At 43.8% G+C, this 70,803-nt stretch overlaps 4 protein-coding genes across 10 annotated transcripts; 1 reads left to right on the forward strand and 3 right to left on the reverse strand.

Annotated features, from left to right (window-relative positions):
• Nucleotides 1-565: 565 nt before the first annotated feature.
• Nucleotides 566-7,947, reverse strand: Btnl10 (butyrophilin like 10). The gene is made up of 6 exons (XM_041664590.1): nt 7,939-7,947; nt 7,222-7,343; nt 6,697-7,050; nt 5,687-5,968; nt 2,327-2,506; nt 566-1,253 (listed from the first exon to the last, which is right to left on the reverse strand). The coding sequence occupies exons 2-6, from the start codon at nt 7,304-7,306 to the stop codon at nt 661-663; spliced, it is 1,494 nt and encodes a 497-aa protein (XP_041520524.1). The 5' UTR covers nt 7,307-7,343; nt 7,939-7,947; the 3' UTR covers nt 566-660.
• LOC121456351 (zinc finger protein 809-like) lies at nt 7,416-45,819 on the reverse strand. Its single transcript, XM_041664434.1, has 6 exons — nt 45,728-45,819; nt 44,139-44,196; nt 40,287-40,413; nt 36,226-36,315; nt 7,939-8,077; nt 7,416-7,527 (listed from the first exon to the last, which is right to left on the reverse strand). The coding sequence occupies exons 2-6, from the start codon at nt 44,151-44,153 to the stop codon at nt 7,416-7,418; spliced, it is 483 nt and encodes a 160-aa protein (XP_041520368.1). The 5' UTR covers nt 44,154-44,196; nt 45,728-45,819.
• LOC121456445 (zinc finger protein 39-like) lies at nt 11,540-25,881 on the forward strand. Of its 3 annotated transcripts, XM_041664591.1 has the most exons (5): nt 11,540-11,659; nt 12,992-13,132; nt 18,339-18,465; nt 21,565-21,657; nt 23,347-25,881. In XM_041664591.1, the coding sequence occupies exons 1-5, from the start codon at nt 11,657-11,659 to the stop codon at nt 25,089-25,091; spliced, it is 2,109 nt and encodes a 702-aa protein (XP_041520525.1). In that variant the 5' UTR covers nt 11,540-11,656; the 3' UTR covers nt 25,092-25,881. The 3 variants fall into 3 exon arrangements, with proteins under 3 accessions (XP_041520525.1, XP_041520526.1, XP_041520527.1); XM_041664592.1 differs by lacking the exon at nt 21,565-21,657; XM_041664593.1 differs by lacking the exon at nt 11,540-11,659 and having other exon boundaries at nt 13,010-13,062.
• Nucleotides 45,820-53,508: 7,689 nt separating the features above from the next.
• Nucleotides 53,509-69,663, reverse strand: LOC121456075 (zinc finger protein OZF-like). 5 transcript variants are annotated; one of them, XR_005975587.1, is made up of 6 exons: nt 69,555-69,663; nt 68,331-68,387; nt 62,714-62,840; nt 59,602-59,691; nt 54,985-57,273; nt 53,509-54,628 (listed from the first exon to the last, which is right to left on the reverse strand). XR_005975587.1 is itself a non-coding variant. In XM_041663890.1 (5 exons), the coding sequence occupies exons 2-5, from the start codon at nt 68,364-68,366 to the stop codon at nt 55,616-55,618; spliced, it is 1,911 nt and encodes a 636-aa protein (XP_041519824.1). In that variant the 5' UTR covers nt 68,367-68,387; nt 69,555-69,663; the 3' UTR covers nt 53,509-55,615. The 5 variants fall into 5 exon arrangements, 4 of the variants coding, with proteins under 4 accessions (XP_041519824.1, XP_041519827.1, XP_041519825.1 ...); XM_041663890.1 differs by having other exon boundaries at nt 53,509-57,273; XM_041663893.1 differs by having other exon boundaries at nt 53,509-57,273; nt 59,602-59,708.
• Nucleotides 69,664-70,803: the final 1,140 nt, after the last annotated feature.

The following is a 70,803-nucleotide window of genomic DNA, read 5'->3' on the forward strand; positions in this document are numbered from 1 at the left end:
GCATGCACATGCATGCGCACCCCCCCCCCCATCATCATCATCATCAGAAATAAACAACATTTAACAGGAAGAAAGAGAAGGGGAGAAGGGAGAGGAAAGCACGGAGGAAGGAAAAGAAAGACAAACAGGATAGAGTAAGAAGAGGGCAAGACCCAGTTCCGGCGCAGCCGCAGCACACCCGCCACTGAGCTGGACAACCCCAGTTATTCTTATTGTGTCCTTTTCCTCACTGAGGGTCGGCAGCCTTAACAAAGGACCTCAGCACAGGAGAGCCACGTGATTCTCACTCAGCAGGAACCACTTTCTAAGTCCCAGAAGCTAGGATTCTGAGACATTGCTGGTCTCCTGGGCTAGTGAGTGGCACCTCTCTGATTCCCCACAGGGTGTGTGTCCAGATCTCTCCTTTTACAAGAACAGCAGGTTTGTAGGGTTAAGGTACATCAAGGACTTCCCTTTAACCTTAATCTCTTTCAATGCCTCATCTCCAAATGACAACATCTTCAGAAATCCTGGGTGGGGTGGGGGAGGCGCTCAGCATTCAGCACAGAAACTTGGCAGAGGCAGCATATCCAGCCCCTGGTGTCTTGCCATATATTCACACAGGAATGCAATAAATAATACCAGGAGCCAGGGTGGCAAGAAGGCAGGAGCCTCTCCCTCCTAAGGATGTCTCAGGAGTCCCCGGGGAGGACAAGGACCTCCAGAGGATTCTGTGTCTTCTTCGGTCTCTCTGATCACTGAGCAGATGGTCAGGGGTCTGGGGTCATGGGTCCAGAGGCAGAAAAATGGCTGTAAGGGACCAGAAAAAGACAGCCCAGAGAACACATAGATCAGGGAGCCGTTGGCCGTATTGTGAAAGGAGATTTCTCCTGCCTCAAAGTCTAAGGAGATGCCCACACGCCGGAGGGGTTGTGGAGGAGACAGGTGAGTCCTGGGGTAGGAGAGGGCCTGGAGTTTCTTCTTGTAAAACTCCAGTGCCCAGAGACCATGCTGAGGGGACTTGGGGATCCTACCTTCTCGTCCCAAACTCTCCAGACACACACCCAGAATCCAGGCCCGCCTGTCCCCGACCTCCACTTCCCAGTAATGCCTTCCTGCATCAAAGCGCTCTCGGGCCAGGATGCAGGGGTCCTGGTCAAATCTTTGGGAACTGGGAGACAGGTCCTGGTCAAACAGCAACCGCTTCACACTCTTCCGATCCTCAGACACTGTGAGTTTGGGACTTGCAGTTTCAGGGTCCAGGGACAGGCTGGCTGTGGAGAGAGGAAAGTGGCAGGGGGGGGGGGGGGGCTTTTGCCATCTTGGCCCCGCTTGGATGAGGGAAGCAAGGTTTGTCTCCTACTTGAAGGTTTCCCCTCCACTTCTATAAATCTGTTACTGGCCCCATTTAAACTGATTTTGTTATCCCCTAGGCAGTGAGAGAGGCAGCTGTGAGCACAGCCTGGGACAGCTCCCCAGGGACTAAACTCTGTGGAAGAGAGACTGAGAGACCACCGCCAGCAGACAGAAAACTTGGAACTCACACCCACACCTCACAGCCAGTACTCCAGATGCAGGCTTTTCTGTGGGTTGCCTGTGGTTGGCATGTGTCCTCAGAGTTTGCTTGTTAGAAGCCGGGTCCTCAGTGTGAATAGGGAGTGGTGGTGGTGGGGGGGTTGTTTTGTTTTGTTTTTCGAGACAGGGTTTCCCAGAGTCCTGGAACTCACTCTGTAGACCAGACTGGCCTGCAACTCACAGAGATCCACCTGCCTCTGTCTCCTGCGTGCTGGGATTAAAGGCATGCACCATCACTGGCCAGCGGTGGGGAAACTTTTAAGAGGAGGAGCCTCATCCAAGGTAATGCCTTATTGGAAACATTCTTTAGTTCTCTGGAGACCCTGCCTAGTTCCCATGTGACCCTGATCTCCAAATCTCTTGTTTTTTCTGTCTTGCTATCTATCATGATTTGACACAGCAAAGGAGCCCTTACCACAAGGACCACCTGATGTTGAACATTTCAGCCCCCAAACGTGAGCTAAGTAAACATTCTGTTACACATGACTGAGCCTCAGGCATTTTGTTTCAGTGATGGAAAAATGACAAGCTCCTATCTATCCGTTTTCCAGAAGGAGGCCCTGTAGACTGCTCAGAATTATCTTGTGAGGAATAACCCACCAAGGGATCTCAGGGATGAAGGGTTTCTTCTGGGTGGGTGATAGTCAGAAAATTCCAGAGTCGAAACCCCCACTAGTCATTCCATTCCCGCTGTGTTGGATGGCACAAAGACAAAGCCTCAGACCACAGCGTGGCATCTAGGTCTCCGGTGTGAGGGTCAGGACCCACTCACCATGGAAGGGCTCAGCCTCAGCACCGGCTCCCGGATCTGCGTCTTCTTCCTCACTTTTATCCTCTTTGTGCGATCTCCCGAAGGCACAGGCAATTGCTGCTGTGACAAGCCCCAGTGCCGTGAGGATCAGAGGTAGAACTGGTCCCCTCTCCGTGGAAGGAGGTCTTCTGAACAGGGAAGCTAAGAGGATTCCAGGGCATCAAGAAAACATGAGTGGACTGTCTTTGTTACACACACACACACACACACACACACACACACTACAACATTCCAGACTCAAGGGACACAGTGTTCACAGACCTTTCTAAAAAGGGTTCTGAAAAATTGAGATGTCTTCTGATACACAGTGCTATATTGCCTGCATATGTGTCCCCCCAAGCTGAAATTCCAGCCCCTTAGGCGATGGTGCCGGTGGGCTGTGGGAGGTGGGAAGTCCTGAGGGTGGGGGCTCATTTGCAGGATCAATGCCTTTATAAAAAGTCTCTCAGAGAGGTCCTGGCCCTTCCTCCACATATGAGAGCACTGCAAGAAGATCTATGAACTGTGGAGCAGCCCTCACCAGACTCAGACCCTGCCCACCCCACCCGTGGGCTTCCATTGTCTGTCTGGGACTGCTAGTAATACACACTTGTCCATGGCCCATGAGCCCAGGACAACGCATGGCGTGAGCTGAGGCAGAATGGACTGAGGAAGTTGTGCATGCATGGCTGTATGGGTAAGAGATAGATATTAGGTTTGCTATTTATAGAAAAAGAAGTCCATCAAAGTGTGAATCTGTGTAACTGAGGCAGAGACTTATTATTTTTGCAAACTATGCTATTTTTGCAAAATTAAGCTGTAAGTTTAACAACGTTTAGAAATAAGACTTTTGTCCGGTATGGCGGCACATGCCTTTAATTCTAGCACTTGAGAAACAGAGGCAGGCAGATTTCTGTGAGTTCAAGACCGGCTAGTGATATCCTTTTAATCAAAAAGTCAAAAAAAAAAAAAAAACCAAAAAAACACCCAAAACAAAACCAAACAAAAACAAGCTTTTAAAGAAATAAACTTTGAATGGAAAGCTAAACATAGCCCTTAGTAGATAAATAGATAAATCAACTGTCTGGATAGACCCCAATTAATTTATTAATAAGTTTATTTCTTTAAAATAAATTATTGTTAGCCGGGCGGTGGTGGCGCACGCCTTTAATCCCAGCACTCGGGAGGCAGAGGCAGGCGAATCTCTGTGAGTTCGAGGCCAGCCTGGTCTATAAGAGCTAGTTCCAGGACAGGAACCAAAAGCTACGGAGAAACCCTATCTCGAAAATAAAAAAAAAAAAAAAAAAAAAGATTGTTTAAGTGTGGTGGTTTGAATGAGAATGACTCCAGTAGGATTCTATGTTTGAATGTTTGGTTCCCAGTTAGTGAAACTTTTGGGGACGATTAGGAGATGTGGCCTTTCTGGAGAAGGTGTGTCGCTGGGAGTGGGCTGAGGCTTGCAAAAGCCCACACTACGCCTAGTGCATCTTTCAGCCTGTAACTTAAGGATCAGATGTGAGCTCTCAGCTACTTCTCCAGCACCATGCCTGCCTGCCACCATGGTCCCCGCCATGATGATAAAGAACTCACCCTCTGAAATGGTAAGCAAACTTCCAATTAGATGCTTTTTTTTTTCTCTAAGAGTGCCTTGGTCATGGTGTCTCCTCACAGCAATAGAACAGTAACTAAGACACCAGGAAAGTCACAGAAAACTCTTAAATACATGTTACTAACTAAAAGAAGCCAGTCTGATAAAAATAGATTTGGTGTGATTTCAACTATAAAACACTGGGGAAAGGCAAAACCATTTGAAGAAGAAAAATAAAGGTCAGGGGTTTCCAGGCATAAGTTGGAAGACAGAGTGTGGATAGAGAGGGTAGAGGGCTTGAGGCAGCATGCAGTGCTGGTGATGCAGTGCTGGTGATGCAGTGCTGGTGGTGATGCAGTGATAGTGATACAGTGCTGGTGATGCAGTGCTGGTGATGATGCAATGCTGGTGATGATGTAGTGCCGGTGATGATGTAGTGCTGGTGATGCAGTGTTGGTGGTGATGCAGTGATAGTGATGCAGTGCTGGTGATGCAGTGTTGGTGATGCAGTGCTGGTGGTGATGCAGTGCTGGTGATGCAGTGCTGGTGATGATGTAGTGCTGGTGATGAGGCAGTGCTGGTGATGCAGTGCTGGTGACGCAGTGTTGGTGACGCAGTGCTGGTGATGTAGTGCTGGTGATGATGCAGTGCTGGTGGTGATGTAGTGCTGGTGATGATGCAGTGATAGTGATGCAGTGCTGGTGATGCAGTGATAGTGATGCAGTGCTGGTGATGCAGTGCTGGTGGTGATGCAGTGCTGGTGATGATGCAGTGCTGGTGGTGATGCAGTGCTGGTGATGATGCAGTGCTGGTGATGATGTAGTGCTGGTGATGATGCAGTGCTGGTGGTGATGCAGTGCTGGTGATACAGTGCTGGTGACGCAGTGTTGGTGACGCAGTGCTGGTGATGTAGTGCTGGTGATGATGCAGTGCTGGTGGTGATGTAGTGCTGGTGATGATGCAGTGCTGGTGATGATGCAGTGCTGGTGATGATGTAGTGCTGGTGGTGATGCAGTGCTGGTGATGATGCAGTGCTGGTGATGATGTAGTGCCGGTGATGATGTAGTGATAGTGATGCAGTGCTGATGAACAGATGTCTTTGTCCTGTGTGCACCCCTCTGAGCACCCAGCATGGCTGGGTCCCATATTCTTGCTGACCCTGGTGGGTCTCTGCCTGTTCATCCCCGTGCTATTCCCCTTCTGGGTTTTCATACCTGGGGAGTTATGACTGTGAGATGAGGGATATGGAAAATGCAGGGACTGGAGAGACATTTCAGTGGTTAAGAGCGTGCCTGCCCTTCCAGAGGACCCAGGTCCTGTTTCCAGCACCCACATGGCGGCTCACAACCATCTGTAACTTTAGTTCCAGGGGCAGTACACTCATACGCACACAATCAGTAAAACACTCATACACATAAAACAAAAGAAATAAATAGCTCTTTTTAAAGAAAAGAAAATCTATGCACTTTCTGGTTAGATTTGTCATGAACTAAAACTTCTCTTAAAAAAAAAATTCTTAGAGCAACAACAGCAACACCAATGTCAGGATGCGTATTTTCGCTTCCCTGCTGGATCTCCCTGCAACCCCATAACTGCTTCATTTTGGAAACCAACGTCCCCGTGACCCCCTTGACCAGGCTGCAGGCAGGGGCTTCTCTGGCTCTGCCCCTACAGCTCTCTCCATACATCTCTGGCACCCAGTGCCTGGATTCCCGTGCTGGTGGCTTTGATGGCAGAACTGAACAGGTACTCACCAGGCAGGTAAGTCTCAGCCACCTTCTTCTCAGGGAAGAGGGGGTTAGAGATGGAGCAAGTCAGACCCTCCACAGTCCTTTCCTGGACAGTCACTATGGATATCACAGTCAAGAGGCCAGTGCTGGCAGAGGGTGAGAAGTGAGTCTCAGCGGGCACTGGCTGTCCTCTGAGGTCCAGCCACTCCACCTTGGGCTCTGGGAACCAGCCTGCTGAGGTGCACTCTGCCCGGATGCTTTTGTCCTGGCTGTCAGTCACGTGGATAACGGGCGATGAGCCCAGCCCTGAAGGAAGAACATCGGCTCAGACCCTGTAGCTAGTGGCTTCCAAGGGGGAGGGGATGTCTTGTAGGTGTTAGTAGGTTCTATGACTCTTCCTGGACCACCTATTTGTAATTAACACCACTAAGAGGCACTATGTTTCCAAATAAAACAGTCGAGTGAAACGGGAGATTTAAGGAGAAAAACAAAGTTTCCCACTGTATGTGGGACAAGGGAGGAGCTGGGGTCTGTCTGACCACAAATACCAAATTCTGTTAACCTAGGGAAACTTCTCCATACCCCCAAATAATCTCACTCTCTTTCTCTGTTTCATCCCCATGAGTTTCAGCTTCTCCTACTCTGTCTCTTTTCAGGTTTCTTTTTGTTCTTTCTCTCTGTGTTCCTGCCTTCCCTCTGTTTTTCTCTTCTTTACTTCTTTTCCAATCTGCTTCTTGCTTCTCGCTGCCTCTCTCTGACTCTCTGCCGCAGGCTCCGTGTTTTCCGCCTCCCAGTTGTTTCCGTGCCTTGACCCCCTCCCCCCACATCTGTGCTCCCTTTCTGCTACTAGGGTGTGTGATGAAGGGAAGGCAGATGGGGAAACAGCGTTCTGTGGGAAGAGAGTTTTGCCCGGGAGCAGGTGTCACCAAACCTCTCCAGCTTTAGGGCTCTGGGCTCTGGAGGCCGTGGTCTGGCATGGTGGTTGTTGACTAGAGAGGCTCCCCAGCAAAATGAAAGACCCACACAGCCCTCACCTGCCACCTTCAACCACAGGGTGGCCTGGTTGTGGGATGTGTGCTCCCTGAAGATGCAGTGATAAGTCCCGTTGTCAAACATGGTGACGTTGTGTATCCTCACAGTGGCCTCTCCTCGGAGCATGCGGTCGCCGATGAATGTGGTCCTTCCCCTGTATTCTGCCATCTGCTCTTCATACACATCGTCTCCGTTCTGGTGCACGTGCACAGCTGGCGAGGGCTGGTCCCTGTACCACCTCAGCTCCATGCCCTCGGCACTGATGCTGGGTGACAGTTTGCAAGGCAACTCCTTGTCTTGCCCAACTATGGCCAGAAGTGGCTCAGGAGGTCCAAGGACACGGAAATCTGATTTCCCTTAGAGATGCAAATAGAAGGGCTAGGTTAAGTCACAGGCAGGAGACAGGTACTCCCCCTATACCCATTTCCTCTTTGAGGGTATGGGGGCTCCATTAGTCCCGAGCTTCCGTTGGAGACCTCAGTTTGATCCTGGGCACCCCTAGGGTCAGGAAGGGGCTGTTGTCCTACCGTTCCCAGCAGGCAGGAGCTGCAGGAAGATGAAGGTGACCAAGAAGCTTGACAGAGTTGCATCTCCATGGTGTGGACTTGCCATCCCTACTGAGGACACCTCAGCCACGGTGAAAGAGAAGCTAGGAGTTTAACAGGAGAAAGGACAAACAGCTTAGGAGACAAAGCTGCTAATTCACATGCCACGTGAGTTCTTAGTCGTAGAAAAGGTGTCGTTTCCCACAGACGCCATCTGCAGAGTTGCGCAGATGGCCCTCTGTGTGCAGTTTACCACCTACGCTTGCGGGAGGGGTTTTACGCGAGCTCCTGCCCTTTGTGGGCACATGGAGAAAAACCAGCTCCAACAGGCAAATCTCAGGTCATCAGGACCCTGTGACACCCTCAACTTGTCAATCACCCTGAGAGAACTTCTCTGGCCGGGAGTAGAGGGCACAGTTCCCTCCTTGGCAGGGATGGGCACCTCTCAGAACTCAGTAATTTAGGGTAGTTAGTATAATCTGTTTAGAGAGTAACTTTTGAGAACAGAGCGACCAGCCCAAGAGATCCTTCCTGGCACAGCCTTAGCTTGCCCTTCATATCTAGTATGCCACGTTGCCAAGAGATCTTGTATGTTTTGCATACTCGGACAGCCATGGTGTCTCCCTGCCCACTGAGTATAGAGAGAGGTCCAGACTAAAACACTGAGGAGTGCCATTAAAGAAGAAAACACTCACCTACCTCTGACCCTGCTGCCTGCTTTCCAGGGTGACTTCTGAGGATTTTGAGGGAATTAGTTTGGTTCCCTGAAAACTCCAGACAGGGCACAGTCCAAATGAGCCTAGGTGTCTGTCTCCCAGTGGTGACAGGAGAGGGGAGCCTAGAAACGGAAGAATAGACAAGCGTACCAGCTTCTGTTGAGTCCCGTTACTGCCGTCGGAAAATAACCAGCTCTTACCTTTAGGAAAGTTGCATCAGAGGAAAAAGAATCTTCCTAAGGGTCATGGCCAGCTTACTGAGCACGGAAGATAAAGGCACTGCTAACAGGGGATAAGGGGAGGCATGGAGATGAGGGGAGGTGGCCAGTAGGAGGGTGGCAGCTGGGCCAGGTTGGGGCCATCAGGAGCCCAAGGGGAGGACACAGATGTCAGTGCTGGGATCCCAGCCAGGTGTAGGTGCTGGGGAATTCAGATAAAATTCTCTGGTTACTGAGACCTGCAGAGCAGCCACACTGGCTCCACTGCCTTTGTGGACATTGTGATGTTGATGTTGAAAGTAGCCTGATTCTGGCCTTGGCAGTAGAGACTCCTATCCAGAGACCCAGCCAAACCCTCCCTCATCCCTTCCCTGTCCCCCATCACGGCATGGTCCTGGCCGCTCAGGTACTCACACCTTACCCTTGTCTCTTGAACGAGGTACTGGGCCAGGCTCTATTTGTCCAACTCTTCTTTCTTATTGACTTAAATAAAGGTTTGATGGCCTTGCAAGTGTAAGGCAAGAAAAGAGCTAGCTGCCAGGCTGGGCCACTTGCCCTGTGCAGAAAGGACGGCTCCCTTTAATCCAGCAAGTGAGGGAGACTTAGGTGCTCTAGGCCCGGGACTATTGAGAAAGTCCAGCACCAAATCCTTCCTGACACACCTCCTTGGAAAACCCTCTGGAAAACACGTGATTTTAGGTGCGAACAGAGGAGGTACTGCGTGAAAACATGAGCTGTGCTAGCCAGGCAACAAGGCCACCTGAAGCTCATCTTACGGATCCCCGTGACTCAGGAAGGAGGCCCTAAACTTCACACATCTAGAGTGAACTCCTGAGTGGCCATGAGGGAGTACCGAGATCTCGCAAAGAATCGGAACTAAAGCTACCGTCTGAAGCTTCCCACCACTGGGTATATACTCAGAGGAGATTACACCCCTATGTAAAAATGACAGGCACATTCCCTGAAGTCCTACTCTTGATAGCCCAGAAAAATTAAAACAGACCCGCTCCATTGGAGGAGGAATGAACAGGCAGCAGGGAACTCTGCACCCATGGAAGGGAGTGAAGTCTGTCGTTTGCAGCCTTATGGACAGAACTGGAGATTATTATGTTAAGTAAAATGAGCTAGGCACAGAAAGATGAGTACAGCACCGTCTGGCTCATACCTGGAAGCTGAAATGTTGATCTCAGAGAAGCTGAGAGTAGACCCGTGGTGAGCAGAGTGTGAAGCCAGAAGGGGAAAGACAGCGACTAACAACAGATGCTGAGTTAAGAGTTACGTCGTAGCCAGATGCTCTGGTCTGCTAAGGCTCAGAAGACCATGCTGCTTACAGACAGCAGCAGTAGGATAAGGGCTGGAGAGATGGCTCAGTGGTTAAGTGGACTTGCTGCTCCTCCAGGAGATCCAAGTGAGGCTCCTAGGATTCATGGTGGGTGGCTCGCAGCTGCCTGTAACTCCAGCCCCCTGGGATCCAACACCTCTGGCCTCTGTGGATACTGTCACGCACCCACACATACACGTAATCTATAATACTAAAATGTTCTTTTAAAAAGAGTTATGACAAACGTTTGAGGAGATAGATGTTTGCCCTGATTTAGATGCTACACGTATGCATGCACATTATCAAAACATCGCAGGTTCCTCATATCTATGCGCAACTTTAGTATACCAGTTATTTCATTATTACCATCATTTTTTAAAGTTTTTTTTTTTAAAGCGTTTTTTCTAATCCTCCTAAGACCACATCTCAAATGCGGGGATTTTAGGCATCCACCATCCACACAGAAGCAGGTTCACGGCTGCTGCCCCTAGGCCCGCAGGAGGCAGATCCAGTGCTCAACCACTTTCGCTATTGGCTCAGGCCTGCATGCAGTATGTAGACAAGGATGATGCGTGACCCAGAGGCTCCATCTGGGACCCTAAGAACTTGAGACACCCAGCCACTTGCCTCAAATATGGAGGAGGTTAAGTAAGTTCAAGGCCATAAAACGCTGCATCCGTAAGAATTCAGCTCAATGGTTTGATAAAGGGGGATGAAAAGGTGTGTGGGATTACTGGTTGACGTAATGGTTTCGGAATTCTATTTTAAGGCACTAAAACCATTTTCAGATTAGATATAGGTGCTAGTTGGAATACAGCATGGATGTCTTAAGTGCCAAAGTGGTTTGCTTTATGCTATGTGAATTTAGCGTCAACGAAAAGGAAAAAAAAATAAGAAAAAAGAAAAAAAGGACGTGAAGTGAAAAGTGGCACACACCACTCTCTCTGGATGAAATTTAAAAAATTAAAAAACAGAAACTAGAAGTCTAGCTTTTTGCCCAGTGGAATGGATTTCTAGCTCTTGGCGCCCTCTGCAGGAGCTAATGTGTCAGTACATCTGTTTGTCCAGTTTTTTTCTGGAGCCAGAGCCAGAAAGATGGTTAATTTGCTCTAAGTTCCCTTTGGCACTCGCCTTTTCCACCTGCAGCAGCTTTGCTCCGTGGGCCCGGAGCGGCGGGGTGGAGGGTAAGGAGTGAGGTGTCTGAGCTCTCTTCTCTCCAGGGTCCTCTGACAATGGTCCCCACGCTCCTGGGCCTCACCGAGGAGCGGCCCTGGTTTACAGCATTTTTGTAGCCACTACAGGGGTGTGTCAGTCAGGAGATTATCCCATTAGACCCGTCAGGACTCCCCCTCCCTCCCCAGACAAGGTTTCTTTGTAGCTTTGGTGCCTGCCCTGGTGCTCTGGTAGACCAGGCTGGTCTTGAACTCACAGAGATCGACCTGTCTCTGCCTCCCGAGTGCTGGGATTAAAGGCGTGCGCCACCACCGCCCGGCTGTCAGAAAATTTTAAATGACACGGTGCCTCACATTTTATTTGTACTTGACATCCTCTTTAACAGATGGCTTGTTAGATTTGTCAGCTTCTCTGTTCAAAGATCTGGGACCAAAACCAAAGAAATAAAGATCAAAGAAAAAGTTGCTGGAAATTTAAAAATGATTGTCTTTCCTTACATTTGTGAACAACACGTTTCTACATTTAATTCACCATTCATATGACTTTAGGAACAAGATCAAACCCCAATCCACCCGGAGTGAGCTTTATCTTCAGACAGCTGCAGATAAGGGAAGCATAGTGGTCAGCTCCTATAATCTCAGCATTTTAGGGCTGAGGCAGGACTCTCATGAGTTCGAGGCCAGCGCGGGTTGCACATCAAGACCTTGTCTCGGAAAAACAAAACGCAAAACAAAAACCACCCGTAGAGGTCTCTATTCAGGTACGCTGTCTTAGTCAGCCACTGATTGGTGCTATCTGCGGTCACTCAAGGCGCGAGGGGGTGGGGACTGAGGTTCTATCCAATCAGGCACGCATCCCGGGCGCAGGGGCGTGCCTTCGCGGGTTCGCGGGTCTTTGTCTCGCGCCATCTTAGCGCCTGATCCGTCTGCTGAGCTGGGCAGTCCGGGCTCCTCGGGCCTGTCAGCTGAGGGAGGCGGACGGGGGCCGCCATGGTGAGTGCTGCCCGCGGGAAGCGGCCGGGGCAGGTCCTCGTCCCCTCCGCTGTGCTGTGCGCGGACGGTTTGGCTCCCCGAGGCCTGCGCGGGGCTGTGCTCACGGCTTCTGTCGCCCCCGGTGGGCTGAGCCTCCAGGGAGACTTGTCCTCAGCCGCACCCTTCTCCTCCTCTTGGTCCAGACCCCGGTGCCACAGCTGCTGTGTCTGGCGTCCCCTTGCCTAGCAGTGACGGCCCTGGGCGCTAGAGCAGCCCGAGGTGTGGGCTGAGCCTGGGCTGCCGCATCCCCTGCCTCCTGAAGGCTCTTGTTGTGCTGACAGGAATTCCACACCGAATTCGAGTCCTTTGCTGTGATTATGTTTCTGCCCCCAATGTACCATCCCGCTGGATCTGTGTGCACCATACTCCATCTTTGTAACTTCGTGGTGTGTGCTTGGTAATCTTGATTGTCATCTTGATTGGACTGACTGGCCCTACTTTAGTAAAAACACACCTCTGGCAGAGGTGGCAGTCCAGTGGCTCTGGCCTCATGAATAGATTAATCTCTTTTTTTTTTTTTTAAATATTTTATTTATTTATTATGTATACAATATTCTGTCTGTGTGTATGTCTGCAGGCCAGAAGAGGGCACCAGACCTCATTACAGATGGTTGTGAGCCACCATGTGGTTGCTGGGAATTGAACTCAGGACCTTTGGAAGAGCAGGCAATGCTCTTAACCTCTGAGCCATCTCTCCAGCCCTAGATTAATCTCTTGATGAATCCATAGACTGCTGTTTTATTGGGTGGTGCTGAAAAGTAGGGGTCGGGACAGAGTCCTAGGAAGTTTGTCACGAGTGGCCGTGGTCGTCAATGAATCTATGCACGTCTTCACATGTTCATACTCCATTTAAAATCCCCATTTCCGCTAACTTTGTAAGAGCTCAACTAGAACAGTTAGAATAATTCAGAGTTCCTGCATCTTTGACTGTTCTGTAGCTATAATTTATTTTCTACGGAACTTGAAAGTTTTAAGTTGATGCTATTGAAAGTGTCTTTTTAAGACAGTGTGACACGCAGGGCAGCAACTTAGAAGGTTTTTCTACATACTATAGCAAAACCTGCGCTAATAATTGTGTTGCTGCTTTTGAGGCATTTTTCAGCATTTGCTTTTTTGACAGCTTTAACAAAGGGTTTGACTGGTGCTCAGGGCCAAGCTCACAAGACTATAGTGTGACGCCTTCATGGGAGCCTGAGGGCCATTCTGCTGAATCATGCTTTAGTTCATGTGTCATTGCACTGAAAAGTGGCTCCCGGTTACTCCCGTGACGGCATCCTCAACACTGTATTACAGGTTTTACAGAGGAACGTGCAGCAGGCCAATCAAACTCTTGACACTGGAAGGCAGAAGAGATGCTACAAGAGGTCAGTGTCTTACAGTCACTGCAGATGGTCCCAGCAGTGCAGAGCAAGGAAGCACAAGGCACCAGGAAAGGTAACTAAGTAACCATAGACGGTAATAGACGTGCATGTTATCGTCTGTTTCCTCATCTAGAAATAGTACTATGAGATTATACACACACACACACACACACAATATGCGCTTTGCCAAACATGATTTATTGTAATATGCCATAGCAATCAACAATTGAAAATCCACAAGAGCACCACCAAGATGGATCAGTGGGTAAAGGCACTCAGTTGGCTCTCTAGGACCCCCAAGGTGAAAGAACCAAATTCCGTAAGACCTCCACGTGTGCTCTGTAGCACAGGCATGCACATACACTAAATTAAATAAATTTAAAAAAAAAATCATGTGACCTTTCAATAAATGCAGAAAACAAACGGGAGAAAATCCGCCTTTTGAGATGAGAGGCTACAACAGTGTAGGGACTTAAGATTACATTTTACTTGTAAGTAATGTCATACTTAATGAATCAGTATTTTATTTCCTGAGAAGAGAAATAAGACATATCCATTCTCGGCAGTTCTCTTATCACTGCCCTAGAGGTGCTCTCCAGGACCCGTGGCCGCAGTAATGATTGAGAGTTATGTAAATTGGAGGAAGAAGGTCATAATCATTTGGAGATGAGGTGACACTGTGTTCATTAAAAATATGACACATGAAAAGGTTGAGCAAAGTAACAAAGGTCAAAAATAAAACCAGCTGTTTCTCTACAAAAGAACAGTCCGAAGATGAAGCTGAGCAATTCCAGTGAAGGATACCAAAAGCAAAACATTCAAAATAACTTTCTCGAAAGATCTTGATCACTGAAAACTAGACTGTGTGGTTTGTTTTGGGGTCACCGGCTGTCACCTTTCCACCTCCTCCCTTGGCGCTGGGGCCTGTGCTTTCATAGAAGGAGGTAGGGATTGCGTTTCTTTACGTCATTACAGATTTGCTCAGGATGAGGCCTGTACACTCAAATGTGTGTTACTGTCTCCTTGTTATGGATAGAAGAATGACGTTCACAGAGAGGGCATCCTAAAAATGGAACACCAGGTACCGATTCCTCTCGCCCTACCCTGCCCATTGTCTTTATTTAAAAGACCCCATACATACTATACCAATGGGTATTTAAAGCGGGGACCTGGGGACCCAGGGCTCTAAGGAAGGAGGCTAGGGATTCCACAGTGTGAGAGAAGGTGGCTCTGAGGAACTATATTTGAGGTTGTCCTCTGGCCTACATGGACTATACTGTTTGGTTAGCCAAGCTAAGTGGGGGTTATACACCTGATATTGGAGTGACTACAAGTAGGCATTTGATTTTTCATCAGCATTAGGAGTGGCAAATGCTGTGGATGTGTTTATATGGTGAGGCTGACCTCTAAAACCAAATGTTACTTTATCTTGGAGAGATAATATTTTGGAGTTAGCTGCGGTTAAAAAAGTGCTAGTCCCTAGTATCATAGAAGACGGAGAGGCCTTCCTCACTGCACTATGTAAGGACACCTCAAGGAAGTTGCCTTTATAAGCCTGGAAAGGCCTCAGTGGAAACTGAATCAGCTGGTTTTGGTCCTGCAGAACTGAGAAAATGTGGCATGTTATGGAAGCCCAAAGCAGCTAATGCTGCTTCAGTTCCCTATTCAAACTGAAATCCCTTTGTCCACATCTAGGAATTTGATGTTTCTGCTATACTGCTGTTGAATTAGTTTATTGACCTACAGAGAGTCAGTGTCTTTATGGTGTAAAATTCTACTCCATAAATATGGCATTCTCTTTATTTGCTTTTTAAAAAGTCCTTCACCCTCTTCTTCCTTCATATACTTGCTGTTAGGATGGCCAGGGTTTTCTTCCCATGCTTTTGTTGTATGAATAGTCTCACATGTAGAGTTTAATTTTTTATATTTAACTTACTGTTTTCTATTTGAAATACTTTAAAGGAGATTATCAGGTATTTTTACTTCTAAATGATAAGGAAATCATAACCCACATTTCCCCTTTGTATTGACCTTGGTTGGCATGTCTTATACAGTGCTGGTGCTGATGAGGTGGGTCTGTGTGTTGATGTTTGAGTTTTGTAGACAGGGTCATGCTATGTAGACATGGATCCTCCTGCCTTTGCCTCCCAAATGCTAGGATTACAGCCTACCAAAGACGGGGCATGCTTATCGTTCCCTTTCCCCTCAGCTGTCATGCTGCCTCTTAGGTTAAGAGACATGTATTTTTATCAGGAGAAGAAAGACTGTTCTAATTTTTTATTTTTATTTATTTATTTTTTGGCTAAGAACTTTACAAAGGGATCCTGCTTTTAAAATTGGCTCAGTGGCCGGGCGGTGGTGGCGCACGCCTTTAATCCCAGCACTCGGGAGGCAGAGGGAGGTGGATCTCTGTGAGTTCGAGGCCAGCCTGGTCTACAAGAGCTAGTTCCAGGACAGGAACCAAAAGCTACAGAAAAACCCTGTCTCAAAAAAAAAAAAAAAAAAAAAAATTGGCTCAGTGGTTAAGAGTTCAGACTACTTTCCCAGAGGGCCTAGGTTCAATTCCCAGCATCCACATGGCAGCTAACAACCATCTGTAACTCCATTTCTAGGGTATGCAAGGCCCTTCTGGCCTCTCTGAGCACTGCAAGCACATGGTGCACACGGGGCGGGGGGGAGGGAGGGAGAGAGAGGCAAAACACCCATCTGCATAAAATAAATAATAAAAAATGCCCTTTCCATGTCTTTGAAAATGATCACAAGATTATACACCCCCACCAGTGGAACTGTGAATTCAGTGAAATACATTAATGTATTAATATTGAGCTTTTCTTTATTCCTAGAAGAAGTATTTAAGAATGTTTCTCAGTTCCTGTGGTCCTGTCACTGAATGTTAGTGTTTCTACAAATTCTGTTCTTACTTCCTTTTTTACAGCCTCTTGGGTCCTCCTGAAGCCATTTCATTCACTTTGTTGTCTGTCTGACTGAGGTTCTTCTGTTAGTGGAATCTTACTTTTCCTGCTAAGACTGTCTTTTGATTGCTAGGTCCTGTCTTAGGGTATCGTTTGCTGTGAAGAGACACCATGACAATGACAACTCTTTTTGTTTTTTAAGATTTATTAATTAATTATGTATATGGCATTCTGCTTGCATGTATCCCTGCAGGCCAGAAGAGGGCACCAGATCTTTATTACAGATGGTTGGGAGCCAATATGTGGTTGCTGGGAATTGAACTCAGAACCTCTGAGCCATCTTTCCAGCCCAACAATGGCAACTCTTATAAAGGAAAACATTTAACTGGAGTGGCTTTACATTTTCAGAGGTTTAGTCCATCATCATTGGGGGGGGGGGTATGACAGCGTGCAGGCAGACATGGTGCTGGAGAAGGAGCTAAGGGTTCTACATCCTGATCTGCAGGCAACAGGAAGTGAATTGATTATCACACTGAGCATAGTTTGAGCATACGAGACCTCAAAGCCCACCCCCATGACATACTTCCTCTGTTAAAGCCACACCTATTCCAACAAAGCCACACCTCCTAATAGTGCCACTCTCTATGGGTTCATTTTCTTTCAAACTATAGCAGGTCTAATATCCAGTGCCAGTTGAATGTCCCCCACACCTGACCACAGAAACATAGTATCTGTAATCCTCAGTACCCTGAAGGCAGGACGATTAAGAGCCCAAGGCCAGACTCAGCTATACAGAGTTTGAGTCTACCTTGGACTACATGAGACATGAGACTCAAAAACTAACCAACCTCACAGTATGTTTAAGATCAGTCTATTACCCGTAGTCAATGTAATTCACCTTAATTTTTAAAAACTTAGCTGATCATGTATACAGTCTGGAAGTATATATCTCTTTTTACCCCAGGCACAACATACAATTATCAAATTTTAGTCCCAGGGTTTTTCATTTTTGTTTTTTCATTTTTCTAGGATGAATTTTCTATTCTTTCTTTCTATTTCTATTTTATTTCTATGTGCTTGTTTATATGTTTGCTTATTTGACATGGGATCTTAATTTGTAGCCTTGACTGGCCCTGTACTTAAAACAGAGATCTGTCTACCTCTGTCTCGAGTGCTAGAATTAAAGGTGTGTACCACCATGCTTAGCTGTGTTCTTTTATTTGCTTTTTTGGTTTTGAGATGGGATCTCATGTAGCCCCATCTGACCTTAAAATTGCTACTTAGCTAAGAGTAGTTTCTGTTCTATATTCTTTTTTTTTTAAGACAGGGTTTCTATGTGGCTTTGGAGCCTGTCCTGGAACTAGCTCTTGTAGACCAGGCTGGTCTCGAACTCACAAAGATCCGCCTGCCTCTGCCTCCCAAGTGCTGGGATTAAAGGCGTGCGCCACCACCGCCCGGCTCCTGTTCTATATTCTTAATGCTATTGTGTCACCTGGTTTCTTTCCTCATTATTCTTCATTTGCATCCTTCTTTGTCTACTTCCCTGAGTCGGCTTTCAAAACGCAGATCTTAGATTTAAAGGCCAATATAAGGACTACTGTAAATGTAGTCAAGTTGTTGGAATTAGACGGTTTTGAAAAGCAAAATCCCTGGTCGTCAGTTACCCGAACATATAACTTTATAACTCACCACTGCCCAGGAATCACCTTTGTGGTTCTACTTATAGGCCCATTAACCATCCATGGTTCTGTGCTTTTACAACGTGACCTCTGTGGTTTGTTACTCCCGAGAGAGAACTCACTATGCTATCCATGAAGCATAACCTGCAGGATGCTTAGAGTCCTCATTACCTGTTCTGCAGTGACATGTGTCTTTGTTTAACATCATTTCAAGGGTGTGGGTGTGCCGTCCTCACTCAGACTAGATTATCAGGCCAACTGTGGACAAGGTTTCTTTCTTTTTTTCTTTTTCTAAAAGAGAGAGAAAGAAATAGTCTCTTGTGTGTGTTTGTGTGTGTCTCTGTGTCTGTTGTGTGTCTGTGTCTGTGCGTCTCTGTGTGCGTGTCTGTGTGTGTGCCTGTTGTGTGTTTCTGTGTGTGTCTGTGTGTGTGTCTGTTACTGCAGATTGAATCCAAGGCCTTGTGAATGTTTTACAGCACATAATCCATCCATTTTTGTTAGGAATGGGAATTCTGTAGTAGTCGTCTTTTCAGTTACTAACTTAGTACAGAAGCAAGGTATTAGTGATTTTCCCTCCCACGATGGAGAATATAAACTAATATGCAGCCCGTGTGAGACACCAAACTCCCACATTCCTGTCTTCTGATAGGCCCAAAAGCTTGAGTTGAGGAGAAGTGTTTGATTACAGGGGTTGGTGTCCTTTGAGGATGTCTATGTGGACTTCACCTGGGAGGAGTGGCAGGACCTGGATGATGCTCAGAGGAAGCTCTACAGGGACGTGATGCTGGAGACCTACAGGATTCTGGAGTCCTTGGGTGAGTAAAAGTACCTAGTAGTATAAGAAGCACTTCCTTTCTTAGTAAGAACAGTAATCATGTCTGAAATTTGTTTGTACTCTCACACACATAATATTATATGTATGTATAGACCTACCTCCAGAAATTGGTAGGTCTATGAAGACCTAGCACATCTTTATATTGGGAACATTTAAATTCTCTGTTAGCTATTCTGAAGCATTTAAATCATTTCAACTATGGTCATGCTTCTGTGCCCTAGAAAACTGAAAGTTATACTGGCTATCCAGGCTGTACCCCTGAATGCACTAGCCGTCTTCACTCTGTCCCTCCTTGACATGCTCTTCTAGGCCATGCTAACCACTCTTGCCTCTATTTCTCCGAGTGAAACTTTGTCTTCCACTTATAAACAAGTGTTTATCTTTTTGTGCCCAACCACATCATTCCATAACTAAGCAAAAACATTCATCAGTTCTTGCTTGAGATAATTTTGGGGGTTTTTAGTGAATAATATTCCCTTATACATAAATACCCTTTTTAAAAGGCAAGATCTCATGTAGCCCATTACCTTGAACTCATGATCTTTCAAAATACTGATTTCATTTTCTTTTAAAATATATTTAGTTATAGCTACGCCATAAAGATAGTTCTATTTCTATTTTTTGAGGGACTTTCATACTGTTTTTCATAGTAATAATTTTATATTCCCAGAAACAATGTAGAATAATGTGTCTTTCTATGTGTCCTCATCAGTATTTGTTGTTTGTGGTTTTGATAGTATTCTAGTTGCAGGTGTTTTGATATTTCACTGTGATTTTGATTAGCATTTTCTGATGTTTACAGATATTGACCATTTATTGATGAGTTTGTGAATTATTTGTATGCCTTTGGGAAAATACCTATTCAAGTTGCCTTGTTCAATTTTTAATTAAATTATTTTTCTGCTGTTAAATTCCTTATATATTCCAGAAATTATCCTCTTGTACAGTTTCAGATGTTTTCTTTCATTGTGTCTGTTACCACTTTGCTCTATCATTTGCTTTTCTGTATAGAGGATTTACATCTATGCAGTCCCAGTTGTCAGTTTTAGCTGTTAATGACTGTGGTTTGAGGTCATGTCACAATCTGTGCCGGGTGTGATTGTGCATGTCTATGTTTCCTGCACCCTTGAAATTGAGGAGGAAGCATTACTTGGGCCTAGAACTTCCAAACCAACCTGGTAATGTAGGAAGGCCAATCTCAAAAAGGAAATAAAATCTTTGAATCAATATTCAGCTTTCTGTATTTTATTTCAGCACTGTCAGATGTTGCATTTATATTTTAGTTATATTTTAATTTGGTTTCTGAATATGGTAAGATATAGGGGATCTAATATCTTTCCGTATACAAGAGTATACTGAGTCTACCATTTTCATCTGTTCAAATAGTTTATATTTTTCTTATTTACATTTGAGGATTCTTTTGATAAGTGAGGACATCTTTCTGACATTTTTGGTGGCTCTTTTTTGTATTCTTTTTTTTCTCAGTGTTAATTTTTTATGTTTAATGGTTTCTGTATTGATACACTTACTGTGTAACATCTCTTAAGTGTTTCCCATAGGGCTGTGTATTAGGAAAGCTTCTCTAGAGCTTAAGAGATGTTACACAGTAAGTGAAAGGATAATAACCACCATGTCTCGAAAAACAAAAACAAAAACAAAAACAAAACCACATGAACATATAAAATTAAGCAATTTAGTGGATACATAAAAGAAAAAGATGAAAGTGTATCAACCTGTGAGTCTCAACCCATTTGGGATTTGAATGATCCTTTCACAAGGGTCACCTCAGACCATCATAAAACACAGATATTGATATTATGATTTGTAACAGTAGCAAAATTTACAGTTATAAGTGCTGGGCATGGTAGCACATGCCTTTAATCCTAGCACTCAGGAGGTAGAGGCAGGAGGATCTGTATGACTTTGAAGTCAGTCTTGTCTCTAGAGCTACTTACAGAACATCCAGGGCTACACAGAAAAACTGTCTTGAACTCCACTGTAATTTTGTTTTGGGTTTTTTTGGGGGATGGCTCAGCAGTTAAGTGTACTGCCTGCTCTTCCAGAGGACCTGAGTTCAAATACTCGTATGACCACTCAACAGTCATCTGTAACTCCAGTCCCAAAAGCTCCAGCCATGTCTCTTTGAATCTCCAGTCACTTAATGAACATGGTGCATAGACATATGTGCAGCACAACAGTCATACAAATAACATATACATTAATGCAATTAAGCTCTTTCCATTTTAAAATATGAAACACGCCTTTAATCCTAGTACTTAGGATGCAGAGGCAGATGGATCTCTTAGTTTGAGGCTAGCCTGATCTCCAAGACAGTCAGAACTACACAGTGACACCCTGTCACAAAAAAGGGAACAAAACGAAATCTGACCACATTATTCTACACCTGAATCCGTTCTGCTGTGGAGGCTCCCACCCTTTTGCTTTCCTTAAGTTTTTGTTGAGTCTTAGCTCCAAAATTCAGATTGCTTAAACTTTTTCTTAAGTGCATACACACATGCCATGCCATGCATCTAGCGACCAGAGGACAGCTTGGTAGACTTGGTGCTCTTCTTCCTCTGTATGGATCTTAGGAGGACCTTCCTTTGTTCCTTTCTTTTTTTATTAACTGTATTGTGTCTCTTTAAAGTCTTAAAATCCATTTTTAGATTTCCCTTTCCTATTTGTTTTTAGTAGTGTAGATTAATGTAGAGATTTATATATACTGGGCAAGTCTGTCACTGCACTGTATCCCCAGCACCCTTTTTATTTTTTTATTTTGAGACAGGGTCTTAAGTTGCTGTGACAGACTTTGAACTAGTAGTATTCCTCCTTTCTTAGTCTCTCAGGCATTTGAGATCACAGAACAGAGCTGCGTTCTTTGCTCTCTTTGCTTCCTTTGTCCCATCTTTACTTTCTTCCTCAAGCCATTTAACATTACTTACTAAAGGCAAGAATATGAGGGTCCACTCACAAACTATGCAGATCTGCCTAGAAATCACTCACTTCCCAAAGGTGGTATCTTTCTGCAGTGTACTTGACTGAGCATGTGGTAAAATCTTATATTATTTCCCATTATCAGGTTACTGCATTACCAAACCTGAGGTGATCTTTAAGTTAGAACAAGGAACTGGACCGTGGAGAGTAGAAGAAGTTGCAGAGCAGAGTCGGCCAGGTCAGTGAATACACCCTGGACAAAGAGACCAGAATAACCAGATCTAATAGCCACTGGCCATGTTGAGCTCTTTTCACTGATGGTACTGGTACATCAGGTGTTTCCTGTGTACATTATCCAAGGGGAACTCTCACATGAATCTCAATCTCTTCTCTCTCTTTTATTTTGTTATATATTTTCTTGAGTTCACAAATTTTTGTAGCTGTATGGAGCTTCCTAGATAATTTTGGTTAGTTGGTTAGCTACTTTCTCTAAGTTCCCAGTTATCAGTGTTTCCTACCCCAAGCATTTTTGGCTGTGTTCATTCTTTTATCACATGGTATTTGGTTATCTCCTAAACATTGCACTTTTATAATTAGACATGTAAGTAAGTAATAATAAAACATGCATTTACACATAAAAAGCTTACATTTTGTTGAAAAAGTTAAACGTAAAATATTTGGTTGTAAGATAAGAGTCATAAAGAATGTTTTATCACAAGCTAAGAAATAAAACTATACACCATTTTATTTTAGGAGAAGTCTAAAGGGAAGGAATTTAAAGGCTATTGTTATTCATTTAATCTTAATATTACTTTTTTTTTTTTTACAAATTTGGTATATGTAATACATAGGTGGGCATAAAATATAGACTTGAGAGTGGTTATGTCCATTGGGAATTGGTAGCTTAATATAAATATTTATATCGTAGGTATTCAGGCATTAACCAAGGCGATTGATGAGAACAGAATAAGAAGCCGAGAATCTAGTCTCCTGTCCCACAGAATGAGAATCTATGAAAGTGAGGGACATTCAGCACAACCAAATCCCCAGCATGGAAAGGGAAAACCTAGGCTTGACAGGACAAGTAGGTCTTAGATATGAAGAGACTTAAGTGGAGCAAGGATTTCATGGTGAAGGGCCAAGACTTCTGTGTGGGTGTGGCCATCTCTCATCAGCAGTCTCTCTTGGGGAAAACAATAGACTTATGTAGAAGGCTCCATTTATAATACAAAATAGAAGCTTCCAGAAGCAAAGAGCTTCAAAGCAGGGGTACATGTACCTTACTCTAAGTGAAGAATGTCAGTTCTATGAATCTCAAAAATATCCAGAAAAACATTTCAAAGAATGATGGGCGTGACTGTTTCCTGAATGAAATCCATTAGTCCAACATGGAGGTAGCCTGGAACTTCCTGACTCTGTTATGGTCTAGGGAAGCATAAAATAAATTTCCATTAGGAATTGGAGGGCTAGAATTAGCTGTTTTCATGTGGGAATAAGGTCATTTGTGTTTATAATCCAAACCCCTAAGTTTCTATTGTGGTTCCTCATGGAAAAGTAAAAACTAAACACACAGGAATCAGTCCTTTTCTAAGTCTAAATTGTATTTCTGATCAGGTAAAAGACAAATTGTACAAACCTCCATCCTCAGAAAGAAAAGGGAAGCGGCATGAATCAAAGACCTGGGATGAAGGAATGGGAAAATAGCAGGTGGAAATGAGTATACTGAAATATACAGCTAGGCCCAGGTGAACATTTAACTATCTTGTGTTTCAAATGAATAGAACATTTTAAATCAATGAGGTGATGTGATTTTACATTGTAAAGTCTAATGTATAGATTCTGTATACGTCATATCAATATTATTTTGAAATCATAATGTACATCTTTCTGCTGTAATATGAGCTTGGCTACTCCTGTTTTCTTTTAGATATCCAGAAAGTAAATGAACTGGATGAAACCAGCCAGGACAATCAAGAGAGACATTTGTGGGACCGTGTAATTGCCAACAGCAACACATCGACTGAGAAGAATGTTAAATTAGGAAAAATATTTAATGTGAGCTCAAACCATGTTTCAAATCTGACTGTAAAGAATGGAAATTCTTCAGGAATGAGGCCTGCAACACCTAATGTATGGCAGAATGTGCTTCCCCCTAACGAGCCTGGTAACATGCAGACTGGAAAGGAACTTGATGGCTCTGTAAGCAGGACCCCCTTACATGCACAGCATCATAGACTGTATAACAGAGCTCCAAGTACTCAACAGCATATTCAGTGTTGCAGGCAAGAAGCAACCTACAACACAAAGGCATTCTGGACAAATAAGAGGTTTCACATTGCTCATAGTTCCAGCAAATCTGGTGAGTCTGGGAAGGCATCTGATGAGGTAGAGATGACTTGGGGAAGGGCAGGAACTTTTGAATGTAGTATTTGTAAGCAAACATTCTGTTCAAAGTTGAAGCTCACGAAACATAAGAAAACACACAAAGTACAGAAATATTACAAGTGTAGTGATTGTGAGAAAACCTTCATTAAGAAATCATACCACAAAAACCAGATAATACATGCTGGAGTCAGATCCTACAGATGTAGACAATGTGAGAAAATTTTCCATCAGGAAAAACAGCAAACTGCGTGTCAGAGAGTCAGAGGAACAAAACTTTATGAACTTCATCAATCCGAAAAAAGCTTTAGTGAGAAGGCAAATCTCAGGAGGCATCAAATAACCTGCACAGGTTATAAACCCTATGGATGTCATATGTGTGGGAAATCGTTCTACCGTAAGTCCCACCTCAACAGGCATCAGAGAACTCACACAGGTGATAAACCCTATGGATGTAAAGAGTGTAAGAAAACGTTCTACCACAAGTCCTCCCTCACCATACACCAGAGAACCCACACAGGCGAGAAGCCCTACGAGTGTAAGAAATGTAGGAAGACGTTCTACTGTAAGTCAGACCTGAACGTGCATCACAGAACCCACACAGGCGAGAAACCGTATGAGTGCGACGAATGTAGAAAGACATTCTACTCCAAGTCACACCTCATCATACATCAGAAAATTCACACAGGTGACAAACCATATGAATGTGAAGAATGTCAGAAAACATTCAACCGGAAGTCCAACCTTACTGTGCACCAGAAAACACACACCGGGGAGAAACCTTATGAATGTAGTGTGTGCGGAAAAACTTTTCACCGTAAGTCACACCTCAAAATGCATCAGGGAACTCACACTGGTAAGAAACCCTACGAATGTAAAGAATGTGGGAAAGCTTTCTACCAGAAGTCGAGTCTCAGCAGGCACCAGAGGAATCACACAGGTAACAGGCCGTATGCATGCGAAGAGTGCAGGAAAACATTCCTCCATAAGTCCTCCCTTACTGTCCATCAAAGGAGCCACACGGGTTATAAACCGTACTCCTGTGAAGAATGCAGGAAAACGTTTTACAGCAAGTCCCATCTCACTGTACACCAGAGAACGCACACAGGCGAGAAGCCCTATGAGTGCAAAGTGTGTGCGAAGGCTTTTCACCAGAAGTCCTACCTGAACAGGCATCAGATAACTCACGAGAGTGAGAAACGGTTTGAGTGTCGCGAGTGTAGGAAAACATTCTACCATAAGTCATCCCTCTCTGTGCATCAGAAAATTCACCTGAGGGAAGGCCCCTGAGTGTAAGGCAGCAAGCTCTCTTAGCAGAACTGATCAGCGGGCATCAGACAAGCCACGCGCAGGAGCTACTCCAGGAATGTGATGAGTGAGGACAGTGTTTTGTGTGCGGGCCACCTTAATAGAGAAAAGTCTGTGTCTCCACTAGGTAGTCTGTCTGGCCATGTCACAGCCCCACAGAAAAGTGCATATATACGGTGGTCGTTATTTCCACCAGGAACACAGAAACACTTTTCTCCTCAGTTGAGTTTTCATGATCTCTGGGCCTGACGTGGCATGACCTGCGAGATGACCTTGACATCCATTGTCAGAAAGTCACCAATTTAAGAGGTGTTCTCATTTTTATCCCCAAATACTCTTTTAGATTAGTTGAGGAATACTTTCTCAAACCATTGTGCATGATGTTTTGATAAGAATGCAAATCCTCCATAGCTAATTCAGTTAATGAAAATTTTGAGAGAACTTACATGCTCTTTACTATTTCAAAATTTGTACACAAGGGAAACTGCATAGCAAATTGAGACTACTTTATCAGAGAAATTTCACTGAATAGTTTGAATAAATTAAATGTTGATAAGTCAGTGTGTGAAACTTTTAACAAAACTTTCATGTCAGCAGTTTGTAATGAAGGAAAACTACCAGTCTTTGTAATTTGAATATTGACTTTCAAATGGAGTCATACACGTGCCAATAAATAACGAGTGACATTATTGTCTGCCAGCGTAAATTGCGTCTGGGACATTTGTGGTTGTTAAGAGCTGGAGCCTGGGAGTTGGTACTAGCAGGCAGTAGATGGGGGTCAGACATGCTTTTTTCTTTCTTTTTTTTTGGATATCTTTTTTTTTTTTTTTTTTTTTTGAGACAGGGTTTATCTGTGCAGCTTTGGAACCTATCCTGGAACTCGCTCTGTAGAACAGACTGGCCTTGACTTACAGAGATGCGCCTACCTCTGCCTCCCGAGTGTGTCACCACTGTCTGGCCAGACATGCATTTTAAACAGCCTGAATTGCACAAAGCATTCCCTCATTCACATATATTCGGGTATTTTATATTAATGAAAATTCCTTTGGCGGGACCTAGGTTAATGGTAGAAAATATGTCTGCTCTGTATTTGTTTTTCTTTGTTAAATAGTGACTGAGGTACGAGTGTACCCCAGTGGTAAAGTATGTGTAACATTTGTGAGACCGTTTTTAACCCGTTCATACATGCATCAACTAAAAATTTCTACATCAAATACTATTTTAGCACACATACCTATTTTCTCCAATATTGTACTATAAACGTTCCCCACTTTCTCCTAGTGTAAATAAATATGCGTGAACATTGATATTTAACTGTCCCTTAAGAAAGCAAAATTTTTGTAGCTTATGAAGCTAATACAAAGCCTGCCAACTTATCTAATAGAAATATTATCCATATAGAAATGAACTCCCAAAATTGCTCACAGCTGACACCTAAATTCAAGAGCTGTGAACAACAGTTCTCATTTCAGATTCAGTGCTAAGCTGGTAACCAGCAACTCATCATCCACTTATCTGTGCCCCTCCCCCAGTTTCCTACATTCCATTCCCAATATAAAACCACTGAACAGAAGTGACTGCTAGCGTAGGTTCCTTGCAGATTAAGCTGCCCCATTCTCACTGAGCTGGAAAGCACACGGAGCACTGCTGTGTTGCCAATGGCACAAGTATTTGTTAGTATACATTTTGCTCTAGCTCTGAAGATGTTAAGTGTAGGGAAAAAACATTAGCTTGTGACAGGAAGTCCTGGAGTGAAGGCTCTGAGAGACCATTGTGTGAAGCTGTGGAAATGAATCCGGATTTTGGTGGAGACCCAAAGATGTTGGCAATGCTCAAGCCATGGGACTATCTACCCGGGAGAGCCATACACAGGGAGTGGAACCAGCCCAAGAGAAAGACATGCATGTTGCAGGCAGCAAAGCTAAAAAGGCAGAGCCATCTAAGGCTTTAGAAACTAACTACAGAATTGAAGCTAGCCTTGCTGGGGTTCAATCTTGCTTTGGTCCAGTATTTCCTTACTATGGCCCCACTATTCTCTTTTGAAATGGTAATGTATATTCTGCACCATTATATAATGTATGTAATTTGCTTTTTGATTTTATAAAGGGTTACAATTTATTTATTTATTTTAAAATTTTTAAGATTTATTATGTATACAGTGTTCTGTCTGTATACTTGCTGGCCAGAAGAGGGCACCAGATCTCATTACAGATGGCTGTGAGCCACCATGTGCGTGCAGGTAATTGAACTCAGGACCTCTAGAAGAGCAGTCGGTGCTCTTAACCTCTGAACCATCTCTCCAGCCCCCAGAATTAGAATTTCCAAAAGTGCCAGTTGTCTCTGAAGAGACTTTGAAACAGTGTTAAAATAGTGGGGGCTTTTGGAGTTAGACTAAACAAAATGTGCATTATGATATGGCTACAGGCCTATGGGAACCAGGGTTTGAATAAGATGTCCTCATATGGGAACTCACCAAGGCCAGCTGGCCCGGGTCTGAAAAAGCCTGGGATAAAGCCGGACTCGCTGAACATAGCGGACAATGAGGACTACTGAGAACTCAAGAACAATGGCAATGGGTTTTTGATCCTACTGCACGTACTGGCTTTGTGGGAGCCTAGGCAGTTTGGATGCTCACCTTACTAGACCTGGATGGAGGTGGGTGGTCCTTGGACTTCCCACAGGGCAGGGAACCCTGATTGCTCTTCGGGCTGACAAGGAAGGGGGACTTGATTCGGGGAGGGGGAGGAAAATGGGAGGCGGCGGCGGGGAGGAGGAAGAAATCTTTAATAAATAAATTAATTAAAAAAAAAAGATGTCCTCATATGTTCAGGCATTCAAACACTTGATCTCCAACTGGATGACCACTGTTTGGGAGTGTTTAGGATATGCGGCCTTTCTGGAATATGTCACTAGCGGCATGTGTTGAGATTTAATAGCCTCATCCCACTTCTGGTTTCCTCTCTCTGTTTAGTATTTCGTTGAGATGTGATCTCTCAGCTTCCTGCTCCTGCTGCCATACGGCCCTGCTATGTATTGGGAATTTTTCCTAATGCGAGCTGTCTACCGATGCAAACTCCTAATCAAAACAAGCCAAATTAAGAAACATCCAGGTTTAATGGGATTCCTGCGCTCACATGATCCTCTTTTGGGAGTTCACTTAAATACTCTGTGGGAGTGGTCCTGACCCCACCAGGGAGGGGTCAGGACCTAGCATGCTGGGAATTGGGGTCCAGACCAATACAACTCTCAGGCCTGGGGGCTGGGACAGATGCAAAGGGCTGGAGTCTATGCGTCCAATTTAACACTATGATGGACTCACCCCTCTGGAATTCTAGGTCAAAATAAATTCTTCATAAGTCATTTCCGGTTGTGGCATCTTATTCTTTTCAAAGCTACAAAAACATAATCAATGTACATGTGATAAGGTCTTTCATTGAGCCTTGGGCTCCACTGATGGACAAAAAGCTGCCTGACAATCTCTGGTAAGGCTCCTCTCACCTCTGCAATCGGATTACAGGAATGCACCATGACCGCTGCTGGGGCTTTATATCAGATGAGGCTCTAACCACGTAATGAAAGCACTTTGCTGAATGAGTCCTTTCTCCATCCCACCCCAGGAGTTTCCTGTACCTGTGCTCCCTCATCCACAGACCTTATACTTGAAATCATGAATAATTTTAATTTCAGAGAACAGGAAATGGAAAAAGCTTAATATATTTTAATAATTTGGAGACTAGACTTCAGTGCTTTACAGATGAAACTTGTTGCACATAAAATCGGAATGACTTATAATACAAGGAGTTTCCTCTACTTTTATATCCATTTCCTATTTTATTCTGTTAACATACATGCATTGTCGGTGCAGCCTGCTCAAACTAATAAGCCAGGCTTGGTGTTACATGCCTTTACTAGTACTCAAGGAGACAGGCAGATCTCTGTGAGTCCTATGCCAGCCTGGTATACCAGCCTGGTCTACATAGGGTGTTCCGGGAGACAGTCTGGGCAACATAGAGACCATTCCTCAGAACAAACAAACAAACAACATAGCAACAACAAAAATCTACTGTATTAGCTAGCAATCAATGCTTCTCAGTCACATTCCCACTCGTTAGTCCACATTGTGTATGCATATGTGTGCTTGTACCACGGTCCCCGCAGAGGTCAAAGGACAACTGTGGGCGTCTGTTTTCTTCCACCGTGTGGGTCCTGGGGACTGGCTCAGGTGCTCAGGCTTGGCCGGAAGTGCCTTTACCTGCAGAGTCAGCGCAACAGTCCTTATCCTTGTTATTCGAATTCTCTGCAACTTCCTAAACTCATGCCCCAAGGGATTTCACATGCATCTGGAAAAGTCCCCGTCAAAAAATTTTAATTCTGAAAAAAGATTTTTGTCTTATAATAAATTATTCTCTGGACAGTTTAAAATCTGATCATATTTTGTATTTCCTTATGTATGTAACTATTTTTCCTTTTAAAATTGCACATTTATTTAAGATTTGTCTCCAATAATAATCTGGGAGTTAAAACAGGGTATCACCAGGATCAGTGAGGCTACTTCTAGAGGAGGACGTGGAAGTGATGCCTGACTTCTCTGTAACCATGGAGGGTGGATGTGCAAGAGCATGTGAGCCAATAGGCTGAGCCCCTGTGCGCCCGATGTTGGCTTCAAATGTACAACTTTGAATCAGCCTTCCGAATCCTGAGGCTGTGCTCAGAAAGCCTGTTTTGGGCAAGTACCTGGCTGATGCTCATTTACCAACAGAAAACTAATGTTTCCATTTATCCCAAGTCCTTCAAAAAAGCCATTTCCTCATTGGCTGTTTTTTGTCCTCCACATCATTCACACTAGCTGGAAAGCTTTGCATCATGACAATCACAGGAACCACATTCGGAGGGACAAAATTACTTATCAGAAACGAGGGCTAAAGTGACCAGTGTGTAACAGAAGACAGACTTCCTCCATGTCTCCTGGAACTATTCTAAGGGGTATTATGGAACTCCCATCCCATCCCAGTATGCTAATGGATGGAGCTAGGTCATATGCTTAGCTTTAAAAGAAATTGGAAGATTGATTTTATCGAATTATAATAAGTACAATTGAGATAAATCTCTGTGTAGAATCCAGAAGAGACCAAAGCCAAATTACACTTTGGCAAAGTGTAAGAGGGTGTTATGTGGTCAAAGAACATTCCGCAGCAGCCTCCTATCAAATTATTAATATGCACTGGTAGACTGTGTCTCATTGCTATGTGGAGATGATAAGCTGTCAACTAGGCGGCACTGACAGAATCTACGCTAGGCATGCCATGTTGAGAGCTGAAATCGGTTCTATTAGAATCTACGCTAGGCATGCCATGTCGAGAGATGAAATCGGTTCTATTAGAATCTACGCTAGGCATGCCATGTCAAGAGCTGAAATTAATCAGCTCTATTAGAATCTACACTAGGCATGCCATGTTGAGAGCTGAAATAGGTTCTATTCTCGTGAGCAAACACACACATTGCCCAGCTGCAGGATACACACTCAGATCTACGTTGGTGCCCGATTTCAAGGCATGAGAAAGAGTAATGAGAAGAACTTACTCCGAGACGGTTTCTCTCAGAGGAGGGAAACAAGCACCATTTGTTCACAAAGTTCTAAATCAATTCACAAGACAGTTGTGAAAAATACCTTTATTCGTGGTTTTCTACCCTGATACTTATTCTCTTAGAAGCACTGGCTCACTTTAAGACATCACGTGTTAGAGAAACACAAACATCAATACTTGGCAGATAGTTGGTGACAATCACCATAAACATAAGTTAAAAGATTAAGAAAATACAAACTAGAGGCTTACAAGATGTAAACAGGCTAGGATAGTATTTAATGTAGAAAACCTTAATGAAATCACAATAAACATTATAATAAGTGTATTTCCTGCATGTCTCTGCATGCAGAGAACATTTGCTAATGTGATAAAATCATATGAACAGACCTTATATATATCAGGGTGTGTTGGCCTGACATGTATCAGTACCTTCTGAATTAAAACATTCCCACCCTGGAAGAAGGCTCATTAAGACTAGGAAATAAACTCCCAAATCTCACCAAGTTCTGAAAACATATATGCACAAGGCCCTTCCCAAGCTTATAAAAACAGGAAGGACTGCTGGGGAGGGAAGACTCTCTGACCTGCTATGTGATCTCCTTTGTTTCCTGCAAGCATTTTCCAGTTTTCCTGAGTCATCCCCGCACTGGGGTGGGCTTTTAAGAGATGGAGCTGCAGAATCATTCCCGTTCCTGCTCAGCAACCTCTCTCCCATACTCCTGTAACCTCAACAAATTCTCTCTCTGGATTCACCAGACTGGAGTCTGACGGAATTGTGCCCTATCTGGGCCAAGTACACATCTCTGTTCCTGCCTCCTCAGGAAAGGACAGCGGGTCCTCAGCAGTTCAGCTGCACACACTCCTGGTACCCACTAGTGCCGGCTGCACCTCTTAAACGTTGGTTGTGAGAAACACAAATGTCCTCAAATGTAGACCAAACCACTGCATCAGGCTCCAGCAGAAATAGTTACCCTCTGACATATTTGACTTTTTTTTTGAGATAGGGTCTCATTATGTAGCCCTGCTGGAACTCTCTATGTAGGTCAGGCTGGTCTCAAACTTAAAGATATCTGACTGCTTCTGCCTCCTGGATTCTGGGACTTAAGACTTGTCCCACCACACCCAGAACAAAAGTCATTTTCTTACTATAACACTTAGAAACTGACAACTTCATTTTATGAATGACTGGATACTATGAATTTCAATGTTTTATGGATAAACATGTTTCACACATGAACATACTTTATTATCTCTTCAATGAAATGCTGGTGCCAGGTAAAGCATTTAAATTTTATTGAAATTTCATGTTTCTTTTTCTCCACAGGATGGCTTGAAAATACAAAGGTGACAAGAGGACCCTCTCCTGGGGGTGTTTTAACATGGACGGTCCCTTGTCTGAGACACTCCTAAAATGGGTCCCAATGATTTTGCATTATGTTGCAAAAAGACTGAATCACTCATACAAACAAGAGATTTTAAACACATAAAACCTCTGCTCTCTCCAATAAAGCATGTCTGTGATCCTGTCATTCTCTATACAGTCTTCTCCTCAAAGATAATCTTATCTGCCTCCAGGCCATGAACACAAATCCAGGGATAATGGAGTTCAGGGCCTGGGGTTGAGGCAGGAAAGAAATGAGTCATGACTAGTTAAATCCCAATAGGGCTCTGGCCGTGTTCTCCAATGTGGAGGTCAACTTCCTATAAAAGAATTGTCCGCATACATTACATTCATGTACTTCCAGCCCAAGAGCTAGCCAGAGCGTTTCCATTTGGTAAAAGTTTTGCCCATATATATCACACTCTTGCGCTTTCTCAGCAGTGAGGGGTTTTCTGATGTGCACGAATGTCTGTTGCATTCACCTAGGTGGGAGCATGGCTACCTGTGTGAGTTCTTGCACACACCCCAACAATATGCAGCATTTTCTACATTCTTTACACTCTCAGGTTGTTTTTCAGCTTTTATATTCGGAGGCTTTGTATTCATGTGGATCTCTAGTGGAGGCAGATGTCTGTATTACAGAACCAAGTTTCTGCACACGTTAGATTGATATGGCTTATCCTACGTGTCTTCTTTGGTATGCAGGGTAGGATGGCTTACAGTCTCGCCTGATGATAGTCGTGACCTGACATCTGGGAACAGACACAGCATTCAAACAGTTCCTCAGCTGTGTGTGTCTGATGTGCAGTGAGCTGTATCTGCTGCTGAGACCTTCTCCCCTGCCCACTTTTGAGTACTCTGAGGGACATTTGGTGGAAATATTTCCTAGTGTTTCCGTTCAGAAGGTCTCTCAACTGTGAGGTTTCTCTAATGTGTATGTTGGTTTGACGTGTGTCAGGTTCTACAACTCTGACTTCTGTGATATAAACAGAGAGATAACATGTCTGAAATACTTCCCTATGTTCTTTAGGCCTGCTCACCAGTGTGAACTCAAATTCAGAGACGGGCCTCCGGACTAAAGGCTTTCCGCGTAACTACATCACGGGGCTTCTCACCTGTGTGAACTCCCCACCCTGCACGTTACAGTCAGAGGGTTTCTCACCGGTAAGAGTTCTCCAACAACTAAAGTCTGACGTCTGTCAAGTCTCTGACCATACCCCACACTGGTAGGCCTCACTAATGAATGAGACGTGACTAAGCCCGACAGGGTCCCTGCAGCCCTTACATCCTTACATCGCCACCTCTGAATCCCCCGAGGGTTAGGAAGAGATGTCAAATGACTTCTCCTACATTCTTTACGGTCACAGGGTTTCTCACCGCGCCAGCTCTATCATGCCTGTGGAGGTTTGTCTTCTGATAGAAGGCTTCCCCAGATTTCAGGCACGAGGTTTCTCCCCCAAGTGAGTTTTCTGATGAATAGTGAGATACGACTTGACACTAAATGATTTCCTACATTCCTTACATTCAAAGGGTTTCTCGCCTGTGTGAATTTTCTCATGTGTAGAGAGATTTGACTTCTGGTTAAAACGCTTTCCACATACGTTACATTCATATGGTTTTTCGCCTGTGTGAATTCTCTGATGTACAATGAGCCCTGACTTTATACTGAAAGTTTTCCTGCATTCTTTACATTCGTAGGGCTTCTCACCAGTGTGAACTCTCTGATGTATAGTTAGGTCGCACCTCCTTTTAAAGGCATTTCCACATATGTTGCACTCATAGGGTTTTTCGCCCGTGTGAGTTTTCTGATGTACACTGAGATTTGACTTTACGCTGAACAGTTTCTTACACTCTTTACACTCATACGGCTTCTCACCAGTGTGCGTTCTGTAGTGCAAGTAGAGATTCTGTGTGTGTCTGAAGGCCTTCCCACATACTTTACACTGATAGGTCCTCCCACATCTGTGACGCCTACGAGGTTGGTTGTTGATTTTTGCAGATGTATTGCATTCACGGGGTTTTCTACCTGTGTGAGGTCTCTGGTGCACACTGAAATTTGAGTTTGGGCATAATTTTTTCACACAGTGACTCTCTTTACTTGAGAAGACACTCTGATTAACCCTCTGCTTTGACATGTGACACACACATTTCTCATCACCATTACATCCACAGGGCTTCTCCCACGCATGCCGAGTGTTCTGAAGAATTGTATGGCCTGGTTTTGTACTGAATGTTGGTTCACAATCGGTACATTTACCACATTTGTTTTTTATGCATGTCCTAAAATGCTGAGTATGGTTACACTTGTCAGGGAATGACTTCTTACACAAGCTGCAACCCAAAGTTTCTTTCCTTATGTGAGTCCCCTCTTGGGCACTAGGAGCCAGTTTATCAAAGGCTTTCCTGTGTTCCTTTAACTTACTCGGATTATCTCCCAAAGGAAAGCCCTTATGTGTCCACCCAGCGTTCCCACTGAAGGCTTCGGCATGTGGTCTGCACTGACGGTGTCGTTGCCCACTTTCAACACCATCATCCAGACTAAGAGGCTCAGGAACTCGGCATGACAACCTGGTTGTAGCGAGATGATGGAGTTCCTCTAAGGGCGGCATCTCACTGGGCTCACCATGGAGATCTCCCCATCTATCAGGAACCTCCGATCTCATTTCAGAAGAGTTCCTTTTCTTAATAGCTGGGCATAAAACATGGTTTGAACTCATAGTAAATGTTTCCCCAAATCTGACCCTCTCCTCAGCTGATGAGATGCCAGGGATTACCAGGTGGTTCAAATGTCTCATTTGATTGTCCCAGTGGGTCTCATTCAGGCTCTTCTCAGACTTCATAGCTGAAAGCAAATAAAAGTTTCCCTACATGAACAGCACAGAAGTGATTCTGGTAGAATTCTAATGCAAAAGTGAAGAAGTACCCCCATCCCCGATGATGTAATATTACAAATTAGGGCTTGGAGAGATGGCTCAGAGGCTGAGAGCTCCCACTGGGTTAGAATTCCATAGCAAATGCTGCACAAATCTGCTGACTTTGTGTTCCGCAATGAAAAAGGTCAAAAATTTCCTCATCAAATAGGAGCCTTTGAACAGAGTCTTGGTTCATCTGGCCGCCATGCCTAAGACCTTCTGGATGACGTACCACACCTTGGATCTCCCCTACCAGGAGTCTTTGCAGATGCTCCTGGAATTTCATAAGTTCTGGTATCTTGGTACACACTATTTGATTTTGGACATCTTTTCTCACATTTGAATTCCATAGGTGAGTCCTAAAAACCTATGTTTTCAATACTAACTTAGAACTATTAATGCCACTTTGGAACCTCTAATGAAATCATAGCCACTCTGAAGACTAGAGTTCCTATTAACTCATGAACCACGTAACAAATTTGTAACTCTCAAAATTAATCTGATATTAATTTTTTTAAAAAAGATTTATTTACTTATTACGTAAACAGTGTTATGCCTGTGTGCCTACAAGTCAGAAGAGGGCACTAAATCCCATTATAGACAGTTGTGAGCCACCATGAGGTTGTTGGGAATTGGATTCAGGACCTCTGATAGAGCAGCTGGTGATCTTAACCTCTGAGCCGTCTCTCCAGCCCCCTATATTAGTTTTAAAACCATTTTCTTCAAATTGCTTTAGCCTTTGAACCATCCTGTATTTTTCATTCATTTATCCAGCCGAGAAAATGTAATTTTGTAGTTATTCTTTCAATGTCAAAGATTTCTGTGTCTCAACACAGCAGATGCTCTTTAATCAAGGCAAATGTGTCGGACCACCACTATTGGTCCCACACAGGAGACCACTATCTATGAGGAATCAAATAAAAAAGTGACGAGTTTTTTACCATGAATAAAGGCTTAAAATGAAGCATTTCATTTTAAGAGGGAAGAAGGACAATGAGGTCTTGAGTACTAGAAGAGTGGGCAGAATTTATTAGGCCTACAAAAAACCACAGTATAAACAGGAAAGGGGGGACACCTGGAAGTGAGAGCCTCCCTTAGATACAACACAGCAAGCATCTGATTAAGAAGTTAGTCTCAAGATTGGAAGATGGCAAAATTGGGTGAAAAGAATTTCACACACCCACCACCTGCTGAGCATTCACTAGCTTGGGCTGCCTACCTGAGGCGCATTCACTGACCTGGGAGGCTCTGGTTTGGTGCATCTTCCTTCCACGGCCCAGCTCCTTGCTCCAACTTCAGGATCAACTCAGGTTTGGCATCACACTGGTCTATTAGAAGGAAATATTGTACAAGTTGTACTCCAATGATAAAATATTGGCTTCAGACTCTCAGCAATGACAGGACCAAAATAAACATTCTATGAGAACACTAACGCCGAGGACATTAAAATAAGAGATAGATCCAGACAGAATGAAAGGATTATTCTGACTGCTGACCACCTGGATCGAGAACAACAAAGCAAAAGATTTAAAAAGCACGGGATCAACAGAAATCTAAAGCTCCTCAGTCAGATGCTACAGGAGTTGGCAAGGTCAGAAGATGATCTGGGAAACAGTGAGCTCTGAACCCCCATGCTCCTCCCAAAACCAACACAACAGGAAGCAGAGGAAAGCAGGAGAACAACAATGTATAAGAATTTAATACAGCCAGGCGGTGAAGAGGTGGGGGGATCTTGTGAGTTCAAGGCCAGCCTGTGCTACAAGAGCTAGTCCCAGGCTCCAAAGCTACAGGGAAACCCTGTCTCAAAAAACAAATGAACAAACAAAAGAATTTAATAAAAACAGCAACAGAGCAACAACAGTAAGAGTTATTTTATTTTTTAAAGATAAAATCATCTTTTGGTTTCTTGGATTCAGTTCCAGTCTTCACTACTTTGTTCTTGGTATTAGAAGATCAGGTTACTCCACTAGAAACAGGTGAGAAAAGCCCATTGGAGAGAAGCTTTTTCTTGGAACACCAGGGGGTGCAGCACAGAAGGAGTCTCCTAGACAGCGCTCCAGGTGAGCTGGACTGTCTATGCCTATAGCCAGAGAGGGGGCTTTGCATACCAACAGGGAGCCACACATGGCAATGAGGATAGTCTGCATCAGTCAAAGCATCGTTTACTTTACATCAGTCACAACCATCTCCCCGTCAGCTTACAAGGGACATGCTCCCCTTCTCACCCCTAGGAGGACACAATTGACAGAATTCACCCAAACTCCTGAGAGTAAAAGTCAGCAGGGAGTCCTTCTGTGCAAGGTAACCAGGGCAGCAAGTCAAACTACCCAATCCTCAAAGTCTTTGCTTCTTATAGGAAAAAGAAAGAAGAAAGAAGGAAGAAGAAAGGAGGAAGAGGAAGGAAGAGGAAGAGGAGGAGGAGAAGGAGAAAAAGGAGAAGGAGGAAAAGAAGAAGAAGAAGGAGGAGGAGGTTCGAAGGAAAGCTTACAGTAACTTAAGGAAGTTATCATTAACATAAACAGCTACAATGATTCCATAGTGCTTAACACCTGCCCAGCACCATGAGGAAAGTTCGAGTCCCCACATCTGTGTCAATACTACACAAGCGATTCACATGTTCACAGTAATCAATACCAATGACATTCTGAAACAGTTATAAATTTTAATGAAAAGAATAAAAGGCTGGTTGTGGTGGTGCACTCCTTTAACTCCAGCACTTGGAAGAGGACAGGCGGATTTCTGGGTTCAAGGCTAGCCTAGTCTACAGAGCGAGTTTCAGGACAGCCAGGGCTACACAGAAAAACCCTGTCTTTAAAAACACGAACAAAAACAAAACAAACAAAAAGAATAAAAGAACAAACAACCAAAAAAAAAAACCAAAAAATAAAAACAAAAAACCCTTTAACCTCAAAACATACTTGGAAGAGACAGTTACAAAAAGCTTGTGCAGGCATGAAGAAAAAGCACATAGAAAATAACAATGTAACAGAAAAACCAAAAGCAGATGTACAGGTTCACAGCCAACTAATCCTCATACACAGCAACAGGAACAATGTTTAGAAGAAAGATCGGTGAAGCTGGATAACCCTTGAGATGGAGAAAGGTGCCAAACCTGCTTCTTACCATACACATAAGTCAAGTAGACTCCGGAATTATAAAGCCAATACTGAAAACACAAAAGGATATAAATCTAGGCAAAGGCGAACTTTCTAAACCTGATACCAAAAGTACAGCTGACAAAATCAGCACTGGAAACCAGAATTATTGGGGCTGGAAAAATGGCTCAGTGGTTAAAGCAATTACTGAGCTTGCAGAACTGAGTTCTGGCCCCAGCACCCACGTAAGGAGGCTCACAACAGCCTCTAACTCCAGCTCCAGAGGAAAGGCTCTCTTCTGGCCTCCACAGCTCCTGGACTCACATGTACAGACCCATACACACACACGAAAAACAAATTAAAATAAAAAAGGATTAAAGCTATCAATTGAGAGAGTTAAAAGAAAAACACACAGCAAGAGAAAGTATTTATAAATTATTATCTGATGATGGACTGCCTTATACAATTTATACAATGCACTGGCATAAAAGTCAATAACCTGATGAAATCCAGGCAAACGACCACAACAGATATTTCCCCAAAGACATAAGGATGTGAATATCCCCAACTCCCACAGCAGTGCAGATCAGACAACAGTGGGCTCTCACTGTACCCCAACTACAACAGCAGTGCAGATCAGACAACAGTGGGCTCTCACTGAACCCCAACTCCCACAGAAGTGCAGATCAGACAACAGTGGGCTCTCACTGTACCCTGATGGGGGAGTGTTATATATCAATCTGTTGATTTCATTGGTTAAGCAATAAAGAAACTGCTAGGCCCATTTGATAGGCCCACCCTTAGATGGGTGGAGTAAACAGAACGGAAGGCTGGGAGAAAGAAGCTGAGTCAGAGAGTCGTCATGATTCTCCCACTCCAGGCGGATCATTCCTGGTAAGCCAGCTCGTGGGCTACAGCAGATTATTAGAAATGGGCTAGTCCAGGTGCGAGAGCTAGCCTAGAAGAGGCTAGATAGAAATGGGCCAAGCGGTGTTTAAAAGAATACAGTTTTCGTGTAATTATTTCGGGTAAAGCTAGCCGTGGGGGCGGCCGGGGACGCAGCCCCGCCGCTCCTATTTCAACAGTACCCCAACTCCCACAGCAGTGCAGATCAGACAACAGTGGGCTCTCACTGAACCACAACTACAACGATTAGCAACCTGGAGCACACACAGGAGAGAAAAGTCTCTATTGCTAGAAACATAATTAACAGGCACTCTGAAAAAACAGCACGGTGCTTACTAAACTACCGAGAAGTGAGCTGCCACAGAACAACACACACACCCAGAGGAAAGCCCTCTCCATGGTCTGAAGAGAACTCTGTGTGTCACAGTTACTGCAGTATCGTCTACAGGAGAGATGACCTGGAATCTCCTTTAGTGTCCACCCTCAGATGAACTGATAAGAAAAGTTGAAAACTAACTACAGAGGGGGTGGACTTCATCCAGCTATGGTAAAGACCCTGGATTTTCTCTCACAGGACCACGGATATAACTGAAAGGTACTTGTATTAAGTGAGGGAAATTAAACTATAAGAAACAAACACTGCATATTCACACTTGAGGCTGGAAGCTAATGTTAACCTCAAAGAACAAACACCTGGCTACCAGAGCCTAGGAATGGTGTGTGGGAAGGAGGAAAGGCAAGAAGACGGTTGGTTCACTGATGCAGGGGAACAGCTGGATGGGAGACATAACTCGCATAGTACACAAAAGCTAAATACAATTGGCAACAATTACTTGAAAGTAAGAGGGAGGGTTTTAGGGGTTTGAGAGATGACTCAGTGGGTAAGAGCACTTGTTTTTCTTGCAGAGGACTTGGATTTGGTTCCCATCACCCACATAGCAGTTCACAACCGCCCATAGCTCCATTTCCAGAGAATCTGACATCATCTTCCAATCTCATTGGGCATTAGGCACACCTAGCACACATACATGCAATCAGACAAAATAGTCACACATTCACACATTCACACATTAAACAGATAAATAGAAAGCACATAAGGAGGGTTTTAAATGTTCTCAATAGAAAGAAATGATAAATCTAAAAATTTATAGACTTATAAAATGCTGATCATATGTACAGTATACAAGTATTGAAATGACAACTTCCATTATAAATATGTACGATTACTATGTGTCAGTGAAAGCTAGGTAGGGTGCTTGCTTAACACACTTCTCATAGGATTACTGTAGACTACTCACTCAAGGACAGAAGGCTGCTGTAGGTCTCCAGCATCACGTCCCTGTAGAGCTTCCTCTGAGCATCATCCAGGTCCTGCCACTCCTCCCAGGTGAAGTCCACAGAGACATCCTCGAATGACACCAACCCCTGTAATCAAACAACTTTCCTCAACCCAAGCCTCAGCCTTCGGCCAGAGACAGGAACATGGAAGGTCACTCCTCTCCACGAGCATCTCTTCTGTGAGACACACCTTATAGGCATTCTTTATTAAGGAAGAAGAAAAACAGAAACCTACAAACGCCTTGCCTACTCACTAGCTTGGTGATGAGTGACTGAGATACATAATGGATATTCCTTTAACTTTCCACTTAAAACACATGCCCAACTCCAAAAATGTCACTCATAATATACTGACACATTAGTTTTCATAGGCAGCCTTATATGTCCTTCCTAAAACCAGAAGAGCTGCTGGTATCCACAAAGAAATACACATCAGCAGTGTCCTATAAAGAGGGGTAAACTGGCTAGGTGTGGTGACGCACACCTTTAATCATGCACCCGAGAGGCAGAAACAGGAGGATCTCTGAGTTTCAGGGAAGTCTGGTTTACATAGGAGTAAACTAAATTGGGATAAATGGCAGTCACTATGATGGGCAGGAGTTACAAGTGATCTTAGACATACTTGTCTAAAGTTCCTTCCATCAAATGCAGAGATGCCTAACAGACAACTGGACAAACAAGATATTACAACACATTTTTATAAAATTAGAAATTTCAGTGGTAGCTAATTTCATCAAACCAAGTGAAATGGCTTTAAAGCAACACAGGACACCTATAAAGAATCAGAAATACACTAATATTCAGCGATTGAGGGAAAGGTGCAGATGTTGAGAACTGCAGAAGACTTTAAAATTTATTTTGGCAAAGTAGAAATATTCAATATTAGATAATTTATTAATATAGTCCAAGCAGGCATGATGGCTCTTAACTGTAATCCTGACACTTAGAAAGTGAAGAGGATCTGAAGCTCAAGGTCATCCCCAGCTATGCAACCAGTTCAAAGGCATCCCAGGATCCCAGCATACATGACTTTGCCTCAAAAGGCTCTCCCCCCTCTCCTGCTCCCCCAACACACACACACACACACACACACACACACACACACACACACACACACACACTCATAAACACGTCTATGGAAAAACTACATGGCTAATCCATAAGCACGGGAAATCTTTCAATCTTACATTTTCTTGTTCAGATTCTTTCTTTCATATCTGGAAGTCTTTAACCTCATAATTTAGAGTTATTACATTATTAGATCTGCTAAGTTTATATTGTAAAGGTGACTGGTTTCTTTCTCTGAACAACTGTTACTAGTTTATGGAACATCTCTTGAGTTTTATATACTGGTTTTCCATTCCTGACGTGTTATCAGGTCTGAGACTCTTCTGGTGGAGTTCTTAGGGTGACAGGATTATGATCACGCCACCTGCAAATGAAGGCGATTCGATTTCTGCCTTGTCTATTAGTAACCTTTGCATTTCCTTCCCTCGCCCTGGCTGAGACATCAAGTGCTCTCCAGCCTGAGTAGCTGTGTCTTAAGGGTTTTAAAGGAACTGCTTCAGTACCTCACATTCCTAACAGTGCCTAAGAGTCTATCAAAGGACAGGCTCAGGCAAAACGGCTGAAGAGACTTTAAAAGCTCAGGAATCTATTACAAGAATTTACAAGTCAGACAGCATGGAGTTAAAAATATTTTGCACAGCAAAGATAACAGCAAAAAGCCTACAGAATGGGACAAAATCTTTGCTAGCTACACACCTAACAGTGGATTAGCATATATAATACATAAAGAACTCAAAAAGTAAATACCAAAGTCACAAATAATCCACCTGATAAATAGGGCAAACAGCACAGAAGTCAGCACACAAAGGCAGGTATGACCAAGCTGCCAAAAACCAAGGAAAAAAGGGAGAAATCTTCATGAGTACCGTGGCACTGAAAATGGAGGGCACGGAAGCAAACACTTTGTTTAACTCACAAGTTCCTTAAACAGCGATTAGCATGGGAAACGTGCTGGGTTTCTAACACTTCAGAACAAAGTGTTTAGCGATCATGATACAGAACAGGGAGACGCACAGCTGCATTAGCAAAAACATGTAATATCCAGATGTGTGCTCCTGTTTTTACTCATGCTCCATGTGCCTTTCTCATGACTCGTACACAAATGGTATCCACTAACTTCTGATTTTCCCATTTGCTCCCAAGGCCTTCACCACACCTGCCTGCCAGCCGTACAGCTCGTCAGCACTCAGGCCTTACTGAGGAACGGATCCTTCCAGCCTAGCACCTAGCAGAGATGGACAGTTCCGGTGTGACAAGAAAGGATATACTTGTCTCTAGGCAACCACACTTCCTCACCATCTACAGCATCACATGTGCCACTGGAGCAGAATGAACAACAACAGAGCTGGCAGGAACTGTAACTCCTAACGTTAGACCTCAGGGAGCAAAGGACAGGGAGGGACGAAGAAGAAAGTCTAGAAAAAAAAAGAAAAAAATAACAAAAAGGAAGGAAGGAAGAAAAGAAGGCTGGATGGGTTTCCTCCTTTTAGTGTAGGGTAAAGGCCATTTGATATATTGTTATCAATACCATATAAGGAAAGAATGGGGGATTGGATCTTCATTTTGACAAGGGAAGCTTTAGGTGCCTTTGTATAGATAGCTACACAGGAGTCAAACTTATGATCTAAAAGCTGAGAGAAAGGTACAAGCTACACAGAAATAGTTAAGAAAGTCAACCACAGACACCTGAAGCACAGACGTCTACAGGGGAATGGAAGGGACACAAAGCAGAATAAAAAATAACCGTATGTTAAATATCAGCAGGGTCATGACAGAAACTGAAAGGGGGGTTAAGAATAAAACGCTTGTTGTGTAAGACCAGAGTCCTGACCCCGAGGACCCACACTGAAGTCAGGCAGGTATAGTGGCAGCCTGTAACCAAAGTACTTAGGAGGCGGAGACAAAGGAGCCCCAGGGCAAGCTGGCTGGCTAGACCAGCCAGAATTAGTCAGCTCAGTGAGATGGAAGACATCCAATATGGGTCTCCACATGCATATGCACTCTCAGCATCCACATGCACATCTGCCCATGTCTACAAACATTTATACACACAAACGCACGCATGCATAGAAAAAAACTCGGAAGAATTTCCACATGGAGATCGCTGACAGTAGTTTCAAATGTGGCAGAAGTTCCAAGACACCAGAGAACTGTGCTAGCATTTGACTATAATTTAAAACTCAAGGACACACACGTGTCTGAGTAGCAGAGAACCCTGACAAGCTGTGAACGCTGCACCCAGCTCTGCCTTGGGAGTGAAGCATTGCACACATCATCGTGCATGAGTCTATGAAGCCTGCTTAGATGTCAGGCTGGGAGAATGATCATATTCTCTTCCTGGGGTCAATCCAATCTCTCTAACAAATGGCTCAGAATCAGAAAAACTAGTGAGCCAGGTGGTGGCGGTATACGCCTTTAATCCTCAACACTAGGGGGAGAGAGGCAGGTGAATCTGTGAGTTCAGGGCCAGCCTGATCTACAGAGCTAGTTCCAGGACAGCCAAGACTACACAAAGAAAGCCTGTTTTGGGACCCCCCACCCCCCCACCCCCCCAAAAAAAAAGAAAAACCAGTGGCACAGTTCCAATGACTCTAACGCCTTTACAGCGTGGTTCTGTCTACACTATGATCTTACAACGTCTTTGTGCCTCAGGTTTGTTTCCCCATTCCAGTTTTACTTAAGGAGCTCTCACAAAGTTCTGAAACCACATACAAAGCAAGGTCAGGAATAAGCACACCACTTACCACAACTGTGTTCATTTTCCTCGCTCTCTAAGGCACATGTAGCACCCTGCAATGGCAGCTGGAAGAGAGGGTGGACAGAAGTGAATAGGCATTTGCCGGGCCTTGTTTGTGTGCAAAGATCACTACACAGTTGCTGAGGAAAAAAGCAAGAGAACAACGATATAGTCACTAAGCAAGCAGCAATGTTTTATCGTGAAGACACATGGCAATGTTTCAAGGATGGGTTTTTAATGAACATGATGCAGTCAAGGAAACCATAGAAAGCAGTTGGGTAGGGTTCCTATTTTCCTGTCAGTGCAGCGGCACCACACAGGATTCTATCCCAATCTCTTGGTTTACATATTTAAGTTTCACAGACGACACACGTTGTACAATCTAAACATGGTTCTGGACTGTACCTGTAAATGAACATGACCCACATTTACTGTGGTTCCTTCGAAGTACTATTTAACAAAGGCCTGCCTATGGTGTTCATGTCTGGATGTAGCTCCTTCCCACAATGCCTCTTAGCTTTGTCTTTTCCTGAGCTCTGGCCAGCAGGGCCTCAACGTGCTAAAAGCACAGTTTTCAAATGAGGTTCCCCGTGCAGTCTTTCTTGGGTGATTAGTTCTGTATCACCATGTCCTGTTAATACTTCTAGACTTTAAAACAGTACCAAGGCTTCGCAAGAAACTAAAAGTACAACCACAGGATCTGGGGGTTGCAATTTTGCATGTTTCCACAAGAACTGGAATCACACTGTGCTAAACCCCACTGCTCAGGATTGTCCTATGGCTTTTCCCTCTGGGCTGACATTATTCTCCCATCTCCTTCTTGGAGCAGAGATTGACCAGGGGGCATAACAATGAAATAAGTCAAATACCTCAGGTCTACAGTGGTGGTAATGGAGTGGTTACACTCCACAGTCCAAGAGGAGGAGAGTTGCAGCCCTCCATCTGGGATTCCAACCATGAGCGCCCATGGCACCCCTCTCACCTTGCTAGTGATCCAGGGTATTCAGGGCATGGAAAATGAACTGAACAGCTTGATGAGGTGGCTTCCCCTGAGGTCACCATCCATAATGGGTGGGACTTGGTGGTCTGGAAGTGGGTGGTCAACCATCCTCACTATATAAGTAAGCTCAATAAAGTCACTGGATCACCAAGTTGGACCATGATGGAACCTTTCCTTTGGTCACTCCTAAGTATCTATCTGAGGGGACTAGACATCGTGTACGTCTCCCCAGTAAAAGTCTGTGCAATTACTGTGCACTCTCCACAGAAGCCAGCACACTTAAGAGTCTTCCAGACGAGGACGAGCCCAGGAGATGCCCCAGCCCTGGCTTACCCCACACTTCGGGCTGCTCTAGGACTGTCACTGCTAGACAAAGGGACATCGGACATAAGAGTTGCGGTGCCGGGGTCAGGAACAGGAGGAGACGGGGTACAGCTGAGGACAAGTCTCCCTGCAGCATCAGGGAAGGGGAGCTCAGCCACGTCAGGACAGACGGCGACTGCGGTCATAAGCTAACCCAGGATAGGGCTTCTGGATCGCACCCTCTGCACACCGCACAGCATCCGCCCCGGCCGGCAAAACCCGGCTGCACTCACCAGAAGGCAGGCGTCTGACTACCTGTAGATGTCCTAGCCGTTTGGCTCAGGACCGAGGCCGCAAGCCAACCGCCGCGGAAACCGGAAGTAAGATGGCGGCGCCGGAAACGAAACGGAAGTGTGCGGAGGCCGTCCCGATGTCAGACCGAACGAAACTGTTTCAGGTTCTTGGACGGTTTAGAGCATTAGGGTCGCTAGCGACATCGCCGCATTTGGACACATCAAAGTTCTAAAGTGACTGCTTTGTTTAGATAAACACAGAAACAACTGCTTTATGCAAACAAAACAAAAACTTTAGCTGGGTGGGCGTGGTTGGTACACACCTTTAATTCCAGCGTCTAGAAGACAGGTGAACAGAACTCCGAGTTTCAGGGCAGCCTGGGCTCCATAGACCCTATTTCATACAACAAACAAACAAACAACATCTTGTGGTGCTAGACGCATTGCTCAGTGGTTTAGAGCACTGGTTGCTCTTCTAGAGGATTTTGGGTTCCACTTCCAGCACCTACATGACGGCTCAGAACCAGCCCCAGGGTCCAGAATCCCCTCTGGATTTTATGGGCACTGCACACATGTGCTCAGGCCTACAGGCAGGCAGAACACTCATACACATAAAATAAACTAATTATTATGTAGCTGGATAGTTAGGCATTATCGGGTCTTTTGTGTATAGCCACACCTTAAGTTAAGGAAAATTGCGACACCACAACTGCCCTTAGATTTCAAACAACCACATGGAAAGAGGATGGATACAACGGGCCCGCCTCATAATTTTAAATTCCTTGTGAAAGAAAGATGGAAGAGAATAGTCGCATGTTGAGGCCCTTTAAGGGAAGGCTATTTCCTATATTTCATCATAACTTTCTTCAACAATTTTCACATTTTTAAAATAGTAAGTAGAGAGCCTGAGCCATATCTCTGGCTCTGGGTAGAAGAGCGGTATTTTAAACTGCCTCAAGGATTATAAACACAGGGTGGCTGTGGTGGCCCACATCTTTAATGCCATCATTGAAGAGCTGGAGCCAGGCCAGCCTGGTCTATATAAAGAATTCCAGTACAGCCAAGACACATAGTAAGACCTTGTCTTGAAAATAAGTACATAAGATATCAAAGAAACATAGTTGCCTTGTTCTTACAAATTAATTTAAATAAGCCTGTCAGTCTCCTGGATAGAAATCTCTTGAGGAACTTGCCCCAGAAACTTCAGTTTGTGGTATAAAAGCCTATTTTCTTTTTTTGTGTGTTTAAAAAAATGTACATATGCTTGGGAGAGAGAGGAAAAAACAGTATAGACAGTTATAAAAAGAAATAGTTTTTAAAAATACAACCAAGTCTTTAAAGATACAATAAAATAACATCAAAAAGGCACATAAAATGGAAATAAGCAGAGTCTGGATTATGTATATAATTATGTTTCATTTGAATTTATTGAATTTAAAAGGCTATTTTCTAATGGAGTCTTTAGTCTTTACTCTCGTCCCTGACAATGCTGCTTCACCTTTTTCTGTGATGACTGCGTCCTGCACGATGCAATGCTTATTCGTTCTCACTAGATGGAGCCAATGCCTGGGAAGCCGAAGGAGAACCAGAGTGACTTTCTAGGAGCATATTCTTGGTCAGACCCTTTTCTACTGACTTTTCTCCTGATTGAAGCCAGTTCCATAAGCACCCTGCTGTGTGAAGGGAATCTGGTGAGCATCATGGTATTAGCACACCTCAAGGAAAAGCTGTATCATTAAAAAAAATGTAGTTGGGGCTGGAGAAATGTGTCATTGGTAAAGAGCGTGCTTGTACCCGAGAGCAGATCACCTGAATTCTGTTCCTAGCACCCACACCAGGAAGCTCACAAGCTTCTGTAAGTAAGGGAGCCCAAACCCTTCTGGAGTCTTTGGGCATCTTCACTCACACTTACACATCCCCCTGCCACACACTCATGATTGTTCAAAATTCAGTGTAATTGAGCTAACTGATGAGTCTAAGGGCTTGCCCAAGGTTTAGGATTTGGAGACCATTACCTTCTGATGATGGGATAGGTAAACATTCAGAGGACACTAAATTCTTTCATTATTTTTAGAAACTGCCGTGAAATTTTTGTGACAATATATAATATTGAAGTTTTTATTAATGTATAGCATGCAAACAAAAATAAATGTGCAAAAGCTCACTGAGTTATTAACACAATGAATACACTTGCGTCACAGTGAAAAATGAATTAGCTTCTCCCCTGCTCTCAACGACCTTGGCCTTGCCTGTTCCAAACGGTATTCAAGATCTTTGTTGCTGTTTTTAAGACGAATTTATTTTCATTTTAGGTGTATATGTGTTTTGCCTGTATGTATGTAAATATACCACATGAAGATAACACTGAACTGATCTCCCAACCTCCACAGGACCAACAGGCTTTTGCCATGTGCTAGGATTATAAGCATCTACCACTTCACTTGGCTTAACTTTGCTTTTTATAAAATAAATATTTTACTATAGAAAAATATACAAACATATGTAAACACACACAAGGATATAATAGACTTCGCAGCTTCAGCAACTACTTATTAGGCATTTTTAACCTTCTTTATTGCTTTAACCCATTCCCTACCCATCAATCCATCTGTGCTTATTTTTACTTCCTTTGTTTATATAGTCAGATGTGCATACATTGAAATCTACAATTTTTAAATATTGTCTTATTAGTTATGTGTGTGGGGATATGTGTGCATGTGCAAAGGGATACCCAAGAAAGCTGGAGACATCTATTTGAGTCTCCTTCTGCCCCCCTTAGCTGGAGTTACAGGTTGTTGTGAGCAACTCAGTGTGGGTGCTGGGAATTGAACTCAGGTCCCCCGGAAGAACAGCAGTGCTCTTAACTGCCAAACCATCTTTCCAGCACCAAACGCACTTTCTTTTATTTAAATTTATATGTGTGTGTGCCTTCTTGTCTCTATGTGCACCACTTGCATGCAGTGCCCACTGGTGGGCATTGGATCCCTTAGAAATGGAGCTACAGGCAGGCAATTGTGAACCACTGAATATGGGAAACAAACTGGGTCCTCTGTAAGAGCAGTGAGTGCTCTTAGCCACTGAACCCCCTCTTAGTCTCAAAGATACTTTTTTTTTTAAAGACAGGGTCTCTATTATTTAGCTCTGGATGTCCGAGTACTCTCTATATAGACCAAGCTGGCTTCAAACTCAAAGAGATCCACCTGCCTCTGCCTCCTAAATGCTGGGATTAAAGGTGTTTGCTGATTCTCCTGGTTTATGAAGCAACAATTAAATGTACACTTAAAAATTTTGAAAAGATGTAATGTATGTTTTGTCTGCATGTCTGCCTGTGCATCAGTGCATGCCTGGTGCCATCAGAGGCCAGGAATTTCTGTTACACGGCCTGGAACTGGGGTTGAGACAGTTTTGAGCCACCATGTGTGTTCAGAGGACTGACATGGGTCTTCAGGAAGAACAGTATGTGCTCTTCACCACGGTGCAATATCTCCAGCTCCTTAAATGTACACCTTTGACAAACAAATACATCTACATATTCATTCATTTTAATATTTTATACTTTCCAGTGTGGGAGGCACAGAGGTCCTTGTGAAGATAAGCACTAAGAAAACAAGGAATGTTAAACACATAGGGATGTTCCTTCAGAAGACAAGATGCATAACCTGTTATCTGCTTGGAAGGCTGGGAGGGGACGTAGCCTGGTGATGTTTGGCACCATACTGGATCCTCCCCTAGACCCTTATTCTTTCTGAGCTTGTCAACCTATAGAATCTATCTTTATGGAAGGTGTTACATGTACCCAATCTATAGAACCCATCTTTATGGAAAATGTCACGTGTACTTTACAAAGAATTTCGATGTAGTCGTGAGTTAAGCTTTATTGTGTACGTGGGATTGCATTAATTATCACCAGAAAAAAAATTCAAATCATGCTGTGCTTATTTGTGCCTAAAATAAACTACTCAGGGTCAGAGTCCTGAAGTTTGGACCAACCTTCTGAGTCATGCTGAACTGAATCACTTTCTTGCCTCCTACCAATTGTTATTCTGCTGACCACGGTGGCTGCAGAGATCCCTTCACTTCAGAACATCCTCTCTTGTTCCTACCCAGGAAGTTGTTTTCCAGCTCCAGCTCCCGGGCACTGAGATGAAGAGGATAAATTGCTGTCAGGGTTTTATGCTGTGCTGGAAATGTAGTAGAGGACATTGTTAACACAGTGCAAATAGGGAAGCTTCTATCGGTTGACCCGCATCTCCACCCCATTCTTTCCTGACACTGAAAAACGCCCAAGCTTCATTCTACATTTTCCTTCCCAGACCTAGGATTAGAGCCTCTAGAACCCTAGCACCTGTTTCCTTTTGTTGAAGATAAATCTAGCCGTCTGTCTGTCTCTCTGCACAGACATACTGACAGCGCCAGTGAATCATGCTGATTTTGCCCAGTGTAATCCAGAGCCGCAGGTTCAGTGCAGCATGCTGTGCTTGTGCATTTGTATCTTGTGTGGACTACTGAGGTTACACCACAGTCTTCTCCAGTGTATTTACTGGGGTGCATGGCAGTTCCAGCATTGCTAACATTGTTTTAAGAGGCTGCGTCTACCAATTAGAGTGCAACTTTGTGTTCAGCTTGAGTTTAATATATTCACTCTGAGGCCGTTTTGTTAGGTCACTAAGTCAGGACCATTCAGCATCTCTGCTCCTGTATTGCTGTAAAAACATTTCTATTACCTTGGTTTGCTTGTTATTTTCTGTAATCATTTGAATTCCTCTTACAACCCCAATGGAGTTTTCATTTTTAAAGATGAGTTGTGTTAATTTTTGGATTTTTTTTTTTGCACTTTGTGGCTTTATAGTTTTGCTTTGTGGGTAAGCTCAGTTCAAAAGAGTGGATGTCTCCGCAGCCCCAATCTTGCAATGAGAGCCTGGAGGATTCCTGGAGAAGGAGAGCCACTGGTCTTCAGTCTATGCTGGAATCCTAAAGACGTTGGCTCTAGTATCATTGCTGGAATGCTGCAGCATCAGGCTAAGATGAACTTGCCAGCAAGAGTTAGGATAAGCAGGCAAAAAGCAGTTTCCTCCTTCCACGTCCTTTCACTACCCAGATTTAGGGTGGGTCTTCCATTTTCAAATAATCTAAGAAAACTCTTAATTCGAATGTCTTAAACATTAAGAAAATAAGAGTGCCCAGAAAGCTTGTTTTAGTTGAATCTAGATGCAGTCAATTTGACAACCAATTTGACAACTGGACCATGGTCCCCGACATTTAGCTCCAGAAGAAACCTTTATTTTCCATATAAGAACTGATTCTTTTTAATTTCTTTGTAATTATCTTGTGACGGCTGCTGATTCCTTCTCTGTTATCATGTTTCTTGAGTTTCCAGTGTGGACTGAAGTGGTTCCTTAAGAACGTTCCAGGCCTCAGCACCAGATTGGAACGGCTTAAGATTGATAGGTGCAGACAGGCAGGATGGGACCTTCTTCAGGGCAGGTATTGATTTGACTCTGGTTGCCTGGCATAGGGATTCTCCATATCTTAAACAGGACTACCATGGCTTTCACTTAAGAACCATTTTCTTCAATTGTATACTGTCCCTCAATGCCTCCTCTAGCCCCAGTGTTCTAACTCCAGGGCTCTAGCTCCAAGCCAGCTCCCCTTGAGTGCTTTGCTTTACATACCAAGAAGTGTTGTTAAATACATAGAGATGTTGTGTTAGTGAGTTTTAATACTAAGTATCTACCTTGCTTTAAATCTAAAATGCCATTTTGAACTGTAATATACTGTTTTCTGAACAATTATTTTTAATCTGGCTATGTAGATAAAATAGCATTTGCCTATGATGACTATCATAGTAGGTCTATTATTGGGAAGGTTGGCAGGAGCGGTGGGAGGGATGCTTAACTCAAACGGATGAGTCTAGGGCACAAATTGTGTGTGTGTGTGTGTGTGTGTGTGTGTGTCTGCACATGTGTGAGGCAGTAAGTGTTTGGGTTCAAAGTGACTTCTTACATAGGCCTCAAAATCATAATGAGGCCAATCCCTCCAAAGTGCTAGGATTCTGCACAAGCATGAATGCTGATGTTGGTTTGTAACTTGGTAACTGTATTTTCTTTCTTTCTTTCCTCCCTCTCCTTGAAACAGGGTTTCTCTGTGTAGCTGTCTTGCTACTCACAGAGATCTGCCTGCCTCTGCTTCTTGAGTGCTGGGATTAAAGGCGTGCGCCACCATTGCCCAGAGGTAACTATTTCTTATGGAACAAGATAAACACAATCCCATAAGTAAATGCCCCTTCTCCACCAAAAGAAAAATGCCCCAGTTCTCACATTAGCTCTTTCAGTGGCTCTACACAGCACCATTGAGGTGGATTTTTATAGTTTTGTATACTGATAATCTAGGGTCCCACCAGTAAAGGATTATATGGAACCTCAAGGTCTGCCCCACAGGTCGGTGTACAACAGAAGACTCCCTTCTTCCATGTCTCTGCTGTCTTTCTGGCACATTCTAAGAGATGCCATGGAACTAACTCCACCAGGATGTCAACAGGCAGAGCTGGCTCATATGCTTAGTATAAAAAACTGATGAAAACACTAATCACAAGTGATCACCAGAAACAAAGTGGTGCAAAATCCCTAAGTATGTAGAACTGGGAACAAAATCAAATCCAACTCTGGCAAAGTAGGAAATACAGTTGTATAGTTCAACATTCTGTTGCAAGCTCCTACCAACTTACAAGATACTTGTAAACTAATTCACTGTCATGCTTAGAGAATATATCTCTCATCACATTCCAGGTTACCTGGCAAACACTTTCATTTCAGCACATCACACTGAGTCAGTTTCTTTTTTTAAAAAATATATTTATTTATTATTTATAGTGTTCTGCCTGCATGCCAGAAGAGGGCACTAGATCTCTCTCTCTCTCTCTCTCTTTTTTTATGGATGGTTGTGAGCCAACATATGGTTGCTGGGAATTGAACTCAGGACCTCTGGAAGAGCAACCAGTGCTCTTAACCTCTGACCCATCTCTCCAGCCCCAGTTTCTATTTTTTAATGGGAATTAAAGCACCGTAGTTAGAGCACTTGGTGCTGATGACCCATTTAAAGGTGTTAGAGAGAGGAACAAAGGGGAAATTACCCTGTAGTACTATTTTATTTGTATTTTAATAAACAAAGCTTGCCTGAAGATCAGAGCACAAATTTAAGTCACTGGAGGCCAGGGAGTGGTGGCACACACCTTTAGTTCCAGGACTTGGGAGAAGAGGAAGACGGATCTCTGAGAGTTCAAGGCTACCCTGAGCTACACAAGAGTGACCCAGAAACAGATCCAGGTGATGGTGGTTCACACCTTCAATCCCGTGTTTGGGAGTCACACACCTTAATTCCAGCATAGGGAGATGGGGACAGGAGCGATATGGTTGGGCGGAGAAAGGAATATAAAGGGGAAGAGACAGGAACTCAGTGGAGTGAGGACTCTGAGGATTCATGGAGACAGAATCTCGCCCTTTAGGTCTGAAGATTTGGTAGAGATGAAAGGTCTCTCTAGTGGTTGGCTGCTTTGCTTTTCTGATCTTCAGCTTGACCCTCAGTACCTGTCTCTGGGTTTTTATTATTCTAATTATACCACCCCTCTGAGGGTAGGAGGGAATGAGCACTAGTTAATAATCATTTCACGCCACCACTGCGAACCAATGTCCTTTTGGTGTGTGTGTGTGTTTTACTGTAAATACTTTTGCTATCAGACACACAAACCTACTCTGAGACATCATGTTAGGAAAAGAATACCTTTATTTACTTGAGCTAGTAGTAACTGTCATACACATTTAGATGACACAAGATTAAGGTATATAATACAATGTCTGAGGGTAGGAAGATATAAAGAGGCCAGAATGGCATCAACTGTAGGAAATATCAATGTTCATTGCAACACGAAGCCATGGAGAGTCCCTTCTGCTAAGTCTCATCATGGAACATGATGATATGACACACTCACATGCATGAACCATACATACATGAGTGTACTACCCAACACACCGCAGGCTGGTCAGCTATACCCTGCATGTGCCACTGGCTTCTCCCAAACTCTGGTTACAACATCACAAATGACCCCAGACAGAGACTGATGCCCGCCGATAGGCAGCATTACCAATATTCATCTCCTGGCATGCAGATTTTGAAAAACTGGAATATGAGATTTACCATTAAAAAATTAATGTACAGATTCCATAGTGATAATTTTCCTTGGTCAGGATTTTTGAAACCTGACTGGAAGTTGAGAGGTTTCACATAAAAAAAAAAATGTTCACACAATGATCTGTGTAGTGGAAGATCCCTACTAAAAACACTCGGTAGTTATGGGAATTTCATCAGGATTTCTTCTCCCCACAAAGCAGCATGAGAATGAAGAGTGGCAACAAGGATCTCTCTCCGGATAGCTTTCTAAAAAGAGAATTTGTCCCACCCACCTCCTAGAGGAAACTAATGGCTGTGGGCCTGCCCTATTACAGATTGTGCAGATCTCCCTTCCAGACACTAGAGAGACGGCAGAAACAGGCAGGATCACAGCTCTCAGGACCAACAGTATTCCTGAGCCACAGTGCCCTTCTCCACATGGCTCCCAAACATGCTAGAGGTTATGTGCACTTCAGGCCAACTATGGATGGGCACCCAGGTGCAGTCTGTTGTAAGATTTTGGGGATAGTGGGATAGAAATAAATAGAACACGTGCACTTACATTCCATGAGCTTAGCAGACGGCTCACAAACAGAAATGCACTGTGCAGCACAGGCTTCTGAGTGCAGCACAGGCTTCTGAGTGCAGCATAGGCTTCTGAGTGCAGCACAGGCTTCTGAGTGCAGCACAGGCTTCTGAGTGCAGCACAGACAATAAACCTTGGGGAGCCCATGGGACCTGTGGGATGGTTTCCTGCTGAGCAACTTCTTAGAAACACTGCCCACATGATTACCTGCTTTACAGTCTCTGTGCTAATTCTAATGTCTCCTGAGGTCTGACTTAGAGATGTGGGTCTTCCAGATACACGGTGATTACGTCTGCTGACATCCAGGAAGAGGGTTTCCCACATACATTACTCATGTGCTTCCAGCCAGTCACTGATGTTTAGAGCGGACTGCCTACTGGAAAAGGCATTTCCCTGTAGATACTCTTGGGGTTCCTCAGCAGTGCAAGTTCTTTAATAAAGAGACCTGGCATCTCTTAAAGGGTTCCCTGCTTCCATTATACTCACCTATGTGTTTAGGGTTACTCACCTATGTGACTTCTTTCATGTACAGCAACAGATGGCTTATGGCTGAAATATTTCCTACAGTATTTAGAGTCAGAGTTTCTCAGTTTTGAGTTTTCAGGTGGACACGGACGTTTGTCTTGAGTACCTGTTTTCTGCACATAAACAACATTCATGGAGATGTCCCCATGCGTCTTCTTTGGTATGCAGTAAAGGATGACCTATGGGTGAAGGACTTTCTACATTCATAGGGCTTCCTTATAGGGTATACATTACCTATTGACTGATGAGATATGATATCTGGAGAAAGGGTTTTCAACATTTCATCCATGCGTATGTGTTTTAATGCACAGTGAATTATATCTATGGTTGAGATATTTTTTACATTTATATGCTCTTAAGATTTCTCACGTTTGTGAGTTCTCTATCTTTGGCTGGAATATTTTCTTTTTAATTATAAAAGTCTGTCACCTGCGTGAATTCTCTGACCTGTGTACCAGCTTGACACCGGGCAGGCCTTTCCACATACGGAACACGGGTGGAGTTTCTCCGCAGGAAAGCTCCTGTGGAGCTGTTCTGCATCTTCATAGGATCTCTCCGGGTGAGCTCTGATGCACACAGGTGTGAACTCGACTTAAAGGCTCACCACACACATCTCACTGGTAGTGATTCTCACCCGAGTGCGTCCTCTGATGTCTGGTGAGATGAAACTTCAAACTAAATGACTTCCTACACTGTTTACATTCATAGGGCTTCTCGCTTGTATGGATTTTCTTATGTGTATAGAGGCTTGGGCTCTGCTTGTAACTTTTGCCACACACTATACACTCATAGGGTTTCTCATTTGTGTGAGTTCTCTTATGTGCATGAAGGTGGGAATTTTGCTTAAAGCATTTTCCACATACATCACACTCATAGGGTTTCTCACCCGAATGAGTTCTCTGATGTACGGTGAGGTATGACTTGAGAATAAAAGATTTCCTACATTCTTTACATTCATAGGGTTTCTCACCCGTGTGAATTCGTATGTGCGTGTAGAGACTTGTCCTCTGCTTGAAACTTTTCCCACACGTGGTACATGCAAAGGGTTTTTCACCTGTGTGAATTCTCTGATGTACAACCAGAAATGACTTCAGCCTGAAAGACTTCCCACAATCTTTACAGTCATAAGGCTTCTCACCTGTGTGAGTTCTCTGATGTGCATGTAAGTGGGCTCTTTTGTAAAAGGCTTTTCCACACACATTACACACGTAGCGTTTTTCCTGCGTGAGGGTTTGCTGGTTCACAGTGAGTTTTGACTGCTGACAGTCTTTACACTCGTAGGGTTTCTCAGCTGTGTGAGCTCCCGAATGCAAGTAGAAACCTGGTGTGTGGTTAAAGGATTTCCCACAAGTATTACACTCATATGCTTTCTCGTATCTGTGTGCCAGCTCAAGCTGGAGGTTCGACTTACTAATTGTCTTTCCAGATAGACTGTATTCATGGGATTTCTCAGCCTTGTGAGGGTTCTGTTGAACACTGCGATTTAATTTTGAGCCAACAATTTTCCCGTACACATTCCTTCCATCCCCTAAGATGCTCTGCTGCACACTCTTTTTTGATTTCTGACAAATGTATTTCTCATCTTCATCACATGTGTAAGGCTCTTCTTCCACATGCGAATGCTGATGTTTTGGGAGGTTTGATTGTATATTGAATATTGGCCCACAATCATTGCCTTTATAATATTTCTTTTCTTTGTGGGTTTTTAAGTGCTGTGTGAGATGAGAATTTCTATAGAACAATTTCCCACACACTTTACATTCAAAAGTTTGCTCCTGTACCTGGGTCCCTCCTAGACCAGGAAGAGTTAACTTTTCTAATCCTTTCCTGTAGTTCCTCAATTTACTGGAGGGGTCTCTGATAGGAAATGTGTCCTGTAGCCACACTGTCTTCGTGTGGAAAGCGTCACTGTGCTCACGACACTGCAAGTGCTGTTCTTCACATTTAGTACTGTGATACAGACTGAGAGGCTCAGGAAGTCTGGGGGACACCCTGGTCACAATTGGAAAACCAAGTTCCTTTACCGCCTGCACCTCACTGGGCTCACTAGGGAGAAGCACATTAGCCCACATATTACGTGCCCCAGGTTTCGTTCCAGAAGACACGTCATTCTTTACAGCCAGCCTCAAAATACAGCTTGGGCTAGCAAATGGTTTTCCTGCTTCAGCCCTCTGCTCAGCTGATGTGCTGCTCTTGGCAATTACCAGATTGCATCCACGCATCTTTTGACTATCCTGGCTGATCTCATTCGGGCCATTCACATGCTGCAGATCTAGAAGAAATAAAGAAACGGAAGGTTTTCTGGTTAGTATCCATACAGATCAAGTGCAGTAAACTTGCCTGTTACTTAAGATTTCTTGATGAAATGATGCAGACATCTCCAGTGCTTTTCAAATACTAATGATCATATACAGAGGAACAGATTCTTGATATTCCTAATTTAATCACAATTAAATACAACAAAAGAAAAATCTGCAGACATTTGGTTCTATAAGTCAAGGTATATCCGTAACACTGGAAATGTGAGATTGCTGCATGGGTCGGACAGGAACGACTGGCATTTCCTATCTGTGTGAACACATACATGCTGACTCAGAATCATGCTTCTCCATGCCTTTATTTACTCTGGCACTTTGACCATGCGAAAATTTCACAACAATTGGAGTTTCCTGGACAAATTCATTGTGTATGTCGAATTACAGTGATTTCTACACAGAGAAAAGTGGAAGGTTAATTACTTAGCACAACCCTTCACTGATGGAGGAAGGTCATTGGCTAATAAAGGAACTGCCTTGGCCCATTTTATTGGTTAGAAGATAGGTGGGAGGAGTAAACAGAACAGAACGCTGGGAGGAAGAGGAAGTGAGGTCAGACTCGACAGCTCTGCTCGCTGGAGCAGAGACACCATGCCCCGCTCCTGGGCAGACACACGCCATGAAGCTCCGACCCAGGATGGACTAGGCCGGTAAGACCGGTTCTCACAGATTATTAGAGATGGGTTGATCGGGATATCAGAATTAGCCAGTAAGGGCTAGAGCTAAAGGGCCAAGCAGTGTTTAAAAGAATACAGTGTCCGTGTAATTATTTCGGGGCATAAGCTAGCCGAGCAGGCGGCCAGGGTGCTGGGAACACAGCCCCACTCCTCTTATTACTACACTTCACAAAATATGAGTCCAGAAACAAGCAATTTGTGGGGTCATTTGACCTTCAAGTCCAAGGTCTCCTAAATGTCACATTAAGCTCAAGATGTACCCCATCCTAGAGTCTACACCGGGTGCTTCTCAGCCACACAAATTCTGCTGTCTTCACACACATGACTTCATTTCCAGCACCTTTGCTTTGCTCAACCCCATGGTGAGCTGCCTAAACCACTGTTTTCAATATTAGTTTCAAACTAGTAACATCAAAATTGGATTCTTAATAAAATAATAAGAATTCTCTTCATACTTCTTGTCCACCTATATACTGTATAGTATGTATAGAAATCAGTGGTCTGAAATAAATTAAATCAAATGAAAGTCATAATATTAAAATTGCATGTTCTTTAGGCCTTAACTATTTTATTTTTCTTCTTTAATTCAGGAAGACTTTGGGGGAGGTTGATTTTTTTTTTTTAATGCCAAAACTTTCATTTCTCAACACAATGGAGCTCTTTAGTCTATGGATAAGTTTCTTGACTTACCACTGCTTGTTCCAGAATATTAAACAAGTGCACAAAAAGGAGCAAACAAGCGATAAACATATGAACAAATGCTCCAAACAAGCTACAGAAATGAGGAAAGAACAAGTAAGAACTTAAATAAAATAACCACAGATTGGATAGAGTTTGTTTAGCCTATGGTGACACACTGCAAAACTAGAGAGGGGAATGAATCTCTGTGTGGAGGCTTGAACTGAACTTGCTATGCCTATGGTAACACATGGCAAACATAGCCAATCTTGGCTGTCAACTTGACTATATCTGGAATCAACTAAAACCCAAGCAGCTGCACATACCTGTAAGGGATCTTTTGGACTGGATCATTTGATGGGGAAGGCACACTCTAAATCTCAGCCAAACCATCTGCTGGTAGCCCATATAAAAGGTCATGGAAGAAGGCTTTTGCTTTTTGCCTGCTTGCCCTCACTCCCACTGGCAAGTATCTATCCTGCTGCAGAGGCATTCCCTCACTGGTTTAGACCTCTTCAGGATTCCACTGCATACGGAAGACAGCAGCTCTCTAGGAATCCTGGGAGAGTCCAGCACAAATTGGTACTGCTGAGACATCCATCCATCCAGTCTCACCGACCTGACTGAATGACCAGATCCTTGGCCTGTCTATTGTGATAGCCTTTGTAATCTACTCTAATAAATCCCCTATGTATGTGTGTGTGTGCGTGTGCGCTCTATCAGTTCTGCTCCTCTAGGAAACCCTGACTAATAAAGTGGTACACATGTACATGAAAGAGCCTTTTGTAGACTGTACACACTGATTGTTAGATGAGTAAGAACACTTATAATCAAGTCTGGAACATGGGAAAAATGGAGAAAAGAGCTCAAACAGCCACCATCTGCTGAGCTTCCTCACTTGGCATCCCTGTCCAGGGCGCATTCACTGACCTGGGAGGCTCTGGTTTGGGACATCTTCCTTCCATGGCCCAGCTTCTTGTTCCAACTTCAGGATCAACTCAGGTTTGGGATCACACCGATCTAGTAATAGGAAAGAACTGTACAAGTTTTGGCTAACTGCTAAGTCAGGTACATTAAATAATGACAATACACTGGGCTGGAGAGATGGCTCTTGCAGAGGACGTGAGTTTAATTCTCAGAACCCAAATGGAGGTTCACAACTGTTTCCAACTTCAGTCCCAGGAAAACAGATGCCTTCTGCCTTCTGTTTATTAATTAATTTAATGTTTGCTTGTTTGTCTTATTTTGAGACAGGATTTCTCTGAGAAACAGTCCTGATTGTTCTGCAAGTTGGCCCCAAACTCACTGAGATCTACTTGCCCCTGCCTCCTGAGTGTTGGGATTAGAGGCGTGTGCCACCACCGCCCAGCACTTCTTCTGCCTTCTGAAGGCACTGCACTCATGTTGTGTACAGATATACATGCAGGCAAAACAACCATACACTAAAATGATAATATATATTATTATGGGCAGTGGGCAGTGACAGGACCAATGAGAACATTTTATAAGTGCTTTAAGAACATCCACAGATTCAGCCAAAACAGATCAATTCCCAAGGTGTATTACAGTCAACTATGAAAAGTACAAAACAGGACTGGAGAGACAGCTCGGTTGTGAAGAGCACATGTTTCCCTTGCAGAGGAGTGGGGCTCAGTTCTCAGCACTAACACCAGGCAGCTCAGAAGCACCTGTGAACTCCAGCTCCAGACGATCTACCTTCCTCTTGCATCCTATGTAAACACTGTACTCACATACATGACATCATATACATAAAGCCACATGCAGACGCACATAATTAAATATGATTTAAAAAAACCTACAAACAAAGACAGAACTAAGACATCCTGAGAGCCAGCATGTGGCACAGTTCTATAATTTTAGCACTGAAACAATTTTGAAGGAAAGTCTGTGAAGAGAGATCTTTTTGTTTTTGGTTTTTCAAGGACAAGTTTTCTCTGTGTAGCCCTGGCTGTCCTGAAACTCATCCTGTAGATCAGGCTGGTCTTGGACTCAGAGCTCCACCTGCCTTTGTTTCCCAAGTGCTGGGAGGATTAAAGGTGTGCACTACCACACCTGGCTAAGAAAGTATATCTTTAAAAAACAAAATTTTGCAAATTAAGAAAATGGAAAAAAAGCAAATGAGATAGTACTTGAACAAAGGCATGACAGCAGGAACGACTGAGAGCTCACATCTTGATCGGCAAACAGGATGCAAAAAGAGAACACTGGGAATGACACATGACTTTTGAAACTCAAAGCTTGCCCACAGTCGTTCCTGTTGCCATGCCTTTGTTCTACCATCATGGACTCTAACTCTTTGAAATCATAAGCCAATTAAATGTTTCTTGTCTAGTTCCCTTGGTTATGGTGTTTTATTACAGCAATAGAAAAGTGACTAATACACTAGCTACACAGTAAGATCCCATCTTCACATCGGGTCAGAGGACTTACAAATGCTTGTACAACTCAGATGATCAGGGCTGGAGACCCAGCACTCAGATGAAAGCTGGGTGTGGTGTGTGTATGTGTGCGGGAGGGGCGGGGGCAGAAGGAGGAGGACAGAGACAGGCAGATCCCAGGAGGTTGCTGGCCAATAGCCTGGCTGGAAAGGCAAGCTTCGGGTTCAGTGAGAGAGTCTACCTCAAGATATAAGAGGGAAAGTAGAGGAAGCCTTCTCATGCGTGAAAGGGTCAGGCAAGCCCTACAGACAGATGTGATTGAACCACACACAAACAAGAAGTCATGTATTAAAAAAAAATTATGAAAAGTAAACAACACTGTCCTGAATGAAAAACTGTTAAAAACAAACAATCAAAACCAAACAAAAAAACTTAAAAGTGCATTGCAACAAATAAAAACTATACCACCATTAAACAATGTGGTCAGAGCAACAGAAAGGAAGCAGTTAAGTTCCTACAGAAAAGCAACGAAGGAAAGAGGAACAGAGAAAGGACAAAAACACCAAAGTAGAAATTAGTACAAAGAAAATATCAGCGAGAGCACAAATGTAAAAACTGATACAAGCACAAAACTAAAAGAGTAGTAAACAGGAAGAGGCTGTTTGTTCGTTTGTTGAGGTGTGTGTACACGTTTGGTTTTAGTTATTTTGAGACAGAGTCCCTTTGTAGTTATGCCTGGCCTGAAGTCACCTTGTAGACTAGACTGGCCTTGAACTCACAGAAATCTGTCTGTTTCTACTTCCCAAGTGCTGGGATCTAAGGTGTGCACTATCATGCACAGTATATAGGAAGAGGTTTTTGAGAAATAAATAAAAAACTTTAGCTTCCGCTGTTAACATGCCAGTGCGGATGCTCTCTCTGCTGCGTCTCCCTGTGTCGACAGCTCGGGATACTCAACGACAACGAGGCATAGAAGAGCAGTAGAGAAGAGCTGCTCATCGAGCCTAATGTTAAGACTTGGGAAGGCAGAACATCTTCAGGAATATGTGCAACTGTGATGTGCCAGTTAAAAACAGAAATAGCCCTGGACTTGGTGCAGCATTCCTTCAATCCTTGGAAAGCAGAGGCAGTTGGATCTCCATAGTGAGTTCAAGGACAGTTTGGTCTACATAGTGAGTTCAAGAACAGCCAGGGCTATGGTGAGACCCTACCTCAAAAAACAACAAACACCAAATAGAGACTTGGAGAAGTGGCTCAAAATTAAGAATACTTGCTTCTCTTGCAGAGGACCTAGGCTTGATTTCCAGCAATTACATGGCCACTAACAACTGCCTGTAACTCCAGTTCCAGGGACTCCAGTGCTCTTTCTGACTTCCTTCAGCACTGCATGTATATGGTGCATACACATATATGGAGGCGAAATACCCATACATATAAAAAATAAAACAAATCTTAAAAAAATACGAACAGTCTGGAGATTAAGCTCAGTGCTGGGTACTTACCTACATTGCACAAGACCTAGTTTGGTCACTAGAATAACAACAACAACAACAACATCAACAACAGAAAATCCTTGGAAGAAGTTTCTGTAGTTACCAAAAAGCAGTAAGCTTCTAATAGGAATACTGGAGAGTTTCACTCACTCAAGGACAGCAGGCTGCTGTAGGTCTCCAGCATCACGTCCCTGTAGAGCTTCCTCTGAGCATCATCCAGGTCCTGCCACTCCTCCCAGGTGAAGTCCACAGAGACATCCTCAAATGACACCAACCCCTGTAATCAAACATCTTTCCTTAGCCCAAGCCTCAGCCTTTGGTCAGAGACAGGAACATGGGAGGTCACTCCTCTCCACGAGCATTGTTTACACAGGATATACATTTAAGTTTTCTTATCACGGAAGAAAAATCATCTGCAAAATGCCTTACAAACATACTAATTTAGTAATGATGAGAGACAAAAGGCAGAAAACAAATGTAAGCAATTGATACTCCTCTCGTTTCCCACTTAAAATACACTTCTGACTCAACAACGATAAATCCAAGCAGTCAATGTTGTCTCTAAGTTATTTATAAAATACAGTCATAAGCACCCACATATGCTCTTCCAAAAGCTAGAAGAACTGCTAGATTCAACAGAAATAAACATCACTAGCATCCTATAAGGCAATATATAAACAAGCAGAAGCCAGCTCAACACCTCAACATTTTGAAAGTCATCCCATGAAAGTAGAAAGGGGAAGGTCTCAGGGCAGAGCCGGAGGGGAAGAATCACTTCCTAGTTTCCACACTGGGAAATAGGGCACTAACTATACAGAGTGGAAGACATGCAATGTGGTAGGCTCCACAGATCCCACTCCCACAGAAGGCTGAGACAGGGGGACCAAGAGTTGGAGACGAGGCAGACACAAGAGGTAGTAAGGAACTGGGAACTCATCACAGAAGAAACACAAAGCAGCAACAGAAAATAAAAAGTAAGAATAGCATTTATTAATTTCTTTTGTCCTTGATAAAAATATCAGTTTGTTTCCAAGGTTTCTACATAAACAATTATTTAGGAATTGATGTATTTAACTATGCGACATGAAAGAAGGGGGCAATTTGTGGGAAGGAACAAAAGATTTTTTTCTCCTGTGGTTTGCTAACCTGTAAACTGTTTTTCCCATGATGACTTGCTTAATTTCTTTTCAAACACAGGCAAATTAAGATGGTGTGTACAGACTCAGAACAGAACAAATACCTCCATCCTCTACTCACTTTAGCCCAGTCTGTACAAGCTGACACTGCCTATGGAAATATCTGCAGAAGTGATCTGCCATCTCTGATGACTGTTTTAAGCTGGTGCCCAGTAACTGACTTAGACAAAAAAAAAAAAAAAAAAAAAAAAAAAAAAAAAAAAAAAAAAAGCAGCATTTGAGAGTTGTGAATGAGAAAGAGGGAAGGGGCTGCTTACTCTTTGAGCATAATACATTGGAAAGACTTTCATTCATCATCAGTCCAAACTTCCTGGGAAAAAGAATAAGAAGTTCCTTAACCAGAGAACGGGCTTGGAGAGCATCGACTAGGAACTACCAGGGTGCAGAACCAGGGCTCATCTAGGAAGGTGTCCAAACTTCAGGGTTAAGTCACCCACCACAGCTGCCCAAGACTCAAGGTTTACCCCTTCAGCTCATTACCAAGTTCCCACACATACTCCAGTCTCCTATACTTTGTACAGGGTAGGTTGAAATCCATCTATAAATGCCAGATATCTAAAACAAGAGTAGTCATAGTGGGTGTGAAATAAATTCCTGGCATCATTTTGAGACTTAAGACAAATACAATGCACTATAAAGATGGTACTTTGGATGTACTGGCATATGTGTGGAGGATTCCAGGACATGGGGACCACTGCCTACTCCTTTTCAGTGCTGGTTATGTGGACAGAACATATACCTCCATCCTCACCTCACTTCACCTCAGACAGGACTAGGTGACGCTGCCTATGGGATTACCTGTAGAAGTAACCTGCCACCTCTGATGACCTTTTGAAGCTGGCATTAGGTTTGCTGTTCTTTTTCTTACTGATCAGCAAACTCCAGGAGGCCACTCTGTGAAGCTATTGTGGCCCGATACTTGATATATACCTTGCTTATGTAACTTCACCAAAGCAGGAGTTGCTGCTTATCAAAACATAAACTATAGCTCTGACAGCCAAAAAATACAGACAGCATCAGCTAGAGAAGATCCACATCCAAAGACGGACCAGGGAACACCACAAACAAACGCTGACAGCATCAGCTAGAGAAGATCCATATCCAAAGATGGACCAGGGAACACCACAAACAAACGCTGACAGCATCAGCTAGAGAAGATCCATATCCAAAGATGGACCAGGGAACACCACAAACAAACGCTGACAGCATCAGCTAGAGAAGACCCACATCCAAAGATGGACCAGGGAACACCACAAACAAACGCTGACAGCATCAGCTAGAGAAGATCCACATCCAAAGATGGACCAGGGAACACCACAAACAAATGCTGACGAACACCCGCATATGCACACTGAACTGAGTTTACAGCCCACACTGCCTTCTTGGTCAGAACTGTTCTACTTTTAATTTCCAGTGAGGTAATACCTTTCTGAAAGGAAGTAGAGTCAATAAGCACACACTACAAGAAAAGCTGAGAAATTTGAATTCATACACATTAAAATTAGATTCCAAGAAAAAGAAACAGTAGTCACTTCTAAAAATGCTCACTTCCTAATTCTAGACCGAAGAAAAATTACAGAAAAAAGTTAACATCCAAAATACTTGCTTGCTACATGTGAACACATATAAAAACAGTCCTGAAAAGTAATCTATCATAGCTACATTCTCAGACATAAACATACTTGTTATAAAACAGAAGTAACTGACATAACTAGTCTTCATTTCTGTAACTGGTCGTGTGTGTGTGTGTGTGTGTGTGTGTGTGTGTTAGCTGTCTATCTTATTCTAGTATTCACGCTGTATTTCCCCAGCCTTCAGTAAATGTCTCAGCAGGCCTTGCTTCTTTACTAGGAAGCACAACTGAAGTGCTACAAAAAGAGGGCACAGTTATACTAAGAGACACCCTTAGTGATGTCATTTCACGGTTTGACTGTGGAATGTTCCCTACAGGCTCACTGTTTTGAGCATGAGATCCGAAGCGTGTGGTGCTACTTTGAAGGCTGTGGAAGGGTTAGGTGGTAGGGTCTGGCTGCTGGAAGTAGACTACAAATGAGGTGTCTTTGAAGGTTATACCTGCCCCTGGTTCCCACTTCTCTCTCAGGTTCCAGGTCTGCCATGGTGTGAACAGCAGCTCCTCTTCACACTCTCACCTCCACTGATGGAGCCACTCCAACCTGCCATCACTGCCATGATGGACTGATACCTCTGAAACAATGAGCCAAAATAAATCTTTCCTCCCCTACGTGCTTTCTTTCAGGTAGTATTTGGTCACAACAGTACAAAAGTAATTAATATTCTCCCTTATCTCCACGGCAGCCTAGTCCGATTTTCCCAGGGTAATCTAGATTACTCGGGGAAACCATCACTAGCGTCTTTACCATCTATTGCCTTGGAGTCATAAGAAGCAAAGTGTTTTGGATAAAATCAGTCCCTCCAGCTGAATAGAGTCATAGTGGTGGCCTTTGGTAGAAGCATTGCTCCTTATCAATATAAGACAGGTAGGCCAGTGGGGCATGTAGCTATGGGAACAGAAACAAAAAAAGGTCCTAGTAGCTGGGTGTGGTGCGTACCTATGAGGCCAGCACTTGGAAAGCAGGGGCAGGTGGTCTGTGAGTTCAAGACCAGCATGGTTTTCAGAGCAAGTTCCAGGCCAACCAAGGTCACATAGTGGGACCCTGTCTTCAAAGCTCATAGTGCTAAGCACTTTACTTGTAAAGTCTTCTGCCGAGGTCATTTCTGATGAGCTTTGATAGGAGACACAAATACCTTTATTTCTACCATCCAGACAGTATGTCAACACTCCTGTTGTCCAAATGTGCTTCAAGTGTTCCTTCTGAGCTACTGACTACGAACATGAGCCACTGTGTAGGTCAGTGAAGGTAAGAGTGCACAGTATGTTTCTCACCTTTACCAGCCACACTCTGGCTTCTGTCTACGGCAAATGTCAGGTAAGCTGCTGAATCTGACCCAGAGTACTTATGGCCTTTGTAGAGAATCCTGCCCCAACCCTGTAGGGACTGCAATCTAGTTTGGTCCTGTTTCTTGTGTTTAAAATTATGTCAAGACATTTTTGAGCAAGGAATATATTTTATATGATCTACAAACTAGATGGAAGTATTGATACAAAATATATAAGCAAGATATGCACATTATCCAGACGTGTGCTCCTGTTTTTACTCATGCTCCATGTGCCTTTCTCATGACTCGTACACAAATGGTATCCACTAATTCTGTTTTCTCACATTACTCCCAAGGCCTTCACCATACCTGCCTGCTAGCCATACAGCTCGTCAGCACTCAGGCCTTACTGAGGAACGGATCCTTCCAGCCTAGCACCTAGCAGAGATGGACAGTTCCAGTGTGACAAGAAAGGATATACTTGTCTCTAGGCAACCACACTTCCTCACCATCTACAGCATCACATATGCCACTGGAGCAGAATGAACAACAACAGAGCTGGCAGGAACTGTAACTCCTAACCCGACCTCAGGGAGTACGGGCGGGGGGAGGGGGGGAGGTGGAGGGAATAAAAAGAAGGGTCCAGAAAAAAAAAAAAATCCCTCCTTTCAGAGTACTCACCAAAGCCACAAGGTAGATTGACATCAATATCACATACAAGGAAAAAATGGAGGATACGACTTCCATTCTGACAAGGAGAGCTTGATGTACCTCTTCCTATCAACACAGGAGTTAAACTTATGATCTGAATGCTACACAAGCAGTCCATGCTACCAAGAAAGAGTCACTAAACTCACAGCAAAGGACTGGATCACAGAAGTCCTCTAATGTGGAATGAGTGGGGAACTGAGAAGAAGAAAAGGATAAGTTACGATCAGGAGAAAAAGAACTCAGAAAATAAGCTAAGAAAGCAGTAGCAGCATCGGGACTGAAATGAAGACCTTCCTGGGAAAGAGGACGGGCAGAACTTTGCAGCATGGCAGAAGACAGAAGTAAGGCAGCTGGCAGAGAACAGTGTTTCCATTTGACTGTGAAGAGATGCTGAGAATCTGAACCAAGACTACAGTGATCGGGATAAAAAATGCAAACAGTAAAGACGAATTATTACTAGAAACATGTTTGGACACTGCTATGCTCTACATATACGCACGAGCAGAGACACACGTAGGGAGAGAAGTGAAGGGTCTGGAGTGCATTGTCTTCCTACATTCTAGGTCTCATCTGACATAGTGGGGTCTTCCAAAAGCTGTCTGGAACTATACAACTTTAGCAAAGAAAACCCCTGTGACTCCATCTGAGTCTGAGCACTTGTGAACACTGTGGAATGCTGCGTTCATCTCCAGCCTGGGAACGAAGCTCTGTTCACATCATGCTTGTGTCCATGAAGCCTGTTTAGACTTCACGGGACATGAGAGGTTGGCACCTTCTGAGGCAATCCACCCCCTACAACAAATAGATCATGTCAGGAAAACCAGAGACTGGTTGGCTCCGTCAATACATCCGGTGCTATCATCTGCATGTATTTATCTTACATTAAGTTTATTCTTCCATTTCCATTTTTAAAAGTCCTAAAATACAATATAAGACAAGGCAAGGCTAACTATACTACTCACCTCGGATGTGTCCATTGTCCTAAGGCTTTCAGACATGAGAGGATCGTGCAATCACAGCTAGAAGAGAAAGTCAACAGAAATTAACTCACTAGATATGCCCTGTTTTCAGATCTCAATCTGCAAACACAGGAAGAAAGCTACAAGACAAACAAAAATGCCTCCCTGTGTGGGAATGGTGTGCTATACTTGACAACGGCCACAACTGATCTTGTTGAAGGAGCACCAGGCACGTTATTAAATGGTGGAGATTCATCATTCCATTATACACATACTGTCTTACACATTGAAATTTCATACAAAGCATGTCTCATCCATTCTACATGGTTTACTCTCAAGACTTCCCTGGCAAAACCGAACACTGAGTGTATTCACTGCAGGGCTTTGGAAGTGATTTTTCCCAATGGCTGGTCTCTTGCACTCAGGCCTTGGTATATAGCTCCCTCCCACAACGTCACTTGCTCTGGCCAGTGGAGCTACGATAAATGTGACCTGTACAACTTTTAAAATGAGTTTTCCCAGGGCAACTAGCCGAGATGGCAACTTGTGTTCCTACACACCGTTTCTACACCATCTTTAAAAAAGCGTATTAAGGTTCTTCAGAACACTAAAGGTAAAAGTACCACAGGCTGCAGGAAGTCCCAAGTCCAAAGGCGCTGAAACCATGATAAGACAGCTGCGCTCTATTGCCGTGCCATAGCGTTTCCCTCCAGACACAACAGGTCCCCACTGCCACCGTGAAGCAGGGATGCCCTTAGCAATGAAGCGAGAACACAGTGATGGCTAAGTCTCTAGTAACTGGTCCAGCTGATTAACACTCCAAAGTCACAGGCCCCTCACGTAGGATTCCAGCCATCGCTTCCCTCTCAACATCCTCCCCATCAGCTCTTCCCTCACTAATCGGTCAAGTGACCGACTCCTCAATGCCTTCCTCCCAGTGAAGCCCTCACAATGAAACATTACAGGACAGTCTGCAAAGTCCTTCTGAACCGCAGGGTGGGGACACACGCTAGACAACCTGGTGGAGGGAGGGCTAAGCTCAGGAGCCGCAGGAGATGGAGTCGGGAGCAGGGCCAGGCTGAGCACAGAATCTGGAATGAAGGGAGATAGGCGGTGAGCTCAGCCCGGCACAGGTACCCAGCCCAGCGCCGTCTGCACCCGGAACAGCCGAGGAGATGAGGACCGACACCGGCCAGCTCCCGCCGGTTCCCCAGAGGCTGCACTCACCTTGGTGCCGGGCGTCAGCTTCTGTGTGGCTTTTACCAGAAGAACGTAGGGCCAAAAGACCGGGTACCAACCTCAGCGATAACCGGAAGCAACATGGCGGACCCCCAGAGATAGATAGGGAAAGTACGCCCCGCCTCAGAGCTGGGTCTGATTGGACAGATCCAGAGTCTCCACCATGATTGGATAGAATATCTTAAGTGACAGTAAACGTTACCAATCGTTGGCGGAACAAGGCTGACTGGAGAATTCTACTTACCACTTTATGCTGTGATTCTTAAGACTTTCCCCACTTTACCCTGTGACATCATTAAGAATGTTTTTTTTCTCTACCTGGCTATTCCATTTAATGTGACCTCCTTCAGGTTAATCTACGTCATCCAAAGTGACAAGGTTTTGCTATTTTTGATACGTATTTCATTGTGGATATTCACGTTTCCTTTTCATCTACCTAGGGATGAACGCAAGTAATTTTCATACCTTGACCCCTTATGGATAGTACTGCAATAACTATAGCAGCGCAGGAATCTCTTGCACCTAAAAGCCATTTTTATATGTTCAGATTTGGACTTGCCGGTTGTTACAGCAGTTGCGTTTTAATCTTTTTGAGGAACCGTCACATTTTCCATAATGGACATCCATCCATCCATCCATTTTCAGCTCCTTTTAAAAATGGGTTGCTCATCTTCACATTCTCAGTAACACTTGTCAGCTTTTCTGTTTCTGATAAATTCACTCATACAAGTGATAACTTATCGTGATTTTTAATCTGCATTTCCTGACATTTGCTAATGTTAAAGGCTTACCATTTCTATGGCCACACCCCCAGATTTGGCCAGTTTATATTTTATACCATACACATACAAGCATATAAAACGTTCCCTCAAAAAGGTAATATAAATTTCTCTTTCTTTCTTTCTTTTTTTCCTTTTTTGGTTTTTCAAGACAGGGTTTCCCTGTTTAACAGTCCTAGCTGTCCTGGAACTAGCTCTTGTAGAAACAGGCTGGCCTCGAACTCACAGGGATTCACCTGCCTCTGCTTCCTGAGTGCTGGGATTAAAGGCGTGCGCCACCACCACCCGACCTGCATTCTTTCTTATAATAAATACCTTAAAATTCCTTCGCTGTTCAAAATGTTTTCATAGCATTTTCATTCAAATTTAACATATTTGAGCATAACTATCCTCTTGTTGTTCTACCTTTCTCTTGTCAAAGTCCTGTTACTCTTTCTAAACATTTCCCCTCTCTTCTC

The sequence above is a fragment of the Microtus oregoni genome, unplaced genomic scaffold, assembly GCF_018167655.1.
Source record: "Microtus oregoni isolate MIOR12 unplaced genomic scaffold, Mior012 000015F_ref0000493, whole genome shotgun sequence".
NCBI classification, from domain to species: domain Eukaryota; kingdom Metazoa; phylum Chordata; class Mammalia; order Rodentia; family Cricetidae; genus Microtus; species Microtus oregoni.

Excerpts from the sequence above, each read along its gene's own strand:
- LOC121456445 (XM_041664591.1), top strand. Across the intron at positions 13,133-18,338 it reads AGCACAAGGCACCAGGAAAG|GGGTTGGTGTCCTTTGAGGA; the intron begins GTAACTAAGTAA and ends GTTTGATTACAG. Across the intron at positions 18,466-21,564 it reads CAGGATTCTGGAGTCCTTGG|GTTACTGCATTACCAAACCT; the intron begins GTGAGTAAAAGT and ends TCCCATTATCAG.
- Btnl10 (XM_041664590.1), bottom strand. The coding sequence starts at position 7,306 with ATGGCAAGTCCACACCATGGAGATGCAACTCTGTCAAGCTTCTTGGTC. Across the intron at positions 5,969-6,696 it reads CCTGTGGTTGAAGGTGGCAG|GGCTGGGCTCATCGCCCGTT; the intron begins GTGAGGGCTGTG and ends TTCTTCCTTCAG. Across the intron at positions 1,254-2,326 it reads TGAGGCTGAGCCCTTCCATG|CCAGCCTGTCCCTGGACCCT; the intron begins GTGAGTGGGTCC and ends CTCTCTCCACAG.
- LOC121456351 (XM_041664434.1), bottom strand. Across the intron at positions 8,078-36,225 it reads ACCAAACCAGAGCCTCCCAG|GCTCCCCTCTCCTGTCACCA; the intron begins GTCAGTGAATGC and ends TTCCGTTTCTAG. Across the intron at positions 7,528-7,938 it reads AGCAGGCAGCAGGGTCAGAG|GAGCTCGCGTAAAACCCCTC; the intron begins GTAGGTGAGTGT and ends CACAAAGGGCAG.
- LOC121456075 (XM_041663890.1), bottom strand. The coding sequence starts at position 68,366 with ATGTCTGAAAGCCTTAGGACAATGGACACATCCGAG. Across the intron at positions 62,841-68,330 it reads GGACAATGGACACATCCGAG|GGGTTGGTGTCATTTGAGGA; the intron begins GTGAGTAGTATA and ends GTTTGATTACAG. Across the intron at positions 59,692-62,713 it reads CAGCAGCCTGCTGTCCTTGA|ATCGGTGTGATCCCAAACCT; the intron begins GTGAGTGAAACT and ends TCCTATTACTAG.